Source organism: Mercenaria mercenaria, chromosome 1 (genome assembly GCF_021730395.1).
Source record: "Mercenaria mercenaria strain notata chromosome 1, MADL_Memer_1, whole genome shotgun sequence".
NCBI classification, from domain to species: domain Eukaryota; kingdom Metazoa; phylum Mollusca; class Bivalvia; order Venerida; family Veneridae; genus Mercenaria; species Mercenaria mercenaria.
In genome coordinates, this window is record NC_069361.1 from 56,693,693 (window position 1) to 56,751,445 (window position 57,753).

A 57,753-nucleotide genomic window follows, 5' to 3' on the forward strand; every position below is an offset into this window, starting at 1 on the left:
GGTTTCTGCAATCGAAATAAGTTGCTGTGCGCTCAGGATAAGATGTCGAGCGATCGAAATAGAAACTCATGCCCACGAGAAGAGATGTCGTGCGCTCGAGATAAGATGTCGTGCTATCGAAATAAATTGTCGTGCGTTTGAGGCAATATGTCGAGATAACTTTATCTTTAACCGATATGGTTATGGTTCTAGATCGATCACCTGGGTCTCTCAGTTAAAAATGGATATAAAACAATTCACGCCCAATAGCAGCCATACGTTTGTACAAATTAAAAATGGTGAACTGTCTTAGTTAACTGTTCCAATGACATACTGTTTTGCCAAGATGCTTTAACAAATTTCACTGTATTAACCACTGCGGTTAAATGGAACAAGTCATTCAGACAAACGGAGTTTCAAAGAGTCCACTTTATACAGATAAAATAAAGTCTACCGAAATATTTTGTTTGAAACTGCTGGTTCAATTTTAGAATTAATCTTTGTTTGTTGTATAGTTCCCTAACCTAGTTGTTTTAAACATGCTGATATGTTTAAAAGCATGGTGCTCAAATGTTTCGTATATTTCTTCATATTGATTTTTGAGACATTGGTGAAAACAGAATGAAATACCAAATAATTTAAAGACGGGTCAGATATGGGACCCACACTAACAAACAAATATTATATGCTTATGTTTACCTGTACTATCACGGTACGTTTTGGTTGCTAAAATTAGTTATTAACATAAATTGTATTGAATCATGCTCATTTGAAAATATTACCTTAATATCCGAAGGTTCTATTATTAAAAGTACAGACAACATCGCTGACCTCTAAACTGAACTGTTCACTGAAAACACGATCATTTGGTTTAATTGACAAGCAATATCTGCCAGTATCATAATAATGAAAAAGGTCATACCAGTGATAGTGTTCTCAGAGAATACTTTCAAAATTTTTAATCATGAACGTGATCTTAATGTTATTAGAATATAACGGAATGAGATTAAAAGCTGATTATTGCGTCTCATCTATAAATTGGTCTAGTATCACTATTTCTCAGCCTTTTATCTAACTCGTTTCGCTTCTTGCAATTAATGAATCGGCCGCGTGGCCTAATGGATAAGGCGTCTGACTTCGAATCAGAAGATTGCGAGTTCGAGTCTCGTCGTGGTCGTACTGCTTTTACTTAAATTACAAAAGATCCCTAATGCCTACTGTATGCAGTGTATATTCTCTTTCAATTTTAAAACATTTTACATCGCTGGTGGGTACGTGTACGTGTACAAACACATTTTTAAAATTAGATTATAACGAACGTTCGGCTTATTATGTCGTGCGCTCGAGATAAAAGGCCATGCACTCGAAATAAGATTTGAGCAATCAAAATAAGATGTGGAACGCTCAAGATAAGATGTCGAGCGAACGAAATAAAATGTCATTAGCACAAGAAGAGATCCCGTGCGCTCAAGATAAGATGTCATGCTACCAAAATAAATTTTCGTGCTTTCGAGGTTATATGTCGAGCGGTCGAGATTCATTAATCTTTAACCGAAATGGTTATGATGGTTCTAGGTCGATCACCTGGATTTCTCTTCTAGAAATGGATATAAAACAAGTCACGCCCAATAGCGGCCTTGCTTTTGTTCAAATTAAAAATGTGTGATCTGTCTTAGTTAACTGTTCCAATGACATATTGTTTTGCCGAGTTGTTTGTAGAAAAGAAGCTATGTTCAAGGCGCCTACGCTTTTTAATGTATCTACATGGCTTTAACAAGTTTCATCGTACTAACCACTGTGGTTAAATGGAACAAGCTATTCAGACAAACAGACGTTCAAAGAGTCCACTTAATACATGATATAAAATAAAGTATACCGAATTATTTTGTTTGAAACTGCTGGTTCGATTTGTTAGTTGTATGGTCCTCTAACATAGTTGTTTAAGACATGCTGGTATGTTAAAAAGCATGGTGACCTTGACCGCGGCTTAAATGTTTCGTATTTGTAGTCAAAACAATGTATCGCAAATAATTCTTCATACTGCTCTCTCTCTAATTGATTTTTTGAGACATATATGAAAACAGAATAAAATACCAAATAGTTTAGAGACGGATCAGATATGGAAAGCAGATATTATATTGTACCCCTATCAGCCGTTTTATAAGTTCATTAGTCGATCGTATAGTGGATTTTATTTAGTACATAAAAAACATGAGGTACAAAGTTCTTTAAATATGATTTATTCATTCCAAAGCCCGAAATTATCTTGAATTAATTAATACATAAAATCTCTCTCTCTAGATACACATTTAAAATAGATAATTCTATCTTTCTCAAATTAATTTATCCATAGTTCCAAAATAGTCCTTCAAAATAAAATAAGTTTAATAATAATAATTATAATTTAGAATCTTAAATGCCAAAACTGAGAGACACCCATCATCTTACAGCTCTGTTCGAAAGCTAAGACGCTCCGCAGCTAAAGCGCTGCCTAGCTAAGGTGCTCTCCACATCCCACACAGAGACCAGGGTTATATAGCAAAACCCTAAAGGATGATGTGTCAACTGCTGACCATTTCTCATGCCACCTTAGTGGAATCAGTATATCAAAGGCCTGAATGGCCTGAGTCGGCTAATGATTGATGTACTGACACTATAGTCTACCAGTTTCAGTTTGTTTTTAGTTTTTTTTCTTAAAATTTCATAACACAGCTCGATATTTACCCAAAATATTATATCCGGATACGATTACACTTTTCTCCAGTTTGAACAATATATTTTACAAATTGTGATGATACGAAGACATTTAGCAGCAATTGGCATTATCTGACATTGAAGTTTACGGTTAAATTACCTCTTATTTAAATCTTTTCATAAAAAAAGTTGTTTCGTTTCGTGAAAGCAGCCAAACATAGACGATCTACTTCCGATTTCAAAAACTACAAGAAAATACAATTTAATGTTTCGCCGATTTGTTTATTTCTCGAAAAATAAGAATTAAAATCATTTTTAATATCTGTAGTAACTAAACAAACCAGTAAGAGCTTCTTCTTCCGATAATTTATCCGTTTACTGACTGCAAAATTCAACCCACGCAAAGTTTATAGAAATCATACGATGCGTGTTTACGTTCAATGTGGGAGAATTAAGGTTGATCGGCTATGTTACCTAACGCATCCAGACGATTCAGATTTTGTTTTTAAAAAAGCATTGTGTGCGTTTCTGTAATTTTATATACGTTTAGAAATTATTAGACATGCGTATTTGCATTATTTCTATACGTAATTTACGCTAATACGCATCTTATCTGGAGCCCTGTGGAATTATTTTTTGTCTTTCGCTGGATGTTACCCAAGCTTTGTAAGCCTGCGCAATTCTTAAAAATTTTAATGCTCATTTATGCTTAATGAGTTACATTCGAGTATTGCACAATTACAAGTCATAAATATGACAGATTACATCGTATATTGGTCATAGCAAAGGGAATTGACACAACTTACCTTCATTCATGCAGTGAACTGTTTGAAGTTTGAGAAATCTAATGGAACTACATCCCTTCACTGTGTTATTTGGTCCATTTAGAGAATCGCTGGATAGCAAGGACTCGTCAAAAGGCTTTCAGCCTTTAGCCGACTCAATAATATATTCTAACAAGGTATATTTAAGGAAAGCTATCCAGTAACATCTTATTATAAGGATAGATATCTGCACGCCGAAAAGATGCCACGGTGGCACTTCTCATGCTTTATCTAAACTTGCTGACCCTTAAATTAGTCTCGCCTTTATTATAGTCTGGCTACTTTAAAGAAAATGAATATGATTTCAAGTTTAGAAAATAGTTAAAACAATAAAAACTTTCCTTAATAATTACCATAACGATACAGTCATAGTATTATAATATGCTTCAGGTTACCTGTACTATCACGGCTAATTTAGTTATTAACATAAATTGTATTGAATCATGCTCGTGTAAAAACATTACCTTAATATCCGACGGTTCTATTATTAAAAGTACAGACAACATCGCTGACCTCGAAACTAAACTGTTCAATGAAAACACGATGAAATGGTTTAATTGACAAACAATATCTGCCAGTATCATAATAATGAAAAAGGTCCTACCAGTGACAGTGACCCTATAGAATACTTTTAAAAATCGTTAAATTATGAACGTGCAATTACTGTTACTGGAATATAACAGAATGAGATAAACCTAATTATTATGTTTCATCTATAAATTGGTCTAGTATCACTATTTCTCAGCATTTTTATCTAACTCGCTTAGCTACTTGCAATTAATGTATCGGCCGCGTGGCTTAATGGATAAGGCGTCTGACTTCGAATCAGAAGATTGCGATTTCGAGTCTCGTCGTGGTCGTACTGCTTTTACTTAAATTACAAAAGATCCTCCAAGCCTGCTGTAATACAATGTATATTCTCTTTCAAATTCTAAACATTTTACATCGATGTTACGGCTGGTTAGTACGGTGGTATGTTTTGGAAACAAACACATTTCTAAAATTAAATTATCTCGAGCGCTCGACTTATTATGTCGTGCGCTCGAGATAAAAGGCCATGCACTCGAGATAAGATTTGAGCAATCAAAATAAGATGTGGAACGCTCAAGATAAGATGTCAAATAATCGAAATAAAATGTCGTGCGCACGAGAAGAGATGTCGTGCGCTCAATATAAGATGTCGTGCTATCGAAATAAATTTTCGTGCTTTCGAGGTAATATGTCGAGCGGTCGAGATACATTAATCTTTAACCGAAATGGTTATGATGGTTCTAGGTCGATCACCTTGATTTCTCTTCTAGAAATGGATATAAAACAAGTCACGCCCAATAGCGAACTTGCTTTTGTACAAATTAAAAATGTGTGAACTGTCTTAGTTAACTGTTCCCATTACATATTGTTTTGCCAAGAGGTTTGTAGAGAAGAAGCTATGTTCAAGTGCCTATCTACATGGCTTTAACAAATTTCACCGTATTAACCACTGCGGTTAAATAGCTATAGAATAATATCTGCCGAATTATTATGTTTGAAATTGCTGGTTCAATTTTAGAATACATATTTATATGCTCTGTGTCCCTCTACCCTACTTGTTAACGACACGCTGATAGTTTGAAAAACCGTAGCTTAAATGTTTCGTATACGTAGTTAAAAACAATGTATCGCAACTGCTCACTCTAACCGATTTTTTAAAAGATATTTGCCATGAATTGTTTCAACAGGTGTCTTCATATCTGTTTGAGCTGCGAAGTGTCCAGTTAAGGACCATCATATTCCTTTTGTTTAATGATCTTATTATCTCGAGCGCATCGCATATCATCTCAAATGCTCAACATCTTACCTCGAGCGTACGACATCTTATTCCGAGCGCACGACATTTTACTTCGAGCGTACGACATATTATATCGAGCGCTTGAGAATATTTATCCGGCAAATATAGGAAATTATTTTCAATCACACACCTCTCGACTGTACTTAATTCAAATGCTTGCTTTAAATATTATCCCGTGTAAACGTATCAGAGACTAGTAAAGCCTTTGTTGAACAGAGCTACTTTTATAATTATTCTAGGATGCGAGGTCATTAAACTAAAATGAATGGATTTTGCTAGGAATATTCATGACAAATATGGTATCTATGGCTAGCTTTTTTCCATAAAGGTTTCTGTTTTGTAGATTAAAAGCTACAGTCGTATGCCAACAACCTTAACACACAGCCATCTCCCTATATACAGCCGTCCCGCAATATGCTTACTCGCTTATTCATACTTTTTACTCTCTTTAGAATTATGCGTTATAGAAAAGAAGCATCCGATTATGCCTAGACCACGTGAATATATAAAATCAAATGGTTTACTTTGAGGATACCGAGAAGTGTTAACCGGTATGTTTTATTAATTTCCTCATAAATGGTTGTTACTCCGATATCGTACTTAAAATAATTCGTACAAAAGTTGTGTGGCCGTTACCGATGTTTTAAAAGATATATGTGTCCTGTTTATAATAAAGAGAAATAAAGATTATTTAATTTATTAAAACATTGAGTAGATGCGTTCGATAGTGTTGTCGAATTGTGTGCCCAGGTTCCAAGACACCCAGAATGATAAATAAAATATGTACCAGAATCTTAGAGTCATCATCTATAAAAGCGATACATTGAGTCTTTGTGAAATGTTATTATGCATGAATTGCAATATTACACGTTTGTTTGTGTGTATTGACGTCTGCAGAAGCCCTTTCGATATACTGCTGCCTTGGTCTCCAACAATCCCTGGAGATTCTGCAGACGTTAATCGACCTTCGGCCCCGGTCACAATTACTCGAGCTTCTGTAGATAAACACAAAGTATTTTTTTCTTACTCCTATTTCTCATAAACTCATATAAGTATATAGCTTTTTTCTAATATACAAAAAGCAAGCAACTCTAAAATGTTATAAATTGAATGGCTACATCAAAAAGTACGACCATATAGATACTCTGACTTCTGCCACTCTGAAAAACTATTTACTTGAAATATGTGTCTGGTTCTTATCGGAAGTCATTAAGTTAGTCTTCAAATTCGATTTTACCAAGAATGTTTTATGGACGGATACTGCTTTTTAACAATTTTTAGAACATTTGCGTAATGGATTGGTAAAGACTATAAGGAAAGACTATATAGTCTGCTCTGGCTTTTAGCAATTATTTCTGATATTTCATGCATCAGAAATAGTGTGCTTTATGTCGAGTGCCGTAACAGTTTCATGTCGCCGTGAACGATTAACATTTAAACAGAAACATCTACCATTTCACGTATTTTAGCAACTGGTGCTATTTAGTACACTGCTTACTGAGCAACATATCTAAAGTTTTGGTCTTTTAAATGAAAATTTAACAATTCAGTAGCTATGATTTTCAAACTTTGCCAACTCGCTCTCAGAAGGAAGATCCTATCAGGCATGCAAACGATTCTTTAAAAACGAGAAGAATTAATGGAAATTAAAGCACGATAAATGCATGTTTTATTATAAGTCTAAAATTTATATTTGTAAAATATACAGTTATTGCCTTTAAGGTAGTTCAGAACGTTTCATAAACCGGATGTAATGGCGTAACGTCTCGTTATGCGGAAATGAAAGTCGCTTTATGAATTAATGGTAACCCGTGAGTAAATTTTTGAAACTGCAACGTTACTATCTTTCTGAAAACAAAGTATGATATTGAAACATTTGACACGTTAAATAATTCCAAGCAATGTATTAAAACCAGCGTATAATGAGCATATCTCTTTAATTCTTGCAAATATTTAAAAAAAAAAAAAAAAGACAAGAAAAAAAACAAGCATACTGACAACAAGCACACTGACCTTTATATTTTATTTCACCAATTTATAGACCATATCTTTATTTACGACTGTGAGAAGTTTCAGTATAGCGAAAATGTTAAAAAAAATGTGATTTTCCCATTGACGCCTATTATGAAAACCTTTGTGACGTCCTTATTTTTCAAATCAGTCTGGCAAAACGTCAAGCACACGAGCATATTGTTTTATTTACCGAATATTCTTTGTTTATTCTAAAGTTTTGAAAAATTCAGGGTTTAGTTGAATTCTACATTGTAGAAGACATTTTGATCTGAACGTGCAGAGCTGCTCAAGTGAGGTCGTCATACCAACCGTATATTAAAGGCAGTTATATATCTAAGCAAAACAACCCGAATTTGAAAAGAAAAATGTAGAAAAATTTTCAGAGGCAGTACAAAGTGGGGATATTTTTCATCAATTTTCTGTAATTGCTTATGATCAAGATGCGTGCGTTTAGTAAACGGACACTTGTTTTTAATTTCTTTTCTCGAACAAGAAACTTTATTTTTTTAAACTGTTTCTAATCCATCCAGAGCTTCAAAGTTGTCACAAGGATATAAGCATTTAACATGAATATGAAAATGTCAAAGAATAATTTAATTGTTATGTTATTGTAAAGACTATCACAACCACAAAATATCAAATCCTATTAAACTGATCTTTAAAGTTTCATTACTTAGCTTTTGTTGCTTAATTACAAAAAAATCAGTATCTCCTGACTGCATAGATTTCGTTTTCTACGTTTTTCATTAATTTTATCGGGAGAAAATGTGAAAGATCCCGTCGATATGAACGAAAACTAATTTGTGAGCACTTAAAAGCTTGTATACATTTTATCTAATTGAACACAAATTGCGCGTTTTTTGAGAAGATCGAGATTAAAATTAATCAGTTAACAGAACTTAATTAAGATTAGAACTGCCGCTGTATATACCTTCCGACCGCCTTGACAACGACTACATATCTTAAAACAAGAGGACCATGATGGTCCTGAACCGCTCACCTGTCCCCACGTGACCCAGTTTTGAACTGAGTATGACGTCGTTTTTTCTATTATTTGACATAGTGACCTAGTTTTTGAGCTTATGCGACCCAGTTTTACACTTGACCTAGATATCATCAAGATAAAAATTCTGACCAATTTTCATGAAGATCCATTGAAAAATATGGCCTCTTGAGAGGTCAAAAGATTTTTCTATTATTTGACCTAATGACCTAGTTTTTGAAAGCACGTGACCCATTTTGAACTTGACCTAGATATCATCAAGGTGAACATTCTCACCAATTTTCATGAAGATCTCATGAAAAATATGGCCTCTAGAGAGGTCACAAGGTTTTTCTATTATTTGACCCAATGACCTAGTTTTTGACCGCACGTAACCCTGTTTCGAACTTTACTTATTAACAATCAGCCTAATTTTCATGGAGATCTATTGAAAAATATGGCCTCTAGAGAGGTCAAAAATGTTTTTCTATTTTTAGATCTACTGACCTAGTTTTTGACCGCAGTTGACCCAGTTTCAAACTTGATATAGATATCATCAAGATGAACATTCTAACTAATTTTCATGAAGATCGCATGAAAAATATGGCCTCTAGAGAGGTCACAAGGTTTTTCTATTATTTGACCAAGTGACCTAGTTTTTGACCGCACTTGACCAAGTTTCAAACTTAACCTAGATATCATCAAGGTAAATATTTAGTCCAATTTTCATGAAGATCAATTGAAAAATATGGCCTCTAGAGAGGTCAAAATGTTTTTCTATTTTTAGATCTACTGACCTAGTTTTTAACCGCAGTTAACCCAGTTTCAAACTTGACCGAGATTTAATCAAGATAAACATTCAGACTAACTTTCATATAGATCCCATGAAAAATATGGCCTCTAGAGAGGTCACAATGTTTTTTTATTATTTAACCTACTGACCTAGTTTTTGACAGCACGTAAACCAGTTTCAAATATGACCTAGATATCATCAAGTAAACATTTTGACGAAATTTCATAAAGATTCATTGAAAAGTATGGCCTCTAGGGAGGTCACAAAGTTTTTCTATTTTTAGACCTACTGACCTAGTTTTGAAAAGCACGTGACCCAGTTTCAAACTTGACCTAGATATTATCAAGATGAACATTCAGACCAACTTTCATATATATATCCCATGAAAAATATGGCCTCTAGAGAGGTCACAAGGTTTTTATATTATTTGACCTACTGACCTAGTTTCTGAAAGCACGTGATCCAGTTTCAAACTTGACTTAGATATCACCAAGGTGAACATTCAGACTAACTTTCATGAAGATTCATTAAAAGTATGGCCTCTAGAGAGGTCACAAGGTTTTTCTATTTTTAGACCTACTGACCTATTTTTTGATTTCACATGACCCAGTTTCGATCTTGACTTAGATATCATCAAGATAAACATCCTGACCAATTTTCATAAAGATCCCATGAAAAATGTGACCTCTAGAATGGTCACAAGCAAAAGTTTACGCACGGACACACGGACGGACGACGGACGCCGCGCGATCACAAAAGCTCACCTTGTCACTTTGTGACATGTGAGCTAAAAACACAAAAGAAATAACTGTTAAGCCAAGTAAAAAGACTAGGAATAAGTTAAAGAAACAACGTCGTAATTGCTAATAATATAAACCACGTTCAAACATGTCAAATCATATACTATCATACTTTTATACTACATATATATATGGTGGTTATAAAACAAATTTCAACCTTCAGTACATAAAATGGTTTATTGTGATTGGTTTTGTTTTTACTTATTGGTCAATATCCCTGATGCGCTAGCATTGCAACGTCGAGAGAAGACGGAATTGAGGAAGAGACTACAAAAAACAACCAACACTGAGTGGGATGCTGGGGTGTTACTAAAACATTTCACGGTTGTATACTTTTGAAAACTCGAGCGCATTATACCATGGGTGGTAACTATTAAACTGCCTTACATCATGTTAGAGCAGCTAACGTTCTACTCATTTAGTTCCTTTTTTATTTCATATAAACAATTACATATTGAGACCTCATTTTCAGTAATTCAGAGCATTCCAATGACAATTATAAAAAGCATATATAGCCAGTTATTATGATAACAAATTACCAAAAAGAGATGTTTGTTACATGCATTGTAGAAGAAAAATAATATGTTTTTAAAAACAACACCTGTGATGCACTCATGAAAATTGCTGTTGAGATATATAGCGTATGTAGACATTTATCCAATGAATAAAACTAAAATCTGGGAATTCACAATGAAAGTGACTTGGCCAAAAATAGAACTTCCACATCCTATACAATATTTTTTCAACAACGTGGAACTACATTGTGGACTACATCACATAAACACTGAGCAGTCTCTTCCCCCTATCTGGTGCAAATAGTCTTGCGGCCGTTTTCATGCATTTACAAATCCTCATGCTTCAGACATTATTAGACACGCATATTTGTTTTGAACTAAGAAAATGTAAATATCTAGAGCAATTCTTATTAAGTTACATCATGCTAAAATTACCAGATTTGTGCTACCGTTCTCATGCATCTATATGTTTTTTTGTTTCTGTTTCGTAGCAACTTATACCTACAGAGGACTTGATGATTTAGAAATAATCCTGTTACAGCCGGAGGCACGAGGTTCTAAGCCGAGGCTGCATACCGAAGACAGTTTCTACTTGATGGCTGCATACAAACTTGCAATGTTACCAATCACCGTGATCATGTAGCATCAGATGTCGTTGGCATTTGTTATTGATCTTCTTTATTTTATTCCGCACATTGATATGGAATATAAAGCGAGTGATTTAAATAAATTTTTGCTGAGAATTTGCATGAATTACTGGCATTTATTCAATACTTTAAGGAGATGCAAGTCTAATGTATAGAATTCTTAATCATAAAAAGGTTGAATGATCTGAATAACAAAGTTCAAAGTTCAGATTTTATAGCAATTTTTGGCAAAACCTTGCTTTTGGCAATACATACAAAAAACAATTTATAAATCATTTGAAATTTGACATAATACACATCACGTATATTAAAAAAAAATCAAAACTAATGTAATATTACGATTCTAAAATACACGTACTGATGATGTTTGACGGACGCAACACATGAACAATAATTATACAAATATGATGCAGACATGTATATGCAGTCACGCAAATTTCCGATTAATATGAAATTCAAAATCCATTATCGTGTTGAATGCTATATTTGGTAATTATGCAGTCCGGTTACATAAATTCACGACATCGAACAGAAAATGAAAAGTTCTTACATTTAGTACGATACATTGTCTTTTATTTCATTTATCTTTATAATGTTTAAGAATAGGTAATATATCCCAATTGAATTCCTTAAATATATGAACATACCATCGTTCTCGTTGATAGGGAAATGAAATCAATTTTATGTAAATTAACAAAGCCTTGTTTTAATTATGGGTGATACTCATTACATTCATTAAAATATTTCTTTGTTATTTTATAAATCAGAGCTGTTCATCTATGCGAAGGTGCTAGGTAAAAAACGGATGTGACAAGGACCAGATATAATCTTTTGTCGACGGTCATTATTCACATGAAAATTATGTGCTCATTTACACAGAGGGGTTGTTTGGGCCGTCTTTTACCAATTTCAAGGATGTCATAGAACACGTTAGTGCAAAGATAATTTTCAGGAAAGGTTAGAACGGAAATATTCCATAAGTATGCTGACATCATCTTAATTTGCAATTCCGTCAGATTCAGACATGCGTACCCGTACAATATTGTAGTTTTCTTTTGCCTCTCGGTCCTTATAAATGCAAGAGGCTTGCTTTTCACCTGGTCCGACACAAAATCATCATTGACATTATGCTGGCGCAGGTTGCAATAATTGACATTTGAAGTTTCATTTCCTTTTTGTAATATTTTAGGCATGTATTTGTAACCGATATTTCTCAGCAGAATTCATTAATTGTATTTTAATGACTTTGCATCTTTAATATGATTGTGAAAGACGTTCATCCTATTGTTCAGGACTTCATTCATCTCTGATAATTCATCATGGAACCAACTTAAAGCAAACAATTGAATTAATTGCAGTCTAGAGACAGTCATGTTTGTGTGACAAATTATTCAAATACATTTTTGTAGAGTAATTTATCTGTTTCTTGCTCATGAGGGGAAATCAATGATACAAAGGAAGTTTTAATCGTTACTTTGCATGAGAAAATCCGCCTTAGCATATGAGTAAACGCTTGGTCTAATACGTTCGTCACAGTTAATTCATAAGTATAAAGGGAAAATAACTGAAAGGTCACCACTTTATTGTTTTTCATGTCAAGTTAGAAGTTGAGATCATGTACAAGCAGACACCTTACACAATATTTCAGATATATTTCAATTGCCCATTTTCATTTCCACAGTGAAAACTGTCAAGGAACACTTTAGATTAAAAACTGAATAAGTAAAAATAAAATCAAATGAAGTTTGAACAATTATCTCGAGATACACTATTAAACAACCAAAGCGATAGTTATTTTTGTAACCTTTTACCATCTTTGTTCAACAATCAGGTGTCTGAAATGCACTTCCACGGGTTAAAACACCACTTAAATTATCATTTATACACATTATGTACCTTGTATAAATGAAACTGATTAACAATAAAAAAAATGATATTCGCCCCAAAACTGATATACGTTTCAATGTAATGATAACTACCCCCCAAAAAACGGAATGCAAGTTTCAGTAAAATGATAATCGGCCCTAAACTGATTGTAAGTTCAAGGTACATCACTTTTTTCATTGACGCTATTTGTGAGCAATCATGCAGGCAATAGGACTTTGTCTATTTCAAATTGTTCAAGTGACAATTACAGAAACAAACAGAACACAGTATCAACTTAAAGGTAGGATGCCTCTTTTACATGCAGAGGCACAAAAATACCATACATAGCTTTTATGTTTACTTTTTTATACTTTTCGACTTAAAATACTAATTACACGTAAAAGGTAAACAAAAATAACAAACTTAATTTTATTCGTATAAGTTTGAACAATGGCAAACATTGATCTAAATTCTGCACATTAGTACTACCGATAGTTGAATGTGAGCCATTACATAGTGCGTCCGTTTTCTTTAACAAATGAAAATTGAAACAATATTATAGTGTATTACACTAGGTATTAGGGACCTTTTGCAACTTGAGTAAAAACATGACCAGGACTCGCAATCTTCTGATTCGAAGTCAGACGCCTTATCCATTAGGCCACGCGGACATTTGTTTTTAAAGGAAGCTAGAAATTTATTTATCATGTTATTATCACAAATAGATATATATTCAGCATGGAAGCAATATATTTTACGTGCCGTTGTATTATCTGTAACAATCACTATATACTGGTCCAAAGAGAAATCTCTATCACATCTATCAAAACCAGTTATGACATGCATTATCCAGTACAGCTTTTCGAATTAAAAATCGTGCAAAGTATTTGCCAACTCTCTCATACAATTAAAAGCTGGTTTATCTCTTCCGGAATGCAAATCATTTGGACTAACCGTTATTTAGAGAAAGGTGTCAGTTAAGCAGTTCTTTATAGACACATTTATTATTAAGTAAGGGATGACCAATTACTTATTAAGAAAATATTATTTTTTATATCCTGACTGATCATTGTTTGAGCGATAGATGTGTTCATTAGTATCAATTATATCTATGTACTCAAGTGCCACTGTTGCTAAATCATGAGTACGTTTCTACAATCTGTACATATACTAAATTATATAATTATAGATATGTATATTTATGTTTGTAAAAATATGTACAATGTGATGGCAAATACATGTGTATCACATGGTCTAAACATAGACGCTGACATTCACACTTCGACTTTCCTCAGTTATATGTGTACATGTATAAATATATTCCTGTCTGTCCGCCGAATGGTATTAATCTCCATATACGAAAATATCTTAACCAGTCAAAGTCTTATGCCATAATCATTCAAGACAGATATGCAGATCTCTGCCGAGTATCTGAATTTGTTTTGCGGTTAGCATACAAATAAGCTAGCTCATTATCACCAGGCTTTACTTTTGAGGATCCTAGATATAACAAACTTTTTAAACATGGAAGGGGACTCGCCTGGTCTTATTTGTCTAAGACAGAAACAGCATAACAATATGCGATTTCTGAATTATCTATGAGAATGACACCTATTGCAATATTTAGACGTTTTAGTCAGGCAGTGAAGGTTATTGCTTCAAATCAAATGCAGTATTTAATTACAATTTAAGTTTAATTGAAAACCAATGCCAGTTTGAAAACCGGAAGCAGAAAAGGTCCTTTCTATGGCAAAATCATTTCGTGAACATTATTTATCGATTGTCCTAAGCACGAGTACCTTATATACCGGTAAAAGCGTATTCCTATGGCCAGCTCGTTTCACTCAACACGGGGAATGCCGATCATGTGAGCAACAAGAAAAAAAGATCTCGCCGGTTTATTAATAATCGAACGCTTCGGCGTACACCGGCCACATGAGCTGCAAATAGAAAAATAAATTTCCAATTTATTATAATTTTCTATTTTGGTCAGTTCCAAATAAGTTAACAAAATATTTCTTGCAGTATGTCTCTACCTTTACTGGTAACTATCAAAATTTCCAAATGTTTACCTGATTTTGTATCGCGAAAGCAAATCTCGTGGATAGAACCGGGCTGTGCAAGGAAGTTAAACGAACACCTAGCCGGTTGCCCGCGGCGAAACGGTGTACGCCGCAAAAGTGAAACGAATTGTCCCTTTGAAATGTAACCGATAATATAAATTTTACATATGGCTTTTTGCCTGATCGGATCTGACGAGGCGCACAAGCGCCGAGTGTGATCCGACCTTGCAAAATCCATGAGAGCCGAATACAAAATCCCAGATCTAGCTACTGTTATAATGACCCTTTTATTGTATACCTCTACCTTTTCGTTTGTTGTTTTGTTATTTAACGAAGTCTTTATTGTTTATTGACATTAAAATTGAACTAAGTGAAATTTTATCGACAACTGTGTCAGGTCATGCATATTTATGAAAGTAGTCCTGCAGCATACAATACGATAGGTACAATACGAAATTTAAAAGGTACAATACGGATTTTTTTCTGCCTGTTCATATTTAATTGTGAAATACAAGCCGACTTTTACAGAATTTATATAGGTATATAATAAAGATATTTATAATCGAAGCATTTTACCTCGAGTAAAGCGTTACAAATGCTTTTCGATTTTCATCGTAAAAACTAGTAAAACAACTAATTCTTATGTGTTAAGTATGTCAGTAATCAAGTTTCAAAGCATTCTTAAGAAATATAGCATTAATTTCCAGATATCTGAGAAAAAATGTTGTCGAAATATCTAACATTAAGCATAGCTAGTCATATTAGAATTGTGTATCAAAAGGAAATTGTTATGGAATATTTTACTCTAATAGTTTGTATTGCTTGTATATCTAAAATAAGTAGTTCCTACCTGAAGTCTTAGTTACAATGGCTATGCTAAGGTATACAGCTGACAGGGATAGTATGTGGTACAAAAATAAATGTAGACACACAGAGGATAAAATGAATGATTTATGCGAGTACCTTGTTAAAACAAGAAGCCTAGCTCTCCACAGGGCGGATATGTTATTTTTACAAGAAAGCGTTCGAGCTTCATAGACAGTAGAACATGATTGTTTTTCTTTCTGGTCTGGTACCATTGGGTCATATCGTCAACATGTTGACAAAGTAAGGAAAGCAAAAACAAATTTTTAATCAATTTCTGAAGAACATAAAATTGCAATGCTGATTATCTTAAAATAATAACGTCTATCAAATATGTTAACTTTGGCTTTGAAATAATAATGCACTGGAACGCTTTGAAAACGCACTACTAACAACTCTGAATCTCTAATTCAAGCGTTATTTGTCAATTAACAGCCAGTGCAAAAGTCTGTCATAAAATGACACAAAGAGAAGATCATCAGAATCCAGTAGTCTGAATAAACTTTTTGGTATTTGTTGATGCCTCTTAAACAATTTTAACATCGATGCAACCGTCACATTTATGCATTTTGCATATCAACTTCGAATTCAAGATACTATTCAAAGAGCCACTCCTTAGATTGTTTTGTTATCCGCTTTGGGAATGATGCTAGATTTACAGAAATTTTAAAGCAGTTTTAAAGAAAAACATAAAATAAAATCTTCGTGTCCCTTGCCCGTAAGGAAAGCCGACACTTAAATATCTTCTATCTGTTGAATGGTTTCCCGTCTGGCAGTTGTAAGAGAAGAGAGATTTTCATTATATTAACCTCACTTCCACGGATAATATATTGAGGATCGAGACACGACTTTCTCACGAAATCGTCCATTTCAGTTTCATTCATGAATGACTTCCAGTTTCAAGGTTTAAAATAGTGCTTGATAGATCTTAAATAATCTTGTTATTAAGTATTTGCATTTAATTTTGACAGAAGCTCAAAAATTGTGCGCTCTCAAAGCATTTCAGAGCAAATCACCGTGGGTAAAAGAACAAAGACATGTGAATCTGAATATATGAGGTCTGAAAAAGTAGAAGGTAATATTCAATATTATTCATAGTCTTGTTTCTTTGTCGGAGCATTAGAGTCCACCACGGCCCTATTTCATAATCATTCTAGATAGATGTGTAGACATTTATTTTGCAATAGGAAAATAAATCAAGTGTCACGCAGTTATCTTATTATACCCTAGATATTCCCAAGTATAATAAATGCTGACAAAAGGAAGAAACGGGAATGTCTGGTCTAGCTTTTCTTGAATTATCAGGTTTTGTATTTTATCTGCTGACAGTAAGTGCTGTTAACCAGTCAAGTTTCTCTATGACAGAAGTATAAGAATACGACTGACAATTAACAGAAGAATGATCATTTCCGACCAAGATCTTAGCTTTACTTATTTAAAGCTCGTTTTCTTCGCTATATATTAACCGTAATTTCTTTTCATACAAGAACTACAATCAGCCATGTGAAAAAAAATCAATAAGAGGATCCTTTGAATGCAGAGAATGCAACCAAGCAAAAGACTAATTTCAGATCCGGATTGACTACTCATGAGAAGTAATGAACTGTGGAAAAACTTTCACGCGAGGCTCAATAATTAGTGCCAGTTGTAAAATATGAAAATATGCCGTATGATTCTAAATGTACGTCGGGTCAGCAAAACAATAATAGCTGTAGAAGCAGCAGGAGAAGGAGCAGCAGCAGAAGAAGAAGAAACGACAAAATCAACACTATCAAAGCACTACATGGAGGGGAAAAAACAAATGTATTGATTCGTTATTGCAGATTTATAAAACACACTATCATAAAAGAGAAAATCCATTAGATAAATATGTAAATGTCTTTTTCTAATCTAATATTTAATGCATTATTTCCTCATAAGGGCAAATTTGGCATCTCCCAGTAATAAATACATAACACAAATGTTTTCCAACATTATATGACGAAATAGCAAATGAAAAATTACAACCCACACACAAGCACTGATTCAACTTAAAAGCTGCATGCCACCGCCAAAGTTGGACTACTTTTCTAAGAAGTTGTTCCGTGTCACGTGGTAGTGATACTTCGCTTTCAATGATAATATCAAAGTGAACAATTTTAAACCAAAGTATAATAAGAACACTTGGAAGTATAAAACAAAGCAAAACAAAAGCATACACTGAGTCGGTAAATGCAAAGTGCAACACACGTCACACACGTCACACACTCTAGCATCGTCTCGAGTACTGGTTATTGAATAGACTTTATGATGCCAAAGGACATGATAATTTAACACGACCTGTCTTATTATTTAAATATAAATCACCTGGGTATTTAAGTCAATATGAGCTAAAGAACATTAATGTAGGGATAACGCATGTTGTTGTTTTATTTTCGTGTCATAACATCTGCATAATCCAGAGGGATTTATTGGTGCCCGAGCCCGGTAGGGGGAGGGTACCAACGTATCCCGAAGGATTCTTAAGATATTATAACACGAAATGAACATGCGCTGCATAAAACGTGTAAAAACAAATAAATGAATGTATTAAAATGCCCCTCAATGTCATTCAGTTTTCATGAAATGCACGAAAATGTCTGCGTTGTTTTATGACGTTGACGTCATTTCCTTTTGAATTATCCGTTTTAGGCTTTGCCACGGAACGCGCATATATAAAAAATGTGAGCGCGAGAATCTATCACTCTGTTAACACATGTTTACTCTCCTGGGTAAACATAAACTTCGAAAAGTGACAAGAACATCAACCGTTAAATATTACACAAGGTAAATCAATGTGAAGTGCATTTCTATGTGTTGATACATAATACTCAAGTACAAAGGGTAAAACTAGCAGAAGAACAAAAATGACCAACGCAAATCTGTAAAATTCTGTATCCAAATGTAAAAATGTTTAAGCAACTTTAGAGTTCAAACGTAGTAACTATATATAACCAGTTTTAATAAAGTTGGATGTAGTCGGATATTTCTAGGTTTTAAGGTATAAAACATTCAGGTGTGCAAGAAAATTCAAAATGAGGGTCATTTCATCCCATTGGAAAGCACCCAATTATGAGGCGAGTACATTTCTATACTTCAAGGTAATAAAAATAAAACGCCCGCACAAGTTGATAAAATAGAATGGATATTCTAGAAAGTGTAAAACGTAATGGTATGCAAGGTGATAAAAACTAAGGTCATGTTTTGGTACTGAAATGCAAAAAATGCAGGTATTCAATCTTATACATTAAAGACATTTCTAGGCTTTGACTATACTTATTTGAGTGACTTTTTAGCATTCTATGCACTGAAATAAACTGATTATGATCTAAAAACATTTCTAGACAAAAAGATCAAAGTGCAACCTAAACCGTAGTTTATTGGTGACGCATTTCATGTGCGCCACTTTAATGTTGTTGTTTCTTTTTCGAAACTTACGCTAGTGTTCTTTAAAAACAGAATAACAGCTTTCATTTACAATCATGAGAATATAATAATTCAAAGATTTTAACTGACAGAATTATTGTGTCCAGTTAAGATGTATAATGCATATACAACTCTTATCACAAATACTTTGACTGGTAGAGAATCTGTTTTACATTTGTTTTCTTATAGCATTTAGATTTGGTTGATTTTTCTAAATGGTAAGTGCATTACAAGCGAACTACTTTATTTGCTTCCGCATAAATATTTTTCAGCTGCTCCAAACGCTTACAAAAATGTTTTGACGACGCTGAAACACGTAAAATAAATTGACATTTAAAATGTGTGAGCATGTTTTAAATTGCTATTGGACAGACATGCATTTGTCATTAATATTTCCCAGTGGAACTCTACAATTCTGTTTTAATGGCTCTGTAATTTTATTGATCCTCGATGAAATTCCTCAAAGACTTAAATTTCATTATTTTGATAGATTCAAGGAAAATCAAGGAAAGAGTTAAGGCAAGCACATGGGTGTGGAAGTCAAGCCCACGCTTAACTATTGGAGGCAATCTTAGTAGGTGTGCTGAGTATATTGTGAGGGTTCACAAGGAATAATTCGGGGAAAAAACGCAAATTTTAATGAATTTTATATCAAAATTGAAAATGAAAAGGTTGAGAAATTCTTGTAAGATTGTATATACTGCACTTCTCTACTTTTTTCCATTATCCTTTATATATTTTGATTTTTTTTTTTTGTGTGTCGCTTAACGAGTTCTGAAAGCGTTATTAACTGATTCATTTGCCGGGTACAGGCATAGTACTTACGTAAATTTCCGAATGCTTCATTTCAGTTTTCAAAATGTAGTTCTGTATGCATTTGCATCCCTTTATGTGCTATACATGTACTATGTAAATAAAAGCGAACACGGTGACAAATAAATTCGCCATCCTGACGCCTTATCCATAAAGCCAAGCGTCTCGTTGGAATTTATGATAAACTAGGAGATTGTAAATCAATTGTGCTTTAGAATGCAAAAAAAAATGACAATAAGTGAATTTCAAACAAACATTAACAAACATTTACAAATTCTTATACAAAATGACATCCATATGTCGATGTTTTGTATAGAATAATATCAAATGACTTATTATTATTCGACACTATACTCTAAATATCATATATAGCGTGCATTAAACAATCACAGTCCTAAACCATAATCATTCTAGATAGAATTACAGACAGAATGTATTTTACGACCAGTAATTAAATGAACAGTGATATTATTTTAATAGTATACCATTGATATTTTCAGATGCGTAGACAAGATAACAGAAGAACGAAATTGGATTGTCTGCTTAAAGGCTTTTGTCCTGGACAAAAATGAAATTAAAAAAAAAATGTGATTTATAATTATGCCATCCTATGAAAATACATACGTATAGACAAACATTTGCAAATTTGTCCACTTCAAGAACAGACAAGAGTTTTTAACTGTGAGAAGCGAGAACATTTTCTGAAATAATTCGTCAATGAATTCCACAGCACTGAAGCTGCTAACCGGAACGAGCTCTCTCCGAACCTTGCATGTTTTATTCGTGGTGTTTTTTGAGTTTCGACAGTGTGAAGCTGGTACTTAAGGTTATGTTTTAACAAAAAAACAAACCAAGTGCAAATCTGAAGTATATGTCGCTTAACTCACGACAGCAAAATTTAAACATAATAATGTGCTGTAAATACGGGACAGCTTGACGTGGAAAAGTGCCTAAAAAGGTGGCTGTCTTTTTTCATCTAGTTCTGTAACTGCAATTCCTAAAGGTTACATTCTCGCATACCAGAGGTCTACCGTGGTTCCCCGGATGAACGTCTCGGGATTTTGACGAACACCTGATGGATGAGAATGCAAGGTTAAGGCAATTTCATACGCATCGGTTGGTATTGAAATTAAGTAATTTGTAACCTAAAAAGTAGAAAAACTTTTATCGCCACTATTTTTGGTATGGTTTTGATGTGTCCGTAAGATGAAATATACATTTTTACATCTCTTTGTTGTTGTTTTTTTTTCTACACATTTTGAACTTTGGCTATTCTTTGAAAATTTTATAATAAATCCTGATGGATTCATTGTCGTACAATCCATATATTCTTTATTTTCTTTTAACATAAAAATTGTTTTTTCTTTCCTGATGATACCATATCAGTGAATTATCACTAGTAATAAAATATGTATTTTTGCCATCTTCAGACATATTTGTTTAGCAAACAAGTTAAATTAAAGTTTCAGATTGCCTTAATGTTAAAAGATTTTATTTACGTCAGATGTCTCTTCAATAACAAATAAATTGCCAAACAGTGCTCACATTTTTCATGCCCTTTTAGGACCAAAGAAACTTTCTACTTTTCAATTTTGTTATTGTCAGTTGTTTAAAATATGGCCAGGGCTTTGATTCTGAAGCTACGTTGCGACCATTAATCCATGTTCAGCACGTTAATTTAATTTATCACGTTTTACGTCGCGGGAGTGTAATAAAGCCATCAAATAAAAATGATAATACACTAGTGTAATAAAGCTTTGACGTCGACGTCGTTTATAGTATAGGAGACGTTGGCCGGATTGTCTTGTTTATATAGAAATAGAGAGTAGAATTTTTGATGTTTCAACAGCAAAGGCTGACATGTGATAAAAAGAATATTACATTTGTGACTTTCCACATTGAATTTATCAAACTCGTTGAATAAAATTGATAAAATGCTCGGCAGAGCCTCGCATTTTATTCTTTTATTCAACTCGTTTAATAAATTCAGTATGAAAAGACACTCATGTAATATCCTCTATTTATCGTTTACGTTTTTATTGCCCATCCTGTGGATGCATTTGTGATTATTTCCCAGTGGTGGTTATTAATTTTGGTTTAATATCATCGCATCTTTTATGTGGCCATCAAAGATTTTTTTCTACATTTTTTTTGTCTGATAACTCCACACAGTGCAGTAAAATTGGGTTGTTTATCGGTATTAAATCATACCTTTCATTAAAACATGTTACAGAGAGGGGATAATGTGAAATGAAAATCGGACAATAAATGTTAATGAATATTGCTTAAGCAATGGCGGCCATTTTGAGAATGAATAAATTATCGTTCTTTTCTTATTTCTTATACATGTATTGTAATTTTACAGCTATGTAGCTGGTCAAAACAAAATAAATTGTAAAAATACATATTATTAGAATCATTTATCTAATCACGTTTATCTATTTTTTTCCAATTTGTAATGACTTCATATATTAAAATGATAGCGTATCTGCGACAAAAATGGCTACATTTTAAGTGCGTGGATGTCATTCCGATGGATGTCTCTTTTTAATGTGTAGACCTAGTTTTATACCTTTTCGCCAGGCCCCTATTTCACGAAAATACTTAAGATTGTTAATTGACTAAAGTACGTTTATTTGCTTAAGAAAAGTAAAATCTTAAGCAAATTAACGTACTTTAATCAAATAACACACTTAAGTACTTTCCTGAAATTGGGACATCCCACTATACTCTACCTAAATAGTCAGGTTTGAAAATTTTGCACAGTTCCCTTTAAAGGAATCAACTGAACTTGGTCATGTTGACAGCGATTTTTACCACTTTATAAAGTAATCAAGACTTCAGCGTGGGAAAATTATCAGTTTTCTAAATTGTAAGTACTACTGCCGAATTCAGTATTAATTTTAATGTTGCTATGTTAATTTTATACAGAGTTTTGAAGGAACATAGATATACAATAATAAATATAAAGTCGCATCTGTCAATACTAAATTTGAACAAGGCAGTCTGAAAGACAGCTATATCACCCGCCACTGTTATGGATAGTGAAAGGGTTGATGGTATTGGGTGGAAGCATTGACGTTGTTAAGTATATTTTATAGTTCATGTATGACGACATCAATGAATTTGAAAAGCCTTCAAGGGGTTTAGGAGGTACAGAGCGGACACAAAATGGAAGGCTTAAACCTTTGACCTTTAGTTGTGACTTTGACCTTGAGCCGACATGGCTGACTCATGAGTTCTGCATATCGTCTTGATGAGGTGATCATGTGAAATCCTTAAGGAGATCATAGCGGACACAAAATGGAAGGCTCCAACCTTTGCCCTTTAGTTGTGACCTTGACCTTGAGACGACATGACTGAATCATAAATTCTGCACATTGTCTTGATGATTTGATTATTTGACCCAAGTTTTCTGAAAATTCTTCAAGGCGTTTAGGAGATACAGATCGGACACAAAATGGAAGCTCAAACATTTGACCTTGAGTTGTGACCTTGACCTTGAACCGACATGGCTGACTCATAAGTTCTTCACATCATCATGATGAGGTGATTATTTTTCCCAAGTTTCATGAAAATCCTTAAGGGGTTTAAGTTAAATAGAACGGACACAATTGTTAAGGACGGACGGACGGACGGAAGGACGGGCGGAAGGACGGACGGACGGATACCATTCCTATAAACCCCCATTACTCGTGGCGGGGGATTAAAACAGGGAACAACATATTTGTAAATGAAGACTGCTGGTAAATTTCAGTTGCAATGCGACCGCGATGAGACTCGATCCCTAAAATTTCATTTATTAATATGAAAAAATAAAACTTTACTAGATAAAATACACGTGGAAAATGTTTAGGCTTATAACATGTTTTCCAACTTCGTAAAGTGATGTCTACAGAACACCTTGTGTTATTCAACATCGGCGTCAAAAACAAAAAGCAACAAACACACATCTATAAATATTAATACTCGTGCCGTTATAAAATTATGCAAGTTTTAATGTTAAAAAAAATCTAAAAAGACGAGAATGGATATAACATAATGTATCTAGATATTCGTTAGAATGAGTTTGCAATTTATTTAAAAGTGGTGCGACCACGACGAGACTCGAACTCGCAATCTTCTGATTCGAAGTCAGACGCCTTATCCATTAGGCCACGCGGCCGGTTTTTTAAATTAAGCTAGGAGAGTTTACGTAAATCAATAATTTTGGAATACACAACATTCTCAGACAGTTTCTGTTGTAGAATTCACTTTTTGTCTCATTTTTTGCAAGTTGCATAGCATTTACAGTAATACTAACACTATTTGTTGCCATAGCAACAAAATGAATAAACGTATTTATTTCCAATATTGCTATCTATTCAAGAATCAAGTGTCATGAAGTAATATTCTTATTAAGCTATCACAGGATCCCGAGTTTTATTTATTTATTGATACACGGACGGACTAAAGAAGAAAAACTTGTGGGGGTGGTGGGGGAGGGGCGGCGAACAATAAGTCCCCTTCGATCAAACAACGGTAGGGAACTAACAAGTATTCTTAAGACTGTATGTAAGTCTTGAGCATATGCTGCAATACGAATGTCGCTGAAACATAAACTTACACGTTTTTTCAACATGCTGAGCAAAAATGTAAAATAACCTCAACTAATTTTGAATTTAATGTAAACAGTCCTTCTACAATATGTCAAGCATATATTTTGATTGTCTTCGAAGTGTACCTTACATTTTAACTGTGATACGCTGACACAAATCAAGATATTCTTTAATTTTAAATTTCTGCTGTACAATACGCGACTCGTCAGCGATACTCTACAGTCCTCCAAGTAAATAAAATATTGTTTGTATTTTCGTATTATAATCTCTTAATGCATTATACAGCATAGATATTGTTGCTTTTTATGATGAAAGAAACAAGTTTTCGCTGATCTCTATTCATCTCTCAACCGCAGGCAATCATTCAATACATGGCGGCTGAACATTCTAATGGCATTTCCTGCGACAGCATGCCTTAACTAGTAAAATTTTATTCCATAATCATTCTAGATAAATGCTGACATTTGTAGACATATAATAGAATATTCATGCGAACTTGTTTTGCAAAAGGATTCAGATTCTCTTGACTTTCCATGAACTCGCAAATGGTAGAAACGGGAATATCTATTCTAATTTCTCTTGGACAATCATTTTATAAAAATGAAGTTTCAAAATGTATAACAATAGAAAATTATATATAGGTGTTACTTTTTCACTGGAGATTGCAACTATTCATTGTACAAAATATGTAAGGTATGTAAGCTTATATAATTGGAGCTCTCCTTCTGACTCATGTGAGGAAGTTGGCAGTTACTTGCAGAAAACTGGTTTGCACACAGAATCCAGGAACACTGGTTAGATTAACTGCCCGCCGTTACAAAACTGAAATACTGTTGAAAGACAGCGTTAAACCTAATGCATATACAATATAGTTGGAGGGACATTGTAATATAATGCGTCAAGGTTCATAAGTTGGTAGAAATAGAGCCGCATTTATTGACACTATAAAATATGAATAACAGTTCTAGGCATTGAGAAATAAAACGTTAATGTATGAACGCTTACAAATTAAATCATGATCAGTTCAGAAATACATAAAGTTGAAGGAATAAGGTGCAACTTTAAACAGTGTTATATACATTACAGTAACCACCTTTTCTTCAGAGGGTATTATTGAAACTTTAAACAAAAATGACAATTTTCGGTGAAGTCCTCAAATTATTATGTATTGTCTAGTAGTTTGCCATATTAATTTGTAGTCTCTAATAATTCGACAGTTATTGTAGCAAGAGATGCTTGCCTTTGGTTGTACAATAGAACATTAAATACTGATGAGTCGTGTAGCAGGGATTGCAACTGGTCCATTGAATTGCATTCGCATTTCGTATATATTTATCAAGTAGTTTTATCATTATCAAGTATTTACAGTTAATTCTGTCTAACTGATTCCTTAATAATATGTTTTATAATTCTATTGTTAGTGACTTACATAAAATCTTTTGGTGCTATTTAAAATCTGTTAATAAGTGATGTTCTGTTGCTTCCTTAATTCGATAACGTGTTAGTGGTGTAATGGCCATTCACGAACATCCATGCTTAACCCTTAGCCTGCTGGCGGCAGATGATTCTGCCTTTGCGACCAGTGCAGACCAAGATCAGCCTGCACATCCGTGCAGTCTGATCATGGTCTGCACTGTTCGCTATTCAGTCAGTAAATTTTCAGTAAACTCCCCTTCAAATGATAAATGGTACTGCCCAAATTGAAAGATGGCCCAGTCCATTATAGAAATTTAGCATGGTAAGGGTTAAAAAGACAATATGTAACAGACCACAATGTGGGCGAACATGCGCAATTTTACTGTCACAATTGCTTGCAACACGTGTTTTCAACGACGCCCAAACACTCTAGTGCAAAAGCATTTTCCATTGTACTTAAATATGATAACATGTTGGGAAATAAATATGATAAATGTCAAATCACTTGAGACAAATAAGAGCTTCAGGTGTTTGCAAAATAGTTATTACCATCTGAATGCTCAAATTATGATGTTTAAGTATTAACATATTAATATCAAGTTCTGATGATGGTTACTCCTCGCGTTGTTTTATTGATTCATTGTATCATTTTATAGTCACGTATTTGCAATTGATATTTCCCAGCAGAATAAATGCAGTTTGTTTAGATGATATTGCATATGTTCACATGATTAAAGAAAATATGGCTGTCTTTGACAGAGTTCAAGTATTGGCAGAGTTCAGGCAAATAAAACGTTGCGTCCAACCAAGAGGTGGTCCTGTTTTTCAATTTATAACTTAGCATAGTTTTCTATATCGTTTACTTTAAAATATATAAGAATGTATGATAAAATGTTAACAGCGATGAATTTCATGCTAAGTAGCTAAGAACAATAAATTACACGAAACTTTCGTTCTAATAAAGCATCAATTGGTAGCTTTAGCACTTCATTACCAAAGCGTTGAGAACTACAATTGTTACATATGTTTTATACAAAAATAGACCGTAAAGACGATTTCTTCTCGTTCAGTCAAAAGCAGTGAAATGCACAAACATGTTTAAAATTACATACATGCACTTGAATGTACAAATCGATATTAATTCGTGTTATGATTTTTTTTAAAAATCACTAGAAAATCTACTAGTACGTACAACAAGTGTACCTAAAAGTGTTATGGTCACCTGACCTATATATAAGAATAGAATATATTAAGAATTTTATGTATTATGAGTAGCCAAGAGCAATGAATTATACAAAGCCTTTGTTCATTTACTTGAAAAAGTATTCAGCAAGTGAAATTATATATAAAGGTCAACATTTCTAAATTATGCGGTTTACTACTAGAATTTTCTCTATTTCCCCACCCGGAAGTTCTATCATACTTATACATTTTATTTCAATGAAATAATTTTTTGCTTGAATTTTTAATCTATACTAAACAAAACTGCCGAATGCTTCACTAAATCACAGGGATCTATTTATGTGCCAACTTGTAATTTGTATAACAATACAGTACCATCATAACTGAATAGGCACGAATTTTGAAAAAGCTGTTAATATTTTGTCAACCGTTGCTGATTAGCCTACTTATGTGACTGTGCTGTCTTTATAGAAATATCAGCTTCACAAAATAATGGAATTTACAATGAATGTGTGGGAAAAGGTGACAAAATTACATTTGTAACAATATTTAAGTGTTTGGGAAATGTACCCGACGAAACAACATATTTTATTGTTGCTAAAAGAAACGAAAGGATGAAAGAAGGAATATAATTTAGTTTTCAGGGTAATACCATACCGCATTGATTATGCATGATCTTTACATTGTGCAAAATGTAATGTTTTATAAGTAAACAAACGTTTGGTTACTTTTCTTTTCTTAAATATTATTTTGTTTCTTTGTATATATTCTATGGAAGTTTTAGAAATGAGCTAAATTGTCAGGTACTTGGAAAATTTGCTCAGTGATGAAATCAGTATATTAATTGGAAATGCTCATATAATTTAATAGCTATTTACAAATTAAAAGCGGTGGTTGGGACAAAGTTTGTATTTGGCAGATGAAGTGTGACTAAAGCAATAAAACACGAAAGCAAGTGACTGCTTTCCATATTACATGAAATACAATATCCAAATGTGTCTGAATACACGCAAAATCACAGTTATAATGACATCCTTTTTTTATAGTTGTGCTTCAAAGATCTCTGCTGTAAATCTGATCTGTATTTAACATGAAATCACAAATCTTCATAAAAACGATGCAATTTAAGTTATAAATTCTTTAGCTTTAAGTTTTATTTCTGAATCTTCGCGCATTAGATGAGAGTTTAACTTTTATTTCTGAAGCTCCGCGCATTATTTGAGAGTTTAAGTTTTATTTCCCTTTCACCGTGTTATTTCTTTTGAATGCAGTTGTAATTATTTCCCAGCTGGATTATTTTACGAAAAGTATGTCACGAAACAAAGTTCAACTTTGATACTGATCAACTAACCACCATGAAGGCTTTGAGCTAATTATATACCTTAACTTATCAATCATGTGGCGTATTATAACACCTGTTTACAAATTTGACATTTATATCACACCAATAATATATTTTGAGTTAATTTGAAGGACACAAAAAAAAGCTATTTCTCAGTTTTTGATAATATATTTCCAACTTTGAAAAGGTACCTAACCATGTCAACACCGTGTTTTATTGAACACCTTAGATCATTGAACATTGGCGTCAATCTTGGCTCTCGTGCCAAAATATGTAATTTTCGATTAAAAAATAATGCGACCACGACGAGACTCGAACTCGCAATCTTCTGATTCGAAGTCAGATGCCTTATCAATTAGGCCACGCGGCCGGTTGATTTTATGGTCAGTTAGGGGTGACAAACACACAAATAATGCTACTAAATTGATGCCAAGAAAACATAAAGATATTTTGTTTTATTTTCTTCAGGGGTGGTATAGTACGTCATCAACAGGTGCGCGCAACACTTCCCGATGCGGCTTTTTTATGTCAAAACATATCGATTCGGTGAGTAAACTTGCGATTATTTCATTGATGACTAATAGATTCGGAAATGACATATAGTCTAAAGTACCCGCATGTGTCTCTAGTTTATCACTGACGTTTGCATTTTTCAAGAAAGTCTTACGTTTAAGAGAACATTCGAGCACAATGCACTTCATGGAAACACTTCCTCATTCACCACACCATATTATATCGCATAAAAAGAGTATTCATGCATTTCTAGTGACTAAATGCCTTGACGGGTGTTCTTTTATGGCAAACCGAGGGCAGTGATACCTTAATTAATTATTGGAATCTATAGTTTCAAAGAAATCAGTAATATAAAATTTCGCCTTCCCGGTTCACCAGGTAAAACGATACACTTCCCGGCTCACCGCCCGTGTGGCATCGTGTTTGACTTAATTATATGTAGCCTTTCAATTTATTTTGACGCATGGTACTTCGGTTGCCATACCTGCAAAACTAGTATTTAGCATGAACGTTTATGTCAGTAAAAACAGTACTTAATTTATCTTCAAGGGCTATATTATGACAGATTTACTCTTTCTTTTTCAGATCACAACAGATACACCTGAGATATTCTGTTTATCAGAATTAAATTAGGAAGCTAAACACTTGGGGTTCAGCAGTATCCGTAGACAGATGAACATAAACTGCATATAGTAATTCATGCATTTCTCGGGAATAAAATGACACGTCAAAAAAAAATCAGAATTGTAGAAAGAAAATACCCGCTTGTTGTGGATGTTTGTGAAAATGGCAAAAATGAAGACCACAAAAGTAGTCGTTGTTTGCGGTTCACTCACTGGCAATATGTGCAGACACCGTTCAAAACAGCTCACTGTTACGTGTGACCACTACTGTACAATATTTAGCCATGAACAGCTTTTGTAGACGGAATTTAATGTGATTTTGCGTGACTTCAAACAATTGTGATTTTTTATTGAAACATGTTTTGTTTTGTCTGTCTGTGTTGAAGAAACAGGGTATTGTCAGTGCCTCTCCATTCTTCTAAATAACATTTGACAGATTTTGATGAAAGGCAACTGCAGTATTAAACTTCGTTTGATATGTAGTTGACACTAATGCCCATAACGGGTAAAACACAACAAAGTAAATATTCTTGTTATCTCTATGTTTCGGTCAATAAACGTTCACAGATTATACTACATTGGGGCCTCCGTGGCCGAGTGGTTAGAGTCGTTGACTTCAAACCATTTGCCCCTCATCGATGTGGGTTCGAAACCTCATTTGGGGCGTAGAATTCTTCACGTGAGGAAGCCATCCAGCTGGCTTACGGAAGGTCGGTGGTTCTACCCAGGTGCCCGCTCGTGATGAAATAGTGCACGGAGGGGCACCTGGGGTCTTCCTCCACCATTAAAGCTGGAAAGTCGCCATATGACCTAAAATTGTGTCGGTGCGACGTTAAACCCAACAAAATAAATAAATAAATATACTACATTGCCATTTTATCAATTTTGTGTGTTTTTAATGAAATTTCTGAGTTATAATTAGTGTCGTTGCGCAAAACCTCAACATTTTCCAGTGTAATGGTTTCAAGAGTTATTATATTCTGATTTTTGTTGATTTTGAAGTATAGGCAGTGCATATCCACTTCAACCTTTTTATAATTTTCATAATTACAAAAACATGTACATGGTGTATATCATAGCAATAATTGGTTTTAACGGTAACTTATCAATAACATTCAGAGCTTTCTTTTCCGTGTAATTCCTTCCTCTATAGATGTTGACATATTCTTTGATATTTTTTTCCACAGAAAGCTGCTGTCGTCTATTCAGAATGTGGATGGAAACAAACGACCATTTAAAATAAAACACCTTTAATTTCATAATGACCATGTTGTTGAGGGTATTACGCATTTTAGAATATTAGAATTATTTTAGTGTTCCCTGTCGTATCTGAATATTTCCAATTGTTGAAAATATGTGACATAGAGATGTACACTACTTCTTGACCGAAGAAAATTAAAGCATACAATGTGGAAGGAATTTGTCAGATATTCGGTCTTAATGAAACTTAAGGTGAATTTCATTTTTTTAAATGTTGAGTTATAAAGAATTACGTCCAAAGTTAATGAAACGTTATCATTATACTCATATAAGTGTGTATCAAATTCAGAATTGCTACAATCAAGTAATAAATCTACTTTCGTTGATTTGTGTAAATATATAACATTAGCTGATAAAAAGGAAAATGTTGCTATGTCTTGAAAGTGTATGTGCGTATGTTAATGTCACAACGGCTTCCACTGTGTAAGGGTTTAAATAAAAAATCAGTAAAATTTCCTATTTAAAATAATCTTTTATACAACAACATTTTCAACAACTAATCAGTTTAAGAAAAGTAAAATAATTTACATTGCAAGTAAAATTGTTCTACCACTGTTCAAGCTCACTTCGAGTTTTAACATGTAATTGGGTGCACTAAGATTTGCAAGCAAAATCATCTGAACATTAGTCAAATGTTAAATCCTGAACCGCTTTCTAGTGTAGATTCAATCAATGTCCCATTCTACTACGTGGTAATTTTAATTCGGTTGCAGTCACTCTTGTTCTTTCCATGCGCACATCTAAAACTCCTTAATAAGAACATTTTCCCGAGCAATAGTGACGATCACATTGTCCTGAAACGTTAAACAAAATTAGATAGTAGCATATCATTAAAAACTAAACTGCATTGGTGCGGCTTTATACCTTTAAATATAATAAAAGGTTGCTCCTTTAAAAACAGCGCATGATAATAATTTAACTATATAATTTTGCTTTATTTAGCATATTACCAATGCATATTCTTATTTGTCTCATCTAGTCTTGCCTTTAACTCAAGTTCGGAATCAAAGCCATCATATTCGACTATTTTCGATGACATGCCATATATAGTTATCATGAAAAAATAATTAGAGTAACAAGTTAACTAACTGTTTCCAAAATACTTTCTATTTATATTATCATGTGTCGAAGTGCCTGTCTAACTATACCCCTTATTAAGGTTTATCTACTGTAACATTATTGAAATTAAATCAGTTATTTATATCCATACCTTCAAACAGCAATAGACATAGTCGTGTTTGGTACGGAGACCTAGTTGAGCGTTGAAATCCTTGTCTGGGGTAATTCCGTTAGAGGATGTTCTCCACTTCTCAAATATTATGTCGTACAGCTTTTGGAAAATATAATAGGTCAATTATGTCTTGCATGCCGATTAGTCAGCAATCCTTTTTAACATATATTGACAATTCCATTGATGCAGACTAGAAGTTTTGTTTCCTTTTTACATGATAGAACATAATATATCATACATATGCACGTTTATAGTAAACAACATATGTTCAAGATATGCCTCGTTCTTTCAATATTATCTTCAAATGCTTAAATGAAGTTTAATGACCATCTAGTGCAAGCGCTCTAACAATTAGTTATTCGAATTAATAGAACTTCCAGGCAAGCGTGATCACATTTACATGAGCACCAGCCCTATGTTATTCATGCTGGAAATTGGTGAGCCGGGAAGGACATCAATTCAGTTGGTGAACCGGGAAGGCGAAATTTTATATTACTGATTTTTCGGAAATTTTAGATTCCAATGACTAATCAATCACTGACATCTGTTTACCATAAAAGAATACCCGTCAATGCTTGGATTTATCAGAAATGCATGTAAACTCTTGCTAGGCGACATAATATGGTGTGGTGAATAGGGATGTGTTTCCATGAAGTGCATTGTGCACGAATGTTCTCTAAAACGGAAGGCTTTCTTGAAAAATGCAAACGTAAATGACAAACTAGACACATGTGCGGGTACTTTCGACTATATGTCATTTCCGAATCTATTAGTTATCAATGAAATAATCGCAAGTTTACTCACCGAATCGAGATGTTTTGACACAAAAAAGCCGCATCGGGAAGTGTTGCGCGCACCTGTTGATGACGTACTATACCACCCCTGTTCTTTAATAACACGAGTAAAAACTTATAGAATATGAAAAAAAATCATAATCACTGAAAGTACACACCGAGAGATCATACGGCTTTTTATGTCTTTACGGAGACCTTGTAGCACTAAACAATGCCTTGTTTTAATTAGAAGGCAGTAGGGTAGTCGTCAGACGTGATATTTACAAATGTATTATTTTCGGACTATTTGAGATGTGAACTTGTAACGTCTTGTGCAAGTGCCTAATTAATATATCTGTCACATATATTCATAAGACTTTCACTAAAACATCCGTAGAAAAAGGTAAAGTATCGTACAATTTTGCAATTTCAGTTAACAGTGATTTTTACGATACACCCGGTATATCTTAAATCCTAGTTCAGTCTCTTAAAATTACTAATTTTGTACATATTATTCTGTTTCGTTAAAACATGGCCACCAGTATTTTTCTCTGCTGGCACGGTTTGAAAAAAAAATACAACAATGTTTTTTGGTGACTCTCTATTAAATTCATTCGGATCTTTCTATTTTATTAAAAAACATGGCCGTCGGGGGTGGGAGCGGACTATAGTTTCCTAATATGACTCTATTGAAAACGTTTAAAGTTTTCTTCTCTAAATCTGCTGGTCCGATTTCAAAATAATTTCACAGTAATGCTCCTTGAATGACATCCTCTACAAAACTCCCCGTCTTGAAAGGCTGACGCTTGGAAGATTACACATGTACACATATTTAACAATTCGCGATTCGTTTGGATTTTTCGTAAGAAAAACATGGCTTCCAGAAGGCGGGGCTAGTTTTTTTTTTCCTATTTTGCTATATGGAAAACTTTGAATTTTTTTCTACTCTAAAATAACTCGCCCGATTTCACAGCAATGTTCCTTAGGTGACTCTCTGGTATTCCTTTAAGTTATTATTTGTCTAAAAGAATGGCCGTCAGAGGTTAGACTATTTTTCTGTGTATGGCTATATGGAAAATCTTCCCATACAGTTAGCCCTATGTTGTTACAATGTCTACATTCGTGCATGATCAAAGACCGCTGTTGATCTTGATCTTTTCATTGAAAAAGTATTTGTTAAAAATTTGCTGTACGTGTACCAAATACATCAATGACACGAACTGAATCAGTCTCGTCACCATCAACGACAAACAACACAGGTGAATAGATAACACCAAAATAATGAAAAACAAGTAAAAAAGATTACTGTTGACGTTAGACTTGCTTTAAAATATTGTGTAAATCGTAAATTGTTAAATATTTATACATGTGTAATCTTCCAAGCGTCATCCTTTCAAAACGGGGAGTAAGGAAGTGTTTTGTAAATCATACCAAAATCAGATAGATCAGTGAATTCGATATGTCTTGACCAAACGATCAACAGGAAAATGACAACAGACTCGCAGTCCGAAATTATAGGTACATGCCAACATTTTAATTCCTTTTAATTTCCTAGTATGTAATGCCACTACATTTAACAATACCTCACACAATCTGAATTGGATTCTAAATATAGAAAGGCCCGTTTAGTGGTGTTATGTTTCTTTTTTGTCACAGATATCTACGATTAAATAAAACGAAATTTTCGGATACCAATGTATCTACTTTGAATGTTCATCACTGTTTATTTAAAATACTTCACATATAACGAAACTGCTGACAACTTGAGTAAAATGATATAAATTTCCCATAGTTAACTGTGGATGAAACCTGAAGCAACATCTTTTACAAGAGGTTTACATGAACCTTTGAAGAATTCAGTGAATGTAATAAACGTAATCTCGTTTAGCATTGTTACCGTTATTATAAATGGAAAAAGATTTGCCAAATTTCACCACTATAACTCACACTTGGTTTCAATATTCAACAGTGTTTTAAAGACACTTCTACGACATAAAATATCAAGGCTTATTTTGTATGGGTATGTTACTTACACTCTTCATAAAATCCTGTGTCATGGCATTTTTGTGGGCAGCGAAGTGTGTCCACAGATTTACCATACCACAAAGTTACGGTCGATGTGTCTTATCCGAAACCGAAGAACAAGAAGTTCCATGTCCTCCATAAATTTTGCGTATTTCAAGTTTGTTTAACTTTCAGAAAGTTTCTGAGATTCAACTTTATCAAAAAATACATTGCTTAAGTATATATTTGTCGTAATCTATATTCTATATATAACAAAAACAAAGCGTATGAATACGAGCATGCTTGCTTTGATTACAGGACCAAAACAATTCTTTATCACGTGACCAAAATAAACTATAATTAACCTACCTAAAGCTTTATAATCGGTATTAAAACCAAGTTGCGTGTTTTTTAAACATTTTGAATAAAAACACAGTTCCTGCTAGAGAATTTATCGAAATTTTATTATTATAACAACACCAAAGAGTTTGTTTTGGTAACATGATCAGAAAACATCTATCACGGCGTGCGTTCTACTGAATGGTAAAATTGCACCGTGTATCCGTCGAAGTTTGTAGCATAGAACTGGGTTTATGGAAACATATATTGCATGAAATCAACAGAAGAGGTGTTATCTTATTTATTTTTCATAAAGAAAGATACGATCCTTTCATAATATTTACGTAAATAATTTTTATTTGCACGACATAGGAAATTAATTGCAGCCGTAACGGAGGGGGTGAAAAATTCGTACTTGTTTCCCGAAAATACGAACATATGCTCTTCAATTTGATTTAATTTTACATTCTAGCTGGTGTTTCTGACTGACATATCATTAATGGGCATAATTAATTCGAAAGAAACATTATTTTAAACAAGTTCGCTTTCTAATCGCCGGTAGATTCGCGGTGTTTTCGTCCCCAAATATTCACGTACTAGCGTACGATTTCTTCTCGGATAATTATGCAATAGCGGGCTTCAGAATACTGCAATGAAATTATTTAAGACAATTCAAACTAAGTTTGAAAAAATTCAATTTTCAATATTTGCATTTTTAACAATAAAATTCGTAAAAAGATCCTTTGGAAGCATAGAATGCAACCAAGAATAATAATAGCAGACTTGGTTTGATTGAGTCTGTTCATGAGAGGTAATGAAATGTGCCACAACTATTACGCCCCCCCCCCCCCCCCCCCCCCCACCTAGCACCAGCTTAAACGGAACTCTATTACACATATGTTGAATGGACTCCATGCTCCCAAAGGACCAGAAAATATAACAACACTAAAACATGCATGTTGTATTATGAGGCATATATTACATTAACCTACAGCTGAAAAATGACTGAATGCAACCTGAAGATCATGATGTGTGCTGATATTGGAGACAGTAGTAGTTGTTTTGGTTGTTTTAAAATAGAATTAAAACATTTTAATTTCATTGTAAATATTCTTTTATTTTTGCTTTTAGTTTAAGAACTATTCTGAAGTGCCTTTTATCTATGTAATTTATGTATAATATATTCATAGCCTGCTTTTACCAAGATGAGATCTCATTTGAAAAAAATTTAAAAGATCACCTGTCAAGGTCACAGGGGCCTGAACATGGAAACCCGTTTCTGATCAATAACTTGAGAACTACTTGACCCAGAATGTTGAAACTTCATAGGATGATTGGACATGTAGAGTAGATGAATCACTTAATTAAAAGTTAAGGTCACAGGAACCAGAACATGGAAAACAGTTTCCAACCAATAACTTAAGAATCATTTGACCCAGAACCTTCAATCACGATGATAGGAATAACAGAGTAGATTACCCTTAATATTTCTGGGACCACTTGACGTTAGGGAAAGGTCACAGAGGCCTGAAGATAGAAAAATTCTTTCTGTTTAATAACTTGAGAACCACTTGACCCAGAATGTTGAAACTTCATAGGATGATTGGACATGCAGAGTAGATCTATGACCCTGTTGATTTTGGGCTCACTCGATTAAAGGTCAAGGTCACAGGGGTCTGAACATGGAAAACGGTTTACTTGAGAACCACTTGACCCAGAATCTTGAAACTTCATAGGATGATTGGACATGCCAAGTAGATGATCCCTATTGCAGCCAACCATTAGTGTCTCTTTGTCTTTCGCTCCTATCCTCTATTGACTTCTTGCCTATTACGACTATGCATTGGGGGAGACATGGGCATCTTCTAGTTTGAAAATTAATTGCCCTCCTTCGAAGGAGGAGTGGTATATTGTAAATATTATTGTTTGATGATGGATGTCGGTCGGTCTGTAGACCAATCGGTTTCTGGAAGATAACTGGAGAACGCTTGGGCCTAGGATCATGAATGTTGATCGGGAGATTTGTCATGACCAGCAGATGACCTCTATTGATTTTGAGTTTAGTAGGTCAAAGGTCAAGATCACAAGATGACAATAGAAGTTTTTTGCCAGAAAAATAGATAATGCTTTGGTCTAAGATCACATTTGATACGGAAGTCATTTAAGACTGGTAAATGACCCATAATTATTGATTTAAGCTCAATACTTCAAATGTCAAGTGCGCAGTGACCAAATAATTTCTGTTCCTTATCACTTACTTCATGCAAGTGTTCTACAAGCTCTTGTTATAACATCGCATAATTATCAATTAGTCCATAACCTTTGCTCACATTTACTGTTCCAGTAAAAGCAGAGTGTTTTCCCATTGATTTGTTAAAAAATGCTTATTATTCAAAAAAGATTTTGAGCAAGATTAACCAAACCTCACAAAATTTTCAATAAGCACATGCGCTTTGCTCATATATTATTTTATCCCCTTTGACAGAGTTTTACCACTTGATTTGGTAAAAAAAGGTTGGAAATGCTTACTAATCAAAAGTGGTTTAACTAGAATCACCAAACTTAAGCTAACTGTTCAGGCCCATTACCAGAAGCTGTCAACCGCTGCACACGTCAGTCCTCACAGTGCTTTGATTTCTATCGTATTTGGTTAGCCTCTTTGACTGAGCGGTTAAGATCGCTGACCAGATCACGGTGGGTTCGAAATTTTCTTTTGGGTGTAGAATTCTTTCATGTGAGGAAGCCACCCAGCTGGGTTACGGAGGTAGCTTGACAGCCGCTGTAAGAACTATAATTGCGTCGATACTAAAACAAAATAAACGATTATGATCCAACGATATGGAGACATACGACATGCGTATTGTTAAACCATCTTCCAGATGCCCTATACTGATATGTGTCTATCTTATGACCTACTTAGTCGGGACCTTTATTGTGTTCTTGTTGTTACTCTGTCTTCTACACAGGCATCAAGTGCTCGTTAAGTTTTCTTTTTACAACTATGCATTTAATTTTTGTGGTTTACTAATCGTGCCTTTTCTTACCATTGCGTGTGTAGGGGATTCAGCATATATGATCACTGGTCTCCGTTGTCTCGTTTTACTTCCTACACATTATTAATTATATGTACACTCCTATTCGATTTAAGCGTTTTGCGTTCTTTGGACGTAGACTTATCTATAGATTCAATATTTACCCTTGATTTTGTGGGGGCACAGCTTACTGGATGTAATGCAAATTTTCTAAAAGCTATAATGATAATAGTAATTATTTATACTGAATCCTTTGAAAATAATCACATATCACATTCAAAACTGTTTATGTTCCAACATTCTGTCGCTGGCGGATGAAAAATTTGACTCTTTTTTTATTTTTGAATAATATTATTTTTATTAAGCTCATAGCCAATCAGATGTAAACTGTTTGAACACGCAAGAAAAAACGAAATACAATGTGATGTTTTTTTTCACCTGAAAATATCTCGTAACTTGTAATTTTTATCTGCAATATCACGTAACTCTGTTTAACACAAACATGCTTGTGATAGGCAGAGTCACGCAACCGAACACTGCGTTTTAACAGAGAAAAATCACAAATGTTTCTTGAGGACTAATGGATCAATTAGATTCTTATTAGAAAAAAACAACGTAATTCATATTGGTTGTAAGTTACCTCCCACTCCACAAGAACTATCTCCACTTGTCGTTGAATTTCCCATTTATTTTGTTTAATGTATATTGGTGTAGCAATAACGCGGTACAAAATACACCAATGTTTATATAAGGAGGGTTCGGATTGAAATAAAATGTGTCAAACAAAACAAACTTATATCAGACTGTTTTAGTGTTTCCTGAATTTTCCATCCGACGGCGAAGATTCAGTACGCTCTGGAGTGTGACGCATTAGGTGCAAAATGAAGCAACCGCCCGTCACTGCTGGACAAGTATTAAATGAAACAAAAAAAAACACAGTTGGTGTGATGTGAATTTTGGCATAGTTATGATGAAGATCTGTATCTTTATTTGAGCAAATTAACAATCATACACATGATGTTTTATTATTTTTAAATATTAAATAATTCGGAAGAATTTGAAACAAGATATATGTAAATTTGATTGTTGCCCCTTGGCATGTTTCATCCCATCAGGCCTTTACATATCAAAACGCTGGATGTTCACGACTCGGGTAGATGCAAGTAAACATTTATGCCTTACTCCTTATTTGTTTCATCATGAATTTCTAGATGAGTGCCAGTTATAACTGCAATTATGTTAAAAGTGTCTTGCAAACGTTTTAGTGTTGTAAAAGATATGTTGATTTAGTACCTTACGATCGTTTGTGTCTGTTAGCGTTGAGCGAAGCAATGGTGTATAATAAGCTTATATTCATTTGCAGACTTTATGTAACAGACTATATATGGGAGAACGTATGCATTTTTACAACTGAAATGACAGACAATACTTGTTTTCGCCGGTACCATAAACCTCTTGTGCAATACAGTTTTTGGTTGAATATGAGAATCTTAATTTGATTCGAAGCAAGGTTGGTTGAATGTCACCAAGCGATATAAAGCTTTGCTAACGACAAACATGTGATGCAGGTGTTAGCAAGATGATTTAAAATGCAGTTAGTGCTTTCTGGTTGTTCAGGTTTTACATTCTGCAAAAATAGTGATTCTGAAACACGTTGCATCAATTGACATTTAAAGTTTTATTTATTTTACGGCTGAATTCATAACTCTTTTTTATGACATCTCGTTGATTTATTTGACTATTACAGATACAGTTTCTGAATTTGTTATTGGTAGTTTATTATGAAATTAAGAGAATAAATGCAAGCAATATAATATAAAAACGTTCACCCAAGAGGCGACCATATTCCTACGTTTTTTATCTACATGTATATAACAGTCTTATGAATAGAATGACTTTTTAAAATGAAATAATCATAGCGCTCATTGTGCCCATGAGTTCAACACTTCTGTATAAGTAGCTTAGAACAACTGATTGCATAAAACCTTTCTTGAATTAAAGCACTGATTGGAGGCCTTAGAATTTTATAACCAACTTACTGAAGAGAACGACTTGTTTTGAGAAAAGTGTCTTAACGAGACTATATACTGTGAATACATGGTCTCTCATAAAATCATAGTAACTACACGTTCTGACAAGCCAAGTATTTACAAAATTTATGTCTCTGTCATTTACCATATAAACAAAAAGGAGAAAAAATGGCATTGACAACCTTATTATTTTGTAGTTTAGTACTCCTTTGCTTTACACGTTTAGACTTGAAAAAGGTTATTGCTTGTTTTGGCCGGAGTTACATATGCAGTTCTGTACAAAATATTTTTGTATATAAAAACCCTTGTTTCTTCAGATAGACCGGTATCTTGCCAGTTATGCTTTGGTAGTTGCAGCATTAGCACTAAGTATTTGTTACTTACACACTTCACACAAAACTTTATAAAATTTAATTAAATTAATCATCTAATAAATATATTTCACTTAAGAAAACATACTTATAGTATAGTATGAATCTGACTATCTTTCACTAAAGTCATATCCTCTATTGGTCACTGTTGTCAAAGACTGTGCGGCTTATCAACCTAATCACATCTTTAACTTAATCATAAGCATTCATTTGAAATTCTTTACATCTGTTTAATATCTTCAAACAGATATAATGAGCACCACCTATACCAGAAATCTTTAACTGTCTCCACAAGCAGAAACAAAAGAAAAGACATAAATTGAAAAATTATCACATGCATATAGAATTTACTCTATTTTAATTTTCATGCTTATTAGTGAAATACTAAATATTTCCTTATATCGCTCACTGTGCTGGGACCTCTTTCTCTGAGGATAATTATATCCTTGCAATATTTTCTTTTATAATCTCTCTCTTTTGCTTCCGGATATGAAATTATATAACACTAGCAACACAAACCCGTTTGCTTTAACGAAACGGCTATGACACTTACGAACTGAATCAAGTTTCTGAAGTAGAATAACCGTTGTCATACGGTTAGCCCAAAATGCTAGCCATATGCGAGTCAGGAGTCATCTATAGCATCAAGATTCTATTATATGACAGGCTACACATACGAGGATTTTCAAAGAAATAATAGTAACACATAGTAATTAATGGACTACAAATTGTACTTTGACATTCTCAATCAAACCGAGTCATCTATTATTTTCCTTTGTTGCTCTATATGTTCAAACGTAGCAGGTTATTCAAATTCTTACAGATCCTTTTCATTTGTTTTAATTTAAGGAGAAAGTGAATCTAAATAACGATTAGTCTTTGAAATTGTTTTCCATGCTTTAGCACTTGTAATCAAACCGGGTTGGCGATATTTTGGGTTTTCCAATATCTTTACGTACACCTGATCTAAAGCCAAACATTTTATAAAAAAAAGGGGGGTTAAAATATCGGATATTGAATTCATGCAAGATTTATCTATATATTTTTTCTATAAACTACATCTTTCAGAAAATTTCATTCACCCGAACTTTTTAAGCATTTCAGAGTTAATTGATTTATTTAAATGATTCTATCAAGTCTTCCTTGAAGTCTAAAAATATAAGTTAAGGTTCTTTTAGTGTCTGTACTCAAGACATGTACAACAGTAATCTAAAACAGACATTCCAGTACACTTATCAATTTGTTAAAGGGAAAAGAATGCCTGGTAATAAGTTAATTTTATACGAACGCCATCCTCAGACCTTCCATAACGCTGAAAGAAATTATAAAATTGGACCACTATTGAAATAGATATGGCAGTTTGAAATTAGTACAACAGTTAGTATTTTACCGTACCGATGTATATAATAATGTATATTTATATTTTATTTTCTACATTTTTGTTACAGTACTATGATTACCTGGTTAAATTAAATATGTATTATGTTCTTATTTGATATTTTTGATTTGAACTCATTCTTTCGAGTTAAAGAAACATTTTATGGCTGTACATAATGAATGTGTATAAAATTGTATCATTCTGTACATTGTGTATCGTAGTAAAATGCAAAAAAAAAAAACAACTAAGATAATTTTAGAGGCCGCCATGTTTGTCTGCCTTATATACTTATGTAAATTTCATGATATGTTATAAGGAAATAAAATCAGTTTTTGAGCTGTAAGGTATATAGTTGCATTTATATGGGGTTTTTTTGTGTGGAGAAATTGAATCTTTAGTCAATCTGAAATAAATGCACAAACCTTTATACATTAAGCGTATTATTTTTATGGTTGATAATTAATTTTTAAAGCGTTCTAACAAGTGCTCTAATAGATGCAAAAACTTACCAACGCTACCAATATGTTCAGAGTGACTTAAGATTCAATTTCTCTTGGTACTCCTTCCATTTTCAAAATTGCTTCAAGGTAAAGGTCGTAGTAGAACGAGATATATATAGATGAATATACTTGAAAGTTGCTAACGTGTGATGGATAGCAATCATAGAAATTCTATAAAACACATTTTCTAAATGCATATCGTCCGACAATAACCTATTCATATGAAAGATAGAATTTTGTTTTGTAAAGTGTGTTTCCAATTTCTAAATTGATTTGTAACCTTGAAACTAGTAACAATGCTATATAAGGTTCTGATGACGCATAGTAAAAATTTTATGACCACGACGAGACTCGAACTCACAATCTTCTGATTCGAAGTTCTGATTTGAAGTCAGACGCCTTATCAATTAGGCCACGCGGCCAACTGATATCTAGGCCACGCGACCGACTAATAACAGCATAAAGTTTACAGTTTATATTTGAGTATAAATCTAATAAAAATGTAAAGTATTAGTTTTTGATGTAGAGATAGTACCTAAAAATTTAAATTATAAAAAGCAATTAAAAGAATAACTTTGGTTGTTTAGATATAACATTTAAGGCGGAATATAATACACAAGTCTTGATTTGGTCATTTTGAAGCATATTGTTTAAGATGTTCTTAAACTTTTTATTAAATTTCCATGTATCCCCTCTTGCAGATAGTCCTACCTCAAGTCATTGATCAATATTTAATCCCCAATTATACCAGGATTATTGCGGGAAGAACATAATAATGTTGCCGTCGTACATTAAAAATATCATTAAATATATGTATGTGATATATACCCATTTTCCGGTAGACAATGTATTCTTATCAATGATATCCATTTACTTTCTAAACAAAAACTATCTATATTGTGCCTTAAATGACTTCCAATAAAAGGTGAGGAAGTAATATGAATAAAATTGCATTTAATCGTAAATTGATAGTTTAAATTTTTAATATGTTATCAACAACACTTTGTTCTAAACGTATGTTATATTCAAAAGATACATTTTCAACAATTGTTTTTTTAAAATAACGTGTTTTGTTCAGTATACATGTCTAAGTCTTTCCAGTACAAAAACATTAAAGAAACGTATTTTATTAACTTCCGTACATGGATGCGTTGTTTTCCTCTTCAGTTTACATTTTCTTGCATGAATATACTCTGTATAATTCACTTATCATTTATTTTTCCACTCCTCTGCTTGCGTGCAGCCATGTAGTTGAATCAATGCATACATGCGTGTTTGCGGTCATTTTCGTTAGTTGTTTTACGAATGTCAAACAAAACTCTGTAAATTATTGACATCTTCGTTGCTAAAGGTGATTATTTATCAAATGCCAAACTTTTCTTTTGTTAACTATGATGTATGGAAAATAAGATTAATGAAGAAAAGTTAAAGTTTTCAAATTTTCTGAACTAACTTCGTCTTACAACCATTAAAAGTGCAAAAGAAATCGTTTTCAAGTTTGTAGTTTATTTTTATTTATTTATTTATTTATTTGTTTGCTTTTTTCCGCATTGTTTTCTTGTTTGTAGTGGTAAACACCGTTCATTTAAGTCATGTACCAAATTTTCAGATGTCACTGAAGTTATTATCAAGGCATAAACGCGGCCACTAGAAGCGTTATGTATCTTTTGTAATCATGTATAAGTTTTCTTTAATAGCAATCCAATCTGGAACCATGACTCGTTGGTGTCGTAGGATTAGAGATACAACGTCATTAATCATCTTTAGAGATCTGACGAGTTCTACTGCAATACCAGCTAAGGCCTCTAAAAATACAGATTTGGTGGTAAATTTCTATGGCATCAACTAAAGCCGAATATTTTCAATTCTCATTTTACATGCAGGTGCGCTTTCCATTAGATTTCAATTGCATTTTGAACATTCTAAATCTGGGCCGGTACAATAATTACATAATCGCATGGTATTCTATTGCATTAAAGCATCAACAGATGGTAATAACATAATTTGCTTTAGAAAAGTTAAAAAGATAAATTGCAAATAACGTTTTTGTAAATAGCCAGCAAATATAGCATCTATTATTCATTTAGTGAACTAAAATAAAAAAAAGTATTATTGTATACATGACACTCCATACGTTGTTTTGTATTATTGCGCTGTTAATTGCAATTTGTTTACTAAAACAAGCCTCAGTGTCAGATTAAAAACAGTGCTTATTGTTATTATTTAATATAATAAACCAGCGTTTCTAAATGTAGAAACTGCATATAAATTGGTATGATATTTATGTCCTTTACGATAAGACAATACACTCCCTTGCTTGCATGTCTGAAAATCTCAAGGTCGTAATATTATTTTATGCAACAATTATTCGATTTTCTTGACACACAACCAGTTCAATTATTCTGCCAACAGTCTAGAACGATTATAGATTAGTTAAGGCCGCACTGGGTTTGTGTATGATGATATATTTGTTTTTAATATTCACATGTTATCTAAACATTGTCGAGCTTAGTGAGAAAATAACCCGGCAACCTGATGGATGATGCATCTGACTTAGAAGGTCCGTCCTTGTCACAACGTTTTATTTTATTGCCATATCTGATACCTTACAACATCTAAGGGGTTTTGAAGACATATTGATCGAAATTCTTCATATCTAACCTTGCTGTTGACAGTCTCTGAAAATCAGAGATTTGACGACACAAACTGTTTTACTAGTCGATTCCAAAGTCATTACAACTAGAAAATATGTAATGACATACAATAATTTCTTTACACGCCAAGATATAATTGTTTGAATGAGTATGACTGTGATATAATCTAATGCTGAAATTTTAAGTTAAAATGACGACAATATATTTCAATGGTTTCGGAAAACCAACTTTTTGAAATTTATCAACATTTGTTCATTTTCGTCTAATGCTACACTAACTATCAATAAATGTATAGTACGATACAAAATTGATATATTACTCGAACTTCGTGCATTGTGTATAACATTTGTTTTGTGAGTGAAGTCCTTTAGCAAGACAAGAAGGATACCACGGACCAGGAAATGAATTGTCCTTGACAAAGGGTCCAGTAAGAGAACGGTTCTTATCTGCATAGTTCACAAAGAAAACCCAGCTCAGCTGCAAATTGCGGAAAGCATGTTTTTTTTTTTGTCGTAAGATATCCTAACACTTGCTTTAAGAAATTTATAACAATGAGGAATTTCTCTATAATTTACCTAAATCATGTGGGCATTGTGTTTTTATTGATTAATAGCAAATAGCAATGTCTTTATCCCGGTTGATAAAACGTCCAGTTAGCTTAGGCTTTGATATTTTTTTTAAAAATCCATAAAAAATATTCAACAAACTTTTGTAAACTATATATGAAAGAGCTAATTGTTATACAATGTATCTGTGATTGTTATATCTTTGACCACAAGGAACAACAAATCCCGCTTCTGGTGTCTATCAGGTACATATCATTGTTTTTCAAAATATATCTGTCCAAGTGAGGCTACACGTGAGAAAATTATGGTTATTTGAGTATGCCCGAAGCTCGGTGAGCATTTTTTTTACGAAAATAAACATGTTACAGTTCAACAAAAAGATGAATTATCTTTGTGTATTAAACACTGCTGATAATGTGTTGTTGTTTTAAACTGGATATCTGCTACATCCTTAAAATCGTAAAATGGTAAAACTCAATTCAGTAATTGAAATGATTGTGTCTTATTTGGGTTTATTGTTTCATTTAAATAGTGTCCACCAGCGAAGCAGACATATACTATGCAACTTGCAAAACTACACTTAAATCTACAGCAATTTCCTCACATTTTATCACGCATATTCCTAAAAGCACACTAATATAAGTTTGCATCCAGCTTTTATCGTTATGAGAATTAATTCTTTCAAGCCTGTGTTAATTTTTATGTTTGCTTTTTAGTTTTGAAACGTCAAATTACGCTCACCACACCAGTGATACTTATATTGCTTGGAAAATTCATCTTTGGGCAGATATGATATATTTGCACTTTGATCTAACATAAACATTTCAAATTTCGTGACATATGACTTAATTTTTGTTTTGATAAATCAAAAGGTAAGTTAATCGAACTTAAGTAAAATAGTTTCTGTCTGCCTCTACGCCGGTAACGCCAATGTTGTTGTGGTTGAGAGTCAAATATGCAGCTTAGTATTTAGGTAAACATTAACTTCAATGTTTGTGTAAATTACAAAAAGCTTTCTCAGGCACGAACATGGTCGTCGGCACTGTCACCAACCTTGCATAACCACCTGTACAGCTGTCTATAGCTTACATGACAGCATGCACATTTTAGGGAACTAGAAACCGAGAAACGTTAGTGTGATGGGATGTTAAAATCAGTAAATCGTTGCAAATCCCATTGTAACCAGATTACTAGCTTACATTAGCAAAGCTGGTGCATACACTTAAAGCGTGATTTGCAGATTTTCTAACTATCAGCATAGGCTGTTATCAGACGCTGCCCCTTGAGGGCATTGGTATTGGAATATTTATGGATTGACGTAGTTATTGCACTAGGGTTATTATTTAAAAGATGTTTTACGACGTGTTTTAAAAAAAGTTCTGTAATGTTAAGTTTCCAGTCTCCTGCTTTCGCACTAGTACCAAAATTCCGCGCGAGTTATTGACTACTTGTCCGAGTATTATTTTTTATAAATTCGTTACTTGTCTAGCCCTGAAAACAAAATCAAATGCTAGATTTGTTTTTCCTTGATTTCCCTATTTAATCACGAGGGATTTTGTTGCATGCCCGACATACCTAATGGGTAAGGCAAGAGTTTTTCCCTGGTTTCCCTTTTTAATCACGAGGGATTATGCTGCATGTCCGACTTACCTAATGGGTAAGGCAAGAGTTTTTCCTTGATTTCCCTATTTAATCACGGGGGATTATGTTGCATGCCCGACTTACCTAATGGGTAAGGCAAGTGTATTTCCTTGATTTCCCTATTTAATCACGAGGGATTATGTTGCATGCCCGATTTACCTAATGGGTAAGGGATTTCCCTATTTAATCACGAGGGATTATGCTGCATGTCCGACTTACCTAATGGGTAAGGGATTTCCCTATTTAATCACGAGGGATTATGCTGCATGCCCGACTTACCTAATGGGTAAGGCAAGAGTATTTCCTTGATTTCCCTATTTAATCACGGGAGATTATGTTGCATGCCCGACTTACCTAATGGGTAAGGCAAGTGTATTTCCTTGATTTCCCTATTTAATCACGTGAGATTATGTTGCATGCCCGACTTACCTAATGGATAAGGCAAGAGTATTTCCTTGATTTCCCTATTTAATCACGAGGGATTATGTTGCATGCCCGATTTACCTAATGGGTAAGGGATTTCCCTATTTAATCACGAGGGATTATGCTGCATGTCCGACTTACCTAATGGGTAAGGGATTTCCCTATTTAATCACGAGGGATTATGCTGCATGCCCGACTTACCTAATGGGTAAGGCAAGAGTATTTCCTTGATTTCCCTATTTAATCACGAGGGATTATGTTGCATGTCCGACTTACCTAATGGGTAAGGCAAGTGTATTTCCTTGATTTCCCTATTTAATCACGAGGGATTATGTTGCATGCCCGACTTACCTAATGGGTAAGGCAAGAGTATTTCCTTGATTTCCCTATTTAATCACGAGGGATTATGTTGCATGTCCGACTTACCTAATGGGTAAGACAAGAGTTTTTCCTTGATTTCCCTATTTAATCACGAGGCATTATGTTGCATGCCCAACTTACCTAATGGGTAAGGCAAGAGTATTTCCTTGATTTCCCTATTTAATCACGAGGGATTTTGTTGCATGCCCGACTTACCTAATGGGTAAGGGATTTCCCTATTTAATCACGAGGGATTATGCTGCATGCCCGACTTACCTAATGGGTAAGGCGAGAGGTTTTCCTTGATTTCATTATTCAGCTAGTCATGAGGGATGTGTTACAAGACCACTTGGCCTATCCGATAAGGCAGGATTAGTATTTCCTTTACTTTCCTATTTAGCTAGCTTTGAAGGGACATGTTACACGACAGCCTAGATTAATCAATAAACAGGTTAAGAATTTCCATGGTTTCACTATTAAGCTCGTCATGAGGAATGGGTTATAAGAACGCTTGGCCTAGAGGATAAGACTTCAGAAGATTGCTAAGCCGAGCTTTCGTAACATTTATTTTTCATATATGAGGTGTATTGGTGTTATTTTCTAATGATCTTTAGTTAAGCTTTCCTTGTTGGACTAGATAGTTATAATCTGATAACAGTATGGTAATTGTAAATATTATAAGGGAAAGTCTCCGAAACGCGGTTGATTCTATGTTATTTGCCTTGTCTCTTGTCCTATTGCTGGTATCGTCCTAAAACTCGTGATAATGAAATACCAAGACTTACTTGTAGTAACACCTTGTTTAATAATTAAGTTCTCAGACACATATAATTGCCGAGTTGGATCTATACCTACCAAGATAAAAAAATCTGTCACCAAATCTCTCTGAAGGAAACACGTTACAGAACGGATTGCATTGTGCAACTAGCTAGTCATTAGGCAACGAAATCCGTAGTTTACGTTCTTAAGAAACATTCAAATCTTACATTGTAATAACAAACTATGAATTATTCTTCTTGGTGTCATTTATTAAATGAGAATCGCTATCAAGTTTAGCATGGGTGGCCTGAGAGTACACGTGACAATTAATTTCTGTTGTAAAGAAATTCTTATTATTCTGAAAAAAAATGCCATCTTTTGGCAACACTTTTATATTGAACATTCAATGTCATGAGTTAAGTTGGATACTTATGGCATACTCCTAACGTGTAGATACTACCACAAAGTACCTGACTTTGGAAGAGGTGCAGAGACAACGCGGCATTTGTAATATTTTAATCTCTAAAGATCGTAGTTATAAGTAATTACTACAATCGAACAATAGCCTTGCAGTACTTTAAAACGTGGGCGTAAGTTGTCTGTCTGAAAACTGTGCTTCACTTCACCTTTAATAAATAATTTCCATATATAGTGACAAATACAACAATCATATTATTGACTTGACGGTGAGGTTATTGTAATATATAACAAGACACTCCCTTACTCTTGTTTGTTCGCACGTCTGGTAATATCAGTCATGGTATAATATTGTAGTTATAAAACTCTGGTGTTCTGTATTCTTGTCACAACATTCTTTCAATAAAGGTCGGCAAATATATCAGGAATAGGTTTGAAACTAGAGTTATCACTAAAGGTGATTTATACCCACTAAAAGCACTGTTTAAAAGGTTAAGATGGTAATGGGGAACATTAGTCAGTTACTTCCCCTGATTTTGTCCAAGATGTAGATTGGTCCTTCATCGGTTTTAATCGTTGACTTCTTTGTAATTTTTAAAAGTTTTTGTTTTTTGTTTTGTTTTGGGTTTAACGCCGTTTTTCAACATTATTTCAGTCATGTAACGGCGGGCAGTTAACCTAACCAGTGTTCCTGGATTCTGTACCAGTACAAACCTGTTCTCCGCAAGTAACTGCCAACTTCCCCACATGAATCAGAGGTGGAGGACTAATGATTTCAGACACAATGTCGTTTATCAAATAGTCACGGAGAACATACGCCCCGCCCGAGGATCGAACTCGCGACCCCGCGATCCGTAGATCAACAATTTTTAAAAGTAATATCTATACTAAATTTCATTGGATTGGAAAATGATTAAGGACAGGTTTTCTTTTAGTGGCCCTCTGTTAAATTTAGGTTGGATTAATCATTTTATTTAGAAACCTACTCATAAAAAGCATATTTATTTTGACCAACCGCAACATCTTGGATAAAGGTTATAACGAAAAAGTCAGAGGAATCCAACTGAAAAGGACCAATGTAATATTTGGTCATCCTTGCGCTTTATTCTTTTAAACACTACTCACAGAACGTTTTATATTAAATCTGCCAGATCGAGGTTTACGTGGAATTCCTTTCAGTTTCATTCGTCTTAAACAACAAAATGTTTAAGCATGTAGAAAATTAAGAAGGGATAAAAAAATGTTAATTTTAGAAATATTCAGCATAAAGTGATGGTTCTCATCTTTCACTGTGTAAAAATATTTGAAATTCCCTTCAGTTGCCTTAATTTTTAAGCCATAGAACAAAAAATAAGTACAAAAAGGAGATAACTTCACTAACTACTCAGAGCAATGATTTGGTTATTGAGTTTTTCAATTTCTTTCATTAAAATGTATAAGCATAATATGTAATAAGGCACTGCCTCCATCGGGAATCGATCCGACTTCAACTCATCCCATAACATTTGAAAAGAACTGTCTAATAACAGCACGGAAGGACACATTTGTAAAATTCGATTCGGTATATCGCATGTTACCGTAGAGGGATCGATCCCGATTTTCGTCGCTACGCGCAGCATCGATTCCCTATCAATGTAAAGGTAGATTTTGGATTAAAAACAACACTGTCCATATTGTATTGTATTGCAGGTAATTCCCGCTTTTTGGAAAGGCGCACCCTCCAGAGAGGTATATTTATTTATATGAACTGTGATCACTGCTAAGCCCGCACGATCATGCTTATATTATCGTTTGATTCTTATGGTTCTCCTGCATCACTGAACTCGATCAAAAAGGTTGTCAAGTATAGAAGTAATGTTATACAAAAATATTTTCTGTATTGAAACGTTTTAATGAAGAAAAATCATAATCATCAAACATGTTATAGGTGCTTTTATACCATATATCCATAGTTGTACTGATGTGCAAGACGTTGCGGTTCGGACAAGTTTTGTGGACGCTTATTAAGCACAAGGAAAAGGCGTATTCTTCCAAAAAAATCCGAAGTCAGACGCTCTGTGCACGTGCCGGAACTACACATTTTTCAATTCGATAGTATATATCTCATTCGGTATATCGCATGTTACGTATACCGTAGAGGGATTGATCCCGATTTCGCAACGAAAATCGGTAGGATCGATTCTCTATATTACTGACACACGGATATTATTAGTTGCCTAAAATTTCGACAGTGGATCGAAAGTCCGTGGCTGAGTCCGTGGCTTACATTCTAAAATGTTGATAAGATGTGAAAAACTAAGTGCAAGAAGGAGATAATTTTATAAATATTCAACAGAAGGTTATAATTCTTCTTTTTTATTTTATTTTTCTTATAGTTAACGTCAAATATGATACAATTTTAAACGAAGTCCTTTGCACATATTACTAAACAACTCATTATAATTTCGCAAAATATACTCTACCTATATGTAAACGTGACCCAATTTGTCTGAAAAGTACATCCACTTCATTTGAAAAATAACATCAAATATATTCTCTCGAATCCCTAGAAACCTCGCCGTAAATGTTATTATGCAAGCACCCTATAATTGTAATCAATGTTTGCATTTAAATGGCCAAGAAACAGCCCATAAATCTCTATCTTTATTGTTGACGAGACGCATGTGTTTATCTGGAAATAATCCACAATTAAATTAAATCAAAGATGAGACATTAGTTATGCATGTCAGCCTTCATAACAACGGTTGTATTGAGTTTTTGTCTATTTTAGATTATACGAATTTCAACATTATTTTTTTGTTCTACTACTGTCTGACATTTCCACTGCAGATGAAAGAAACATTAGAAATGTCTTCATTTTACGTTTTATTCTGTCCAGTACCACCATTAAAATATATATAAATATCTCTTTTTCACTTTATGGCCAGTAGGCCTATATTGAACGTGTCACCGCTTGCCAAAAGGAAAGATCATTTGGAATGAGAAACTAAGAGGTTACAGCAGGTTAGCGTATGTAAATTATATTCATTTTAACCTATTTAATCTAAGCTTCCTGCATTGAAAATTAAAATAGCCTTGAAAATCAAGGATTTCAAGAAGAGCACTATTTCTAATTTCTCAGTAGTTAGGAGAATAGCTTAATGCCAAAATGTTTTCAGCATGAATCACGAAATAATATATTAATGATTTAGAAAAACAACTTCTCGTGTTACACCTACATTAAATCATTTTCGATGCTTGTACTTTTTATTTAACACATCCAACGAAGACATTGTAAGAAAAATCAAATACAACATATTCGCCGAGCTGTGAACGTCTACTGTTATTGTAGTCCTTTGTCAAGACAGGAAGGTAATTACGGACTAGGAAATTAACTGTCCTGGACACAATGTGCTCTTGATACTGCTTAATAGATGACGATTTGAAGACATAATTATTATATCTCCACACTACATTTTACATTATGAAATACGTCTTTTGGTCATAAAATTAAATACAGTAAATAAAAAGGCCAAGAGTTTGAAGATAATGCTAATGAAATCAAAACAGCAATTACCTTATATATAGAAATTCCAATGATTACAGTAAATAGGATTTGTCACAACTTACAAAATAATGTTAATATAGATATCTTGCTTAGCAGCAAAATGTGGATTGCATGTTTTGTCGTAGTTAAATATCAAGGTCTTGTCATTTAGATATAGACCAAAGTAGCATTTTGAATTTAGATATAATTAAAGAAATTTATTTGAGAATTCCTCCACCACCACCAGAGCAATCTTAGTTCACACGATTGAATGTGCATTTTTCGACTTTCGCCTGTTTTTCAAGTACAATTCCTTCGTTCAGTATAATTAAAACAATTCCAAAAGAAGTTATATTAATATATTATTGTAAAGCAAGCCTTTGTCCTACCAATGCTTTTTAGCTTTCAACAAGTTAACGTCGATAGAACATTAAAATCCGTCTTCCACATAAGTCGTTTTTTTTTACATTTACTAGTATAAGTAATATAACTTTATTATCCATCGGTTTAACTTATATATTATATCATATCCCCCGCAAATAAATTTAAGAGACTGACCTCCAGATCGTATAACAAAGAAAAAAATAACGAAAATAATAAGATTTCAAGAAGTCATTGCTATATTTCTTAAGGGGACGCATATTGCTACATTCACAGTTCATACAGCAATGCGGAACGGGTGCATATTCAAGAAATCGATGGTGGGAAAATAAAAAACATATTCCTAAACTGATATAATACTGATGGACACCTGTAATATTCAGTATTTTGTGGATAAGGATGTGGTACTATGAATGTAATAGGAAAACAGAGGTGTTTGTGATAGTACATTCAACACAAAATATTAAGCTTTTGTATAAGGAAAAAACAGGTTTTTTACAATAACAGTGTTCCAAATAATGTTGAAGGGATGAGATTTTCTTTCTAACACACCAGGTTTGCTTAAACATGTAAAAATTTAACGCCACGTCAGTTCATCTCGGGATGGACGCCATATTTCTCATTGATACAAAAAGTAAACAAAAAAATCAGAGTGGGATTAGCGTTGCAAGGGCATAACATGACATTCTACACAATGAATACCTTAGAACAGATATCTAAGATGCTACACAGGTCAGGCGGGTTAAATGCATAATGTCGATCACTTGAAATTCATCTTGAAAAGGTGGTTAATTTTAGTTTGTTTACATGGTTTTTAATTTTCCCACGACTTCTCGGCGATTCACTGCAAATGTATTACTGCGCCGGACGAAAGGTAACTCTAATAAACAACGGGAGACAACTTAGGTGTCAGCACGTGTACGATTTTTTAAAAAAAACATGTCGATGATTATAATTTCTTATCAAATAATGAATCCTATTCAGATATTCGTCTTTAATATTAGAAAATTATTAATTTCTGTGGACATTTGTCAAAAAATATTACCTACAGTGGACTACTTTGCGCATCAAACTGCTTTCCGCTTCAGTTGTGAGGCACTTCCGTTATACTTTTGACAACAATAACAAAACACAAAATGAATCAATAAAGTCACTAATAAACCGACTGCTACTTAAATCAGTGTAAGTAAAGTTGTTGTTACAACATTATACATGTTCGTTACGTTATGAGATAAAGTTTATCTTGAACTGCATAATCCATTAACTACGTTTACATGATATTGCATTTACAATTTATTTGACCCCATTTTTTTACGTGAATGACAGCATTCTCGTGCAACTCGTGCAAACAGAGTTATGAAAAGTATGGTGGAGGATTCAAGGACAAATTATAAATGACATTAAAATGAGGATAACTGTATATTCGTCCAGTTTTGATCATTGACATTCCTGCTGTGTATTAGTAATTTTGTGAACAAGATTAGAATGTTGCTTTTGCACATATACACATTGATTGGACCTCTCAACCAAATTTCATACCTTATTTTAGGGATTTTTAAGACAGTACATTTTCAAAAGTTTGTTGAATGTGCTTTGATATTTAAGTGCATTGTAATTCATGAATACCAAGTTAAAAATTAATAATGGCAACATTTCTAGGCCTTTATTGTAAGCCACTAGACTTCTGTAATGATAAATGTTTAATGTATTAAGGGGAATATACTCTTTTAGTTTTGTAATGTGGCATTCCTTGACCACCGTATCTTTTTTTATGCACTACTTTGTAAACAAACTAAATAATGTGTTTTAGCTCACATATGCCAAATGAAAAGCAAGACAGTGAACTTATTTCACATTCTTTCTTTAAATTAGAATCTGTAGGACATTGATAAATGTTTGGACAAAGTGAAGCACTACTATTTTCGCACCAAAAAGTCTTAATTGTTGACATTGAATGTACACAAGAAGTCTTATGTAATTCAACAATAACTTTCTTGTTTCAGTTTTTCTCATTTTTATTTTAGTGAGCAATCCTTTGTGTACTTATAACAGTTGAAACAGTATTCATTTCATTTACCAAAACCTTGTACTTTTTTGCAGGTAAATTTTATAATACCCCACCCACTTTTTTCTAATTTCAAAGTATGCGTCCCCTTAAGAAGGCTTTGAAACTTACTTAGTGACAAATTACACGTGATTTAGTTTTGTTTTGTTTTTTTAAATAATTTTGCCATTCCAAATTGAAAAGAAACGCTTGTCCCGGCGTACCGAAGGTAAACTGCCTTGATTACAGAGCTTTATATAAACAGTCTTTAAATTGGTGTAGTGGTCAATATAGCTGGAAACCTTTCTATTGCCGAGACATTCCGGGTTCGATTCATGATTTAGCATTATTCAAAATTGATAATGTTTGACTTAACTTCAATTTTAAAGAAATTTCATCTTTAGCCAAAATCTAGAGTCCTGTCCCTCCAATATCCAATACACAAAAGTCTGCCCAGTGACATTTGATATTATTTTTCATATCTTCGGTCTATATTTATATATTTCAGAATGAACATTTTCATCTCTCTCTCTCTCTCTCTCTCTCTCTCTCTCTCTTTCAGGAATGCAAAATTTATATAACATAACATGAGCTGTTGTAAAATATATAAGAACTTGTAAAGATCTATATTTTAGTAATTTCCTATTAGATACACGTGTTTTTTCCGCATATCAGACGGCCGCGTGGCCTAATGGATAAGGCGTCTGACTTCGAATCAGAAGATTGCGAGTTCGAGTCTCGTCGTGGTCGCACTATTTTTTACAAATAGGTAACTTAAAGTTTTTATCAATAATGCAATTGTTACACCTTTTGTCGATTTGTCGATATCCATATTAGTTTATAGTGCAAGTCATGTTGAACTTAAAGAGAAACGACAATGTTTGTGATATTGATACTAACCATGCATATAGTACACTATTGCTCTGAACTAGTAACATTGTATGTACATGTATTATGATAAACCACGGGTTAGGTTTCATTTCAACTCATCCATTTCTAGAAGAATCATGCAGAAATATATCGGAAATAATAACCGAAAGATTCTGCTCTTATTTGGTCAACTTCTTTTTCCTTATTTTCAGAGTCAGATTATATGAGTAGAACGGCTTTGTGTGTTTGCTGGCCGAGCTCTTATCTATACAGAAGAATACTTTATAATTCTTATCTATACAGAAGAATACTTTATATTTCTTTATTATAAAACATTAGAGGAGCTCTCTAAAACTTTTACCGCCCCTCGTAATTGTGGAAAATGAATGTGTTTTTATCAACAAGTAAAATGACTGAAATTAAGAGACACTTCTTGCTCTAACTTTTATGCTTTGCGTATTGCCTAACCGAGTTCTGTCCTATGCGTAGGAATGTTTTATCTTTTTATATAAAAAAATAAACTTTAAAGGAGTTTTCCTTAAAAAGGTTTCATCGTCCCTCGTATTTGGTGGAAAATGAATGTGTTTTGTCAATAAATGATATTCTTATAGAACTATTTGACTCTCAACAGAAAAATTATCAAATAGTCAAGGACATATCATAGTACATCGAAATACAGACAAAATTTTGTCTGAAAAATATCCAAAGATAAAAGAAAAAGACAGATTTACAAAACGTTCGCATCAGATTCGTCTGGGGAAAAACATAAAATGTTTAAACGTCAAGAGACAATAAGTTTATCTTGTTTTGCTTGTAACATTTGCCTCTGCTGGCATGCATTATCTCGATGACATTTATCTATATGACCTTAGGGCATAGTATTTTTGCAAATCTTGGTTATCATGTAAATTAGCTTTGAATTCAAGATAGCATCCTAAATAATGTCCTGTCACTGTAACAATCATCACACAATGTTGGCATTCTACCTCCTGTAAATCGATGTTCGCAATAGCTGTCACATTTGTCACACACGGCTGTGCGAGTTTGGATGGTTGGACTTGCCATGGTTGAAAACTCATAACAATAGCCATTATGATAGTAAATTAACCAAGAGCTATTTTGATGTTATACCATTCCAATAAATGTTATATTGATGCGCTGCCCAGGAAGGTAAAAACAAAGCAGCCAAGTCGCATACATTTACTACGTACGCGCCTGTTTTTATGTAGTTTCTCTAATACCTATAGAAACCTCAATTCTACGTTTGCATGCAACTGTTTAAAGGTGCTTTTTCGTTTTGAAATGTCATAATTCGCTCATTACTGCTGTGATATATGTCTTGGATGATGCTCACCCAACTGTAAACGTTTTGAATGGCATGATGTAATGAAAATC

General features: G+C 33.6%; 5 non-coding genes across 5 annotated transcripts; 3 read left to right on the plus strand and 2 right to left on the minus strand.

The window, feature by feature from the left end:
- The first annotated feature begins 1,083 nt into the window (after positions 1-1,083).
- On the plus strand, positions 1,084-1,156 carry Trnar-ucg (transfer RNA arginine (anticodon UCG)). The gene has a single exon. It is a non-coding gene; the product is annotated as a tRNA-Arg (tRNA).
- A 3,128-nt stretch (positions 1,157-4,284) lies between these two features.
- On the plus strand, positions 4,285-4,357 carry Trnar-ucg (transfer RNA arginine (anticodon UCG)). The gene has a single exon. It is a non-coding gene; the product is annotated as a tRNA-Arg (tRNA).
- A 19,860-nt stretch (positions 4,358-24,217) lies between these two features.
- On the minus strand, positions 24,218-24,290 carry Trnar-ucg (transfer RNA arginine (anticodon UCG)). Its single transcript has one exon. It is a non-coding gene; the product is annotated as a tRNA-Arg (tRNA).
- Positions 24,291-28,960: 4,670 nt separating this feature from the next.
- Trnar-ucg (transfer RNA arginine (anticodon UCG)) lies at positions 28,961-29,033 on the minus strand. The gene has a single exon. It is a non-coding gene; the product is annotated as a tRNA-Arg (tRNA).
- A 27,132-nt stretch (positions 29,034-56,165) lies between these two features.
- Positions 56,166-56,238, plus strand: Trnar-ucg (transfer RNA arginine (anticodon UCG)). The gene has a single exon. It is a non-coding gene; the product is annotated as a tRNA-Arg (tRNA).
- The last annotated feature ends 1,515 nt before the right edge of the window (positions 56,239-57,753 follow it).